Source organism: Ictalurus punctatus, chromosome 7 (genome assembly GCF_001660625.3).
Source record: "Ictalurus punctatus breed USDA103 chromosome 7, Coco_2.0, whole genome shotgun sequence".
Lineage (NCBI taxonomy): Eukaryota > Metazoa > Chordata > Actinopteri > Siluriformes > Ictaluridae > Ictalurus > Ictalurus punctatus.
Window position 1 is genome coordinate 8,846,598 of NC_030422.2, and position 72,089 is coordinate 8,918,686.

At 39.9% G+C, this 72,089-nt stretch overlaps 1 protein-coding gene across 4 annotated transcripts; it reads right to left on the reverse strand.

The window, feature by feature from the left end:
• Window positions 1-5,590: 5,590 nt before the first annotated feature.
• On the reverse strand, window positions 5,591-41,090 carry epha4a (eph receptor A4a). 4 transcript variants are annotated; one of them, XM_017473196.3, is made up of 18 exons: window positions 40,888-41,090; window positions 39,428-39,495; window positions 37,678-38,341; window positions 24,684-24,839; window positions 20,814-21,149; window positions 18,340-18,464; window positions 16,773-16,932; window positions 16,308-16,422; window positions 14,850-14,908; window positions 14,471-14,584; window positions 14,128-14,313; window positions 10,676-10,737; window positions 10,355-10,564; window positions 9,959-10,135; window positions 9,612-9,805; window positions 8,959-9,117; window positions 7,008-7,826; window positions 5,591-6,700 (listed from the first exon to the last, which is right to left on the reverse strand). In XM_017473196.3, the coding sequence occupies exons 1-17, from the start codon at window positions 40,976-40,978 to the stop codon at window positions 7,712-7,714; spliced, it is 2,991 nt and encodes a 996-aa protein (XP_017328685.1). In that variant the 5' UTR covers window positions 40,979-41,090; the 3' UTR covers window positions 5,591-6,700; window positions 7,008-7,711. The 4 variants fall into 4 exon arrangements, with proteins under 4 accessions (XP_017328685.1, XP_017328686.1, XP_017328687.1 ...); XM_017473197.3 differs by having other exon boundaries at window positions 16,308-16,419; window positions 40,888-41,089; XM_017473198.3 differs by having other exon boundaries at window positions 9,959-10,108; window positions 40,888-41,088.
• Between the last annotated feature and the right edge of the window lie 30,999 nt (window positions 41,091-72,089).

The following is a 72,089-nucleotide window of genomic DNA, read 5'->3' on the forward strand; positions in this document are numbered from 1 at the left end:
ACAAAACAACAACAAAAAAAGCATCCAGTGAGCAGCAGTTCTGCAGGCAGATCATATCTTATCTTGTGATGTGGTCACAGGTAAGCTTTCCTGCTGATGACTCTTCCATGCATATTGTGTTTGTGCAGCAAATGCTGTACAGGACAACAGTGCACTGCTGCCACTTCTGTGTCAATGAAGCTATCATGCAGGTCATTAGTATCATATAAGGAGGGTTTTGATTTGCCTTTCTGCCCAGCATTTGGGCAGTTCTATCTGAAAACCTTCTTGGTCTTCCAGATCTTGCCATTAAATTTAACTGCCATTTCTTAATTGCAGAATGGAATCTTAATGGAAACTGTTAGCTGGACGCACTATCTTTCTTTCTATCTATCTATCTATCTATCTATCTATCATCTATCTATCTAGCTAGCTAGCTAGCTATCTGAGAAAGAAAGAAAGAACGAAAGAGAAATGAAGAGAAAGAACACTGCTGTGCTATGATGGATGTTGCTGACCTGGAGTTCGATATTCTGTGTGTTAGCAACATAACCCTCTTGTTGGGACTGTCATCGCAGACATATGGGAAAATATATTTCCTCCATTTCCCACATTACTGCTGGATTCCTCCTCGGTTCCTCCTCGCTGTGTGTGATTTATACAGCCTTATCCTGAGTATCTCATCCTCGTGGTGAGAAATGATAGCGCATTGTCTGCTGTAATTTAAATGTTTGGTGTTTGACAGAGATGAAGTGTCCTATAAGCGGACTAAAGCTCCTTCCACTATTGATCTTGGACTGTACCCTGCTCAAAGGCTTTGTGTGGGTGTGTGTGTGTGTCTGTGTGTATAGGGGAGTTTAGCATGGCAGTGTGTGTGTGTGTGTGTGTGTATGTGTGTGTATAAGCCTTTGGTGGGCTTGCGAACTCATGAACCAATTTGCAGACCCATTCCAAATATTTCTGTCCTCATTTTACTGGGTCTATCTCTCTAGCACTCCCTCTCTCAATAATTTATCTCCTTCCCTTTTTTAATACTAATGAGGACCGTGCACTCGTATCACATTGTAAACATGTTTTTGCTCCTTTTTTCTGGCAATTAGCTTAGCCACTCAGATATCTCCATATTATTTTGACTTATTCACTTTGTTAGGAAGGAAGGAAGGAAGGAAGGAAGGAAGTAAAGATAGAAAGAAGGAAAGAAAGAAAGAAAAAGAAATTGGCAGAGGAGAAAAAACAAAACAGACAACACTAATAAACAAATAAATAAATACATAGATAAATGGTCAGGGAATAAATAAATGAATAGATAGAAAAACAAATAATCGACAAATTAAGTAAATAAATACATAGAAAGAAAGAAAAAAAGAAATATTCCAAGGGAGAAAAATATATGTCAGGAAATAAACAAACAAACTAACTAAATAAATAAATAATGAAATTGTTAGGAAAGAAAGAAATTCCAGGGGAGAAAATGTATGTCAGGAAACAAACAAACAAACAAAAGTAATTAATTAATTAATTAATTAATTAATTAACTAGTTAGTTAATTGTTAGGAAAGAAAGAAAGAAAGAAAGAAAGAAAGAAAGAAAGAAAGAAAGAAGAAGGCAGAAAAAAATAATAAAGGCACCTTGAGGAATCAAATAAGCAAACAAAAAATAAAAGAAAGAAAGAAAGAAAGAGAAAGAAAGACAAAGATTGTAGAAAAAGAAAAACTAAATGAATGCATTGTTTGAGAGTTAAGAAAGAGAGAGAGAAAGAAAGACAGAAAAAGAATGCAGATGCAGATAAAATTCAAGAATGGCAGAAGTGAGGAAAGATTTTGGTGAATTTAACAGAATTTAAGAAAGAAATAGAAAGGGCAGAAGAGGTGTTTAGAGGAATGATAAAATAAGTTAAAGATGTTAACTGTATTGAACTCCTGCTTCTGTCTGTCTCTTCATCCTCTCTCTCTCTCTCTCTCTCTCTCTCTGTGTGTGTGTGTGTGTGCTGCTGAGAGGGAGTGTGTGAGTGTGTGTGGCACTGTTGAGTGAACCTCATTATCTTTGCCATCTCTCAGTCATTAATCATAGAGCAGAGCTCAGTGTGTGTCCGCCACCCACACCAATCACACACACTTACACACTTCACATATTAAATACCACTGCAACACTAACGCAATAAACACACAAGAAAAACACACAGGGGCGAAATGAATGGAGGGTTCGGATTGGAGCACTGATGACTTTACGCAGGAAAATACTAATTAAGACAGTGGGACGACACGTCATACTTTTTATCCCTTTATAGTTACATTTCATTTTGGATCATTACATTTGTAGATTACGTTGGCTTCATCTGTGCTAGTTGTCCATCTAGCTAGGGCTAGATGGTTAAGGTTATGGAAATTAGGGAAATACCAATCAGAAAAAACGGACCACACCTAAACCTGACTGGACCTTAAGCGTAAACATTCGTAACTATTTGCTTATTGACAACAAACACAAAATAAGCATGTATCTATATTGTTTATTGTGTAATATAGTATTGACATGGAAACAATTCCGATTGAAATGTTCAAATGTTCCGATTCAGCCAGCCATTTTTGTTGTTTTCTTCAAAATTTACACAGAAAGATGAAAACCCTCTTTTAAGGAGACCACAGAGATGGAGTAGTCCGTCTGATCTGCTGAAATCTGCCTTCACAGAGCTGAAAAGAGCAGGATTAGAGGTTAAAGCCGACGTTTTAGCGCTTGGCTTTATGGTTGCAGTTTTACACGTGAATTCCTGAAGAAATCCCACACTGTAGGAACTGATTTTGTGTCGGGGAAATAATGAGATTCGAGAGGAAAAAAGATTTCTCAGGACTTCTTTAGATAGTTGAGGGTTCTTAATCCAGATTGAGGAACCCTCTAGTACCTTAATCCATCTCTGAATGGCTGAGTTAAGCACAAGAGTGAGTGAGTAGGGTTTTTAAAAAAATGACTCTCTTAATTGAATTCATCTATCCACCCTATTTTCTGTACCACTTATCCTACACAGGGTCGCAGGGAGCCATGTCTTTAGACTAGGGGAGGAAACCTGCTGATATTGGAAAATGATATCCGTGACCTGCTGATATTGGAAAAGAATCAACATTAAAAAGCTTTCCTATCATGTCTTTTGTTTTCAGTGCTCCGTCTGTCTCCACTCCTGTCCTCTGAATGCTCTGTTGTCCTACTGTGATCACCTGTTCTGTGTTTGGCTTGCTTTCTTATATCTTTCACGTGCCGCTGTTCGTTGTGAAGTCTTGTCGATAGTATCACATGACCCCAAGCAGTTGTTTTCTAGACCTCGTTGCTTTTGACCTGTGTGTTCTTAAGTTCTTGACTTATGAATATGGATTATGCATTGTATGAATATGATTACTCTGTCTGACGCCTGCTGTGCAGTCTGGTTGTGATTCTTGGATTTGCTCTACATATTATTTATGCACTTGCATCCTGCATCATGAAAGCATTATATATTAAGTGCATTCATATAAACCTGTGATTTGAATTACAGCCAGAATGGTCAAAGCTGCTGTCATAAAAATGAAGTAAATAAATAGAACTAATCAAAACATTCTGACAAATCAGAATTGAGAATTCAATAGCGCTATGGTGTGTTATATCACAATATAATATTATATAATATTTTATAATATATACGTCTCTGGACATTTCACAGCTCTTTTTCCCATTATATTGTACTTACACACACACACACACACACACACACACACACACACACATACACACACTTTTATAGATTAGCTCAACCTTTCTCCCACTCTCACTCTCTCTCTCTCGGCTCATCCCTGCCTCATTAACTACCCGCTAATTTCAAGCGTATTTCCTGAGTTAAACTTTTTTCCACTCTTCTCACTTCCTCTCAGCGTAGTGCCCAAACACATGCATAATGCATGCATCTCTCATTAGGGTGATTGTGGCAGGAAAAAAAAAAAAAAAAACCTTGCCAGACTCGCGCTGGGGTCTTTCTCCTATTCGGAAAATTGCATTTCTAGAGGTTTTTTTCTTTCGTTTATTTATCAAAGGCCTCTCACACAATCAGCCATCATGGCAGGCTGTGGGGAAACAGATGTTTACTGATTAAACGTGCCAGGGTGGCTGTATTACGGCCCATTCAGCGCGGAGAAAGCACAGGAAAAGCTGAGGGGGTGGGAAACAGAGCTGGAATGAAAGAAAAAAGCTGACGAAAGGCAGACCAGTAATGTCATTTGATTGTTACGATTGTTCTTCAGGGGAGAATCGGCCCTCTTCATCTTTTTTTTTTCTTTTCTTTTCTTTCAAATTTAATGTAGTACTTATCCTTGCCAAACTGCTTGGGGTTGGAGAGGAAGAAATCTAATGGGATGTCTTAAAAGTGCTGGAAAATTGGGTATTAGAACCGTACAATCCGATATAATAAACACATCCATCCATCCATCCATCCATCTTCCATACCGCTTATCCTATACAGGGTCACAGGAGAGCCTGGAGCCTATCCCAGGGATCTATGGGCACAAGGCTGGGGACACCTTGGATGGGGGGCCAACCCATCAAAGGACAATCACACAAATACTCACACACTACAGACAATTTGGAAATGCCAATCAGCCTACAATGCATGTCTTCGGACTTGGGGAGGAAACCGGAGTACCCGGAGGAAAACCCCTGAAGCAAAGTCACAGCGCGAAGGCGGGACTCAAACCCCCAGCCCCATAGGTGCGAGACCTTCCAAGTTCTTGTAAAGTCTCTACTTCTTCCATCTAGCTAATAACTGTGCACAATATATCAATAGAATGTTTAGTTTAGAATCCAATCAAATTAATCAAGTCCAAGAATCCAAAAAAAATTCCAATCTACCATGAGCTTTTCATGCTATGGTTTTAGCACTATGGGTAAGCAACCAGACCGCAGTCTTAACCCGGTGGCAAAAAAAACACCAAATCACAAATACCATTACAAACCATCAGCTAACCATTAACACCAGTACTATTACCATTATTGGTCCTTAATGGTGTCTACTAGACATAAAATGCCACCAACAGAAGGCAACAAATTACCAGTTGAGATCCTCAGGGACCATTACAGTTTCCATTAAAGCCAATAAAATTCCCATTATAACCATTACAGATTCTATGAGGGCTTCTATTGTTTTGTTTTGTTTTTCAGCCAGTTTGAACTTGAGGAGGAGTAAAATGTTAAAATGTTAAAAAACGGTGTCTCATTTACCTCCTTGGAAGGTATGAACTGTAAATCTAATTTGGAAAAGAGTACTGAGGTAAGTTTCATTTTTTTATTTCCTAACCTTAACTAGCTATATTTAACCAAGTTAGCCTGTTTTCTTTGCTAACGGCAGGTTCAACTAGCATTATTTCTAGTAGCTAACAGTAAACTGCTAGGTAGTGGGTCAAATTCTAGCTAATATTTACTTCGGATTCATTGATTAGCAAACTACGTAGCATGTGTCACTTTCAGAGAAGTAGTACAACTTACTTTTTAATATGAAAATATTACATATACAACTAGGCTAAATTTTTGGCTAGTTACTCAAATACGTAAAGTCATGCCCAAATACGTAAGTTCAACCACGAAAAATAAAAATAAAAAGTCACACCTGGCAATCAGTCATTTATTTTTTCTCATATTTCTATTTTACAATTTACAAACTAGATAAAAAAAGGACCATAAATAAATGAAATGTACCTAAATTCATTTTTTTTCAAATAAAGAAAGTAAACAATGTCATTATATAGATAATTGCAAATTAAGCACATTGTTAATCTACACAACTAGATTAACTGAGCAAACAAAACAAAAAAACAAAACAAAAACAACAACAACAACAAAAAAAAACATGATTTGTTAGTTTGATTCCCAAGAATTAAACTACATTTAAGAAACTTGGCACGATACATTCTATAGCTCTCCAACTCCTCCACATTCCTTGCATATTTCCAATCAGGTGCTCCAACTGCAAAACGTGATGAAGAAAATGTTTTCTGAATGGGAATGCATGTTAAACAGACAAACAAGACCGTTGGCTTTCATGAAATGTGAATCAATTTTTCCCTATTTTTCAACAAAAAAACAAAACCCAAAAACATTCCTGTGGTAAGTTTAAGGTTCAAGTGTCCGTATTCCAGTTCCCAGAGCCACAACTGAAGCGTTAGCGCTAGCTGCTAATCCTCCGAGTCTGAATTTAGCTTAGCGATCTGAATTCGTGAAGGCTTATGACTCCAGAACCGTTAAACGAAAAACTCCAGTGACTTCCTTATGGCTAAAAAAACAAAACAATAATAAGCTAGCAAATGATTCTGTTTTCTTTTCCAGCAACTCTTTTGTCTTAGTGTACTCTATGTCTTCTTTGAGTGTGTGTTTTTGTGTGTTCCTCAGAGCAAGCGTCATCCTTCACAGAAAAAAACAACAACAACAAACACGCACATGAAGCTGTAGAGTTCATCCAGCTAAGGCTAAGCAGCTAGCATGTGTTCTGTTGCTAGGATCCCTTTAGTCACTAGTTGCAGACAAAACAAAGCTCTTGGGGGATGTGCAAATTATCCATAGCCACTTCTCAGCTTGTTATTATTTGTGTCTGGAAGCATTTCTGCGTTGAGAGGAAACTTGAGGAGAGCTGTAAAAAATCTCTTTCTTTTTTTTTGCTTTGCTTTCGCTAAGGGGATGAAGGATGTCGCTACAATGCAGAAACGCCGAGGTGACCCTACAGAGAAAACAAAATGACAGAGAATGTAAGTGAAATGGATGCTTGAGGTGTTTTCAATACACAATGGCTAGGTTTAGTGCTTGCTAGTAATCCTCAGAGAACATAGCTGAAATAGTTGCTTTGCTTTGTGCTCAAGAAAATGGTTCTCAATTTTTTTTTTTTACCCCTACTTTTTTCCTATTGAATAACACTATAAGCATAACTTTGTCATCATTTCTCCCTCTCTAAATCCCATCTTGAGGACTGTATAAATAACTACCAGAGGAAGTAGAGCAGATCTCATAAACAACGGAATAGTGCTTACCTTACTTCCATCCAGCTTCCAGTGAGTGGGAATTTCACAGCCTGCCAGGGTTGAGAGAGTGAGAGTGAAAAAAAAAACCCAACAACAAAAACAACCCATAGAGACCAAGCTGGAGAGAAAAAGACGCAAGAGAGATCTCAACTCAGAGCAGTGTTCTCGAATCCATCGGCGCGCATGACTTGCCAGCCAAGTGGAGACAGATATTCCATTTCAAAGGGGCGGAGAAGCCTTCACATGGAGCCAGAAATCCCAGAATAATAGAAAAAAAAACTTCAAAATGTCTTTTTTTTTTTTTACTTTAAAGCCACAGTTTTTCAATCTGGAAGATGAAATGGCAAAGTGGAACGAATCCAAAAAGTTCTACTTATTTACATTTACGTACATACATACAAAAAAAAAAGGATGAAAAAAAAAGAGCATGCCCCGTCAAAGTTCCATCGTGTAGCAAAATGCACGACATAGTGAAGAACGTAGTTTCACAACACCAGGGAAGGAAGGAAACGAATCCTCCGATAGAAAGGTGATCCAGGGGGGAAAAAAGTGCCGTTAGCCGTTCGTCCTTGTTCTTGTTTTATTTTTTTCCGAATTTTTTTTTAAAGTGCGTAAATGAGGATGAGGTAAAAATGGAGTTGTCTAAAAAAAAAACGAAACAAAACAAAAACAAGGGGGAAATAAATGAGCTGTAAGAGTGTAAGAGTTTCCGATCAGACTGGAACCATCCTGTCCTGTATCTGCTGCATCTGGGACAGCATTCCCTGCGCACTGCTGAGAATCTTGTCCTGGTGCATGGCTGACGAGATGCCTATCCTTGTCATGTCTCTGTTGGAAGGGGAAACCAAGAAGGGGGTGGTGAGAACATAACCAAAAGCAATGTGTGTATGTGTGTTCCGTAAGAAGCTCCGCAGGTCGTTCGAGCTAAACCAAAAAACTAGCAAAAAGCTGACATTCTGCACTTAGGGGGGAAAAAATCACATACATACAGTAGAAGTGTACTGTTTTTAGATAATATGTCAAGGTAATAGGGTGGCTTAGTAGCACCCCATCCAGGGTGTTCCACCACCTTGTAGCCCGAGTCACCTGGGATAGGCTCCAGGTTCCACCATGACCCAGTGTAGGATAAGCGGTATAGAAATGGATGGATGGATGGATGTCACGGCAATGCTTCCCCCTCTGCGCTGCTTTAAGAGCAAGCTTCCACTAATTCCATTCATTCCATTCAATTTATTTGTATACGCTGTTTAACAATAGACATTGTCACAATGCAGATTTATATTTAGGTCCCTAATGAGAAAGCCAGAGGCGACGGAGGCGAGGAAAAGCTCCTATAAATGACAAACAACCCTGAGACTCCAAACTAAGGATCCATTGTTACCATTTTTTTTAAGACCAAGTACAAGTCTGAGTAACGAGTTTTTTGGTGGTCGATATTGAACACTTCGAAATGAGTAAATCAATCAGGGGACGTCACTGAACGCTGTTTATGTTTACATAGTTGACATGAAAAGCACCATCGCCTGTGTTCACGCACTTCTTTCTAACGGTAGCTAGGCAACTTTAATTTAGCTAGCCATAACAGTTATCTTGGATCAAGTAAGGATGCACTGGAGCTGAGCGGATTTTGTTTGACTTCGTAAGTAAAGTACGTTTTATTGTTTTTGTTGTATCAGAATCTCTCGCTCTTAATGACCCCATAGTGGCTGATCGTCAAGAACAACATAGTGGCTCTGAGCTGTTTTTTTTTTTACTAGAGTTATCTGTAGACATTTTTTCTTGCTGCGAGTAGCAAACTCTTCGTGCTTTGATGTTTACGATGTTTCTGCAGGTTATTTGCATTGTAGGAAGAGGCCGGAGTCATAAATCGCACCATCGCACCAACAGCCACTCTCAAGCAACACTTTGAGCATGCTCTGAGCCTAGACGTGGGCCTCGGTGCCACATTTTCATGACTTACTCTTGCGTCATGTGCACTACCGCCTCTGGGGTGGTGTAGCCGGCGGCGGTGAAGTTGTCACGGTAACGCTCCATATTGATGGCTGTTAGCCAGTCAGACACGGTGCCCAGAGGAGAGGAGAATTCTGGACTGCTCGGCTCTAGAAGGGTGGTGTTGGGTCTGGAAAAGACAGCAAAAGACTAAAATGTCACTTTGCTACTTGGGAACGCTCCATTTTTAATTTTTTTTATTATTATTTCATGGGTCTGCAATACTTACAGCTAAGTATTTTACAAAGTTATAGGTTCACAGAGGCACATAAAAGTTTATGACTGCACGCAACAGTCTTTACTCACAACGACAGAGCTATTATAATAAAAACCATCAAAGTCAAAGCCAAAATCTGCGTATTATATTTATTGTAATGTACGGTAATATAAATATAACATAATGATCCAGGGATTTATGGAACATTTCTCGATGAGCTGATGCAAGACCTTATACTAACAGTCTTAAGAGGAATATTATCCAGTAAAAAGAAGTTTACAAGGATAAAACCTAACATTTTAACCGAACAGCTTTGATCGTTTAGCACAACAATTAACTTTAGTTAGTGTGGTAACAGGACACCGGACACCTTTTGATGAGACATAATAGTTGATTCCATAGTATACCTTGCTATTTCCCCTCCAGTCCTCTTTAGCGTATTGGGATTACGGATTAATTTGTCCAACATGTTGACGATTTGGCTAAATTTAGGTCTCTCGGCTCGCTCTTTTTGCCAGCAGTCCAGCATGAGCTGGTGGAGAGAAATGGGACAATCCATTGGTGGGGGAAGCCTGTATCCCTCTTCAATGGCTTTTATGACCTGAAAAAAGAAAGAGGACAAAGACAAAAAATAAATAAAAATGAGAGAGGGGGAGTGAGAACGCTGAGAAAGTCGAGAAGGCGAAAGGTCACAAACTGGCCTCCTTTCGCATCTCTGAATCAGCATGTTCTCGAAAAAGGTCTCGTCACTTACATCCTGGTTGCTCATGTCCCAATATGGCCGCTCGCCGTACGACATCACCTCCCACATGACGATCCCGTAGCTCCACACGTCACTGGCTGAAGTGAACTTCCTGTACGCGATGGCCTCTGGTGCTGTCCAGCGAATGGGGATTTTTCCACCCTGCGATTGATAGGTTCCCATTATTTCCTTTCGAGAGACACAACAAACACGTGCGACGAGGTTAATCACACACACCCCCACCCACACACACACATAGACACATGCAAAGCACTATGGCACTATGGGTTAGTAACATAGAAAGCAACAGCTTGGCGCAGGCAGACTTGCTCAAAGCTCTGTTATCCACACAGAACATGGCAGCGTGAGAGGGTTTTTTTTCGGCTTAGTGACGCTTTAAAAACTTACCCGTGTTGTATAAGCTGCGTCCGGGTCTTCCTCCAGCACCCGAGACATACCGAAATCGGACACTTTACACACCAGGTTGCTGTTGACTAGAATGTTCCTGGCGGCTAGGTCGCGGTGGACGTAGCTCATGTCTGAGAGATATTTCATTCCCGATGCAATTCCTCGGAGGATACCGACCAGCTGGATGACCGTGAAGCGGCCGTCGTTTTTCTGCGCAGAAAATGGTGGAAATTGTAAAAAAAATAAATAACAATAAAGTACTTTTAGCATTGTTAATAATGTTCCAAACTTTCCAAAGGTCAAGTTTAATGTTAGACTCACCCTCAGGAAGGCATCGAGGGAGCCGTTTTCCATGTACTCGGTGATGATCATTACAGGTTTGCCTATGAAGAAAAAATTACATTCCGTTAAGGAACAAAACCGATGTTTTTTTTTTTTTTTTTTTTTTTGTACACAGTTCAAAAGTTCCTTCACTTTTTTTTGCCTCAATGTAATTTAATGTAATTTTAGCACAGGATAATCCAATCTTGGTCGATAAAATCTAAAGTCTAATGTTACAACTAACTATTTAACTCTACTAGCATGGAGAAAACATCATACTAACTTATTAGATGTGCTAAATAGTGAGTTTACCTTAGTTGAATATGGAAATAATTCACAAACAGTTCAAAATAGAAAAATATCATTACTTAAAGAAACCTAGTAGGGTTTAGTTCAGTATGCTTTCAGTTAGCAATTTGTCTCCACTAGCCTTCAGCAAAACGCTAATATTTGAAGCTTTCACTGTTAGCTATGCTACATAGTGAAGTACCTTTATTTAAACATGTCCTACTTTAAAAAAAAGCACATCATCAAAATGCTAATGTTATATCTTGTGAGGAAAATCTAGTAGGGTTTAGTTCATTAAGCTTTCAGCTAGGAATTTGTCTCCACTAGCCTTCAGCAAAATGCTAATGTTTGAAGCTTCTACTGTTGCTTAGCATAGCTAGGAGTGCTACATAGCGAAGTGACTTTATTTAAATATGTCCCTTAAAAAAATTATTGACTTCATCAAAATGCTAATGTTACAGCCTGTGAATAAAATCTAGTAGGGTTCAGTTAGCAATTTATCTCCACCAGCTTTAAGTGATATGCTAACGTTTGAAGCCAGTGTTTGAAACAAACAAACTCCATTTTGAAGGAACACAAAGCTGCTGCAGCTGTAATACATCGTTCTCCCCCGCTTCTGACCTCTCTTTCTTTTTCCTCTTCCCTCTACTTCGTGTCTTTGCTAGCACTACTTCATAACTAGCAATCAGCGAACCCATCTGCTCAACAAACACTATGTTGTCTCAGCCAAAGGCTCCACAGAGGCTGCATCATGAATGGTAATCATCTCTGCCACGCATAGACAAAATGCAGAAGAGAAAAACTAATCAAAAACCTTGAAAGAGAGAGAAAGAAAGAAAAGAAAAGAAAAAACCCATGCACAATAAGCAGTTTTTCATTGTTTCGTTAGCCGTCTGGTTGCGTAACGGTCTCCACTGGAAATGAAGAGAAAATGGGGTTTTGAGTGAAGAAAAAATGCTCGTATGTTGCTCAGAAAGTTTGTTGTGCTTTCTTTAGTGCGCTTTGAGTGACACTTCCCAATCAAGAGCCTTCTTTTCTCACATTTGCTCTGTCTTATGTGCATAGGTGTTATTTCCCTGCTTTTCTCTATGCGTGTTTGTTTATTGAATGCATCCATTGCCGAGGGGCGATTGGACTTCTGTTGCAGAATTAAGTTCCCCCTCTTTTCACTGAAACGGAGAACAGCAGTGTTCATGCCTTTACAATGGATGACAATCAAGCGCGCACGCACACACACACTCACACACGGGCTCTCCACCTATGAGAAATCATTATGGTGGAAAAGCTGTGGCTTCATTATGCAAATGCAATCTCGCGCTGCTGCATTTAGCACCATCTCTGAATGCCTCCTTTAGGGACGGCTGGCATCTCCCACTTTCCTTCTCTTTCCCTCTTTCTGTCTGTCGGAGGCTTGGGGGCATTTTGGTGCTTATTTATTCAGGACACTTGCAGTATCATTAGTGATTTAACACATTTAATTGGCCCTGTTGGAGATGGAAGGACCACCATTATTCGCCAGCAATAACAATCAGCTTGAGCCCTCTTTAGTCAGGCCATGGTTTTTACAAGGCCTTGTACCGCCATTAATAAAACCAACAGCTCTCACCAGGCCAACTAGCCCAGAGTTAAAAGGGCCAAGAAGGGAAGTTAAGCTAAACTCCTTCTTGCTCTTGCTTTCTCTCTTGGCAATGTCTTCCCTAATACAGGCATCTCCACAAATCTGGTGGAAGCCAACAGGGCAAATCTAACCCTTGTTTCTCATATATAATGTCCATATACACTCACCAGCTTCTTTAATACGAACACCTGTACCCCTGCTTGTTCATGCAATCAGGATGGTCTTCTGCTGTAGCTTCCTTGAGATTCAACACATTCTAACTTGCTTTTCTGCTCACCACTTTTGGATAGAGTAGTTAATAGAGTTACCATAGCCTAACATATTTGCTGGTCATTCTCCTCTGACATCAAAGGTTGGTAAATGGGAAGTAATTGCAGGTAGCAGCTAAAGGTGTGAATGAAGAGCTGAAGAACTGTCAGACCACATGCACCATAGGATTGGTCTGCAGAATCAATCGCGCCAATGATTTTGCTTTGTCACTCTGTGGCATAGTACCTACATTACATTTACAGAATTTGGCAGACACCCTTATCCACAGCGAATTACAATTATCTCAATTATACAACTGAGCAGTTGAGGGTTAAGGGCCTTGCTCAAGGGCCTATCTTGGCGGTGCTGGGATTTGAAATGGGATTCACGACCTTCCAATCAGAAATCCGACATCTTGGCTAAAGTACCACTTCCCATTAGTACTTAGTTTGCAGAGAAAGCAAAAAATCTCTAAAAAAAGAAAATTTCTATCTAGGGCGGTCTTCTGCTGTTGTAGGTCTTCTTCCTCCAGGTTCGACACATTCTGAGATACTTTTCTGCTCACTGCGTTTGTAAAGAGTGGTTATTTAAGAATCGAGAATGCAACTTTCACTGGAATCGGGAATAAGAGTCCTGGGCTGAGCACAGGAGCGATTTTATGATTGCAGCAGCAGTTCACGTATTCACTAATATACTGTACTTTCTCTTCAATGTGTGTACTGTAAATGTGCTAAAGAGTCAAAGGTATAACAACAGTCTATTATTTGTAGAAATATAACCAGCTCAGTACGAGTTATGGTAGGGAACAGACGTCAAAACGTTCTTGCTTAATTCGTATATACAGGCAGATACTTTCATTCACCAGAGCGGTACTAAAAGTTGTGATGCGATACCTGCCAGTCTGCCAAGATTCCGGGGCTGGCAAAGAAGCAGCCACTGGAAAAGACGAGCTTGATTTTCATCAAGGTGGGAGAAAAAAGGGAGTATGTAATGGAGTACGTAGTTTTATATATTATACTTTTTTTGTTTAATCAGGGTGCCAAATGGTGATTACGGTGCACTGGGTAATTTAGAACGTGGAGCAGGAAAACAGCACTCAAGGGGACTTTCGTTGCCAAGCGCCAAAGCCAAACCCTAAACTTGTGAAAGTTTAGGGAATAAAAAGCCTGAACTGTCGACTGAGCAAACCGAGTTCCAGTACTGACAGGTGAAGGCTTGAAATGCCTCCAAGGCTCACACAGCCTTGAGAATTAGATCTGGGGCCGAGTTTTATGACGCTTCGTCCAACTGTACTCACATTTAGTGACGACTCCCTCAAGGCGGATGATGTTGGGGTGATCGAATTGGCCCATGATGCTGGCCTCGCTCAGGAAATCCCGTCTTTGCTTCTCCGTGTATCCAGCTTTCAGGGTTTTGATGGCCACGCAGATCTCTCGTTTCCCTGGCGTCTTCAAGCGCCCACTACATACTTCGCCGAACTCACCTGTGATACATGCCACAATGGGTTACATAACCGCGCCACAATACGCTGGTTTTTCAAAGACCGTGGTGTATTTAGAGGACGCCTTTTTTTTTTGCAGCAAATAAAGCGATTGGAACATTGTGAAATCTGAATGGGACACAGCCAGAGGGCTTCTTACCGATGCCGATGACCTTTTCGATCTTAATGCAGGAGGCGTCGATCTCTTTGGCGAATTCGCGCACGGCCTGGTTGGGGTCCTCGTACGTGAAAGGGTCCACATAGATCCGCACCCCTGTAGATGGATGGATGGATGGAAAGAGCGAGAGAGAGAAAGAGAGAGAGAGAGGTTAAGATGAATGCGAGAACTAACAGTAGTACAGGCAAAAACACAACAAAGGGGAGACATCTGTTTTCTATTCACACCATACCATACATTTTTTTTTTGCTAGCTCATGTCAACACTCGTTTCTGCATCCCCTTTGTTCCTTTTTGCTCATCTCCTCCAGCAATCTCAGTGTGTGTCTATGGATATGTTTAGCCAGTGCTCGCCTTATTACCTGGGTGTAGGTGTTTCTCTTCATCTGAGTCCTGCTTGGCTTTGCTGTATTTACTCCTCCTAGACAAAAAAAAAAAGACCTGATAGAAATCTCAAATTTATTGCACACACAATTTTTCACACCATTCAGTCCTTAAGGAGGCAATAATGGCAAAGTTTTTAAAGCTGACAACCAAAAGGTGAGCGAGAGACATACAGAAAGAGAGAGAGAGAGAGAGAGAGAGAGAGAGATGCAGGAAGGGGCCGAAACAGTCAACCCTATGCAAACACACACACGAACATGACCAATTCCCCTCTCTCCCGCAAAGCTCCAGGGTTACCTGGTCTAAGCAGCAGGAGTTCCAATACACACGCACACACACACACACACACACACACACACACACACACACACACACACACCCCGTTGTGTGCAGGGTCACCTGGGCGAGTCAAATCAACCTTTTCAGGAATGCGACTGTGTTGTTATTGTTTCTTCACTGTAGACCGGTGTTGACAAAAGCCCCCCTGAGGTGGGTGCGGAGAGGCAAAGAGAAAGAGGAAGGGTGTGTGTGTGTGTGTGTGTGTGTGTGTGTGTGTGTGTGTGTGTGAAAAAGAGAGAGAGAGAGATAGTATGTGAGGACAGGGAGGAGGGGAAGATCCACAGGTAGAACAGGAGAAGGAGGAGACGAGGGTTTAACGCCTGAATGCTCCGGTGTGGCCTGAAATCACCTCGCTTCAGTGTGTGTGTGTGTGTGTGTGTGTGTGTGTGTGAACAAATTTGCAAAATCCTTACTTAATATATGTCAAGACTCTTCTTATTTACTAATAAAGTCAATATCAGGTTCTGGTTGCCAAGCAACAACTGAAGATGAATACAATGTTGTATTCCTTTCTTTTCTCTCTCTCTCTGTCTCTCTCTCTCTTGGTGGTGTGCTCAGGCTTTTTGGATCCCATCATGTCGACCCTCGCAAACGAAAGGGTGAGAAAAGGAAAGATAGTAAAGGTGTTACCTTTTTGAAAAGGGACAATATCAGGAAGTGTCTAGTGGGAGCTTTTTGGGAAAACAAAGAGCCCATTCATTAAGGATGTGATTGGAATTTAGGATACAGGTGATTATCACAGCTGATAAACGCTACAGTGTCGATCTTGGAAAGGAAAAGAAAAGAAGTGCTCACTTAAAGGACATGCAGGAAAGCTTTTAGTCGAGATGCTTCGGACCGTATGTCAGAGTCCGTGTACGTAAGGTGGCTGCTGACGTGGAATCTAACACGCCTACGCAAACAGAGAGTTTGATAAGCAAGAGGGGGGAAAAAATAAATATCTTTAGCGTCCAGCGCCGGTCACGTTTTACCCGTGGGAGTTCTGACAGAAAGGCGATGCAAGTAACGGCGGTGAAGAGATCTGTTCTGACAGACAGGAGACGATAGATGAAAGGTGACCAATGGGAATAACAGCAAGGGAAAGAATAATAACGTACCGGCGTCCGATGACGAAGACAGCGATGAAGATCAGCAGCAGAACCACGCTGCCGATAACGGAGACCAGAAGAACTGTGGAGTTTGCTCCGTCGCCGATAATAGGAGAAGGAACTGCTTTCGTGGGAACAAAATAAAACCAAACTTTTAATGATCAATACTTGCGCGATATTGCGAAGCTTTAGCTATTAGTACATTTACGTAACAAACAAACAAACAACATTGGGTTGATGTTTTGTTTTTGTTTTACTCTCTCTCAGGCATTTTCCTTGTCGTGAGCTAACAAAGCCCTGTCTGTTCACAAAGCAGGCTGTAATTATAGACACATCAGCCAGTTTCTTACTAGATAGACAAAGGGGGAAAAGTTTTAAAAACGTGACACCTCGCTCATTGTTTGTAAGAAAGAACCCGCGAAGTTTGTTTGTTTTACCCAAACATAAAAAAAAAGAATGCTGGCGTGTACACACCTGAGTTGGTCATGAATTCGAAAGGAGCACTAAATTCTCCGTAGCCGGCCGCAGTACGGGCTCGTACGTGGAAAACGTACGAGGTGAGCGGACTCAGGCCTTTAATGTCAGCGCTGCGGGAAGCCGTCTTCATGATGCGATAGCTGCGCTCGTTCTGATCCTGATTGCACAAACACAAAAAGGAAATCGACATTCGAAAAAAACAACAAAAACTATGCAAAAAACGTCGAATACAATCTTCGAAATGTTGACTTATATAAACGTGATAAAGAAAAACATCTTTTCTGTTCCTTATTTACATAGAAAAGTCAACACTTATCAACATGCTTATTATTCTTCTTCTTACTATTCCACCTTGTTGCGAACACATCCTGAATCTGTATCGATTTTATACTAAGTTTGACATGTTAATTCATTTTTATTCATGAAAAATCATTTAAGGCAAGATACTACAAGAAGCATTTTACAGAAAACTTTGTGGGGAATATCATTTCCTTATCGTTCAATCACATTTTTTCAGTATAAAATCTGACATAAACCCAACTATAATCAACATTCCTTCATAATATCCTTCTAACTAAGGATGTGTAAAAATTCATGAATGGAGGTCATCTAGAAACTTCTAGAGATTTTCTCTAGGTTCTGAATGTAAACGGAATTTTTTATATTTTTTTTAAATACAATGTTTTGATGGGTTTCTTCTAGCTAGATGGCATACATCATAATGACAAAATTTACGTACAGTATAATGACCTGAAAATGAAAATTCTGGGATTAAACTATGACATGAAGTGATTGCAGAGTGGGCGGAGCTTAGAGCATTTTTCAAAGTTGCAGTGTTGTGAGGTAACAGAAAAACAAACCTTACGCTGTTGAGTTTGGATCTTTTTTTTTTGTTACAATGTAAAAGAAGCCGTAATTTTATTCGATTTTGTTTTCAATTGACGTCACCAAAATTGTCTACCTGTAGCGTCTTGTCTAGAATATCTCTGAACAGAACAAACATACGTGATCAACCGCTTTGGCACACATACTGGGATTCTATGCAGGTCTGATATGAAAAAACAAGGGGAAGCTTTCTGTAGCGGGAAACCACAAGCCACAGTTTTTGAAAAAACAAAACAAAAAAACAAAGTGCCTGTCTATTGTTTGCTCTCCCTCTCATGGGTGTAACCGGAATTTGCTTGCATAGGAATCCCTGGAGCTTTCCTCTGCATTCAGACCACTTTGGCACTTCCAAATCTGCGCCAAAGCAAGCAGAGTCAATGGGATTTTTTTCCTCCATGTCCCCTAATGCTTGGTTTGTAGCTGTTGGGGTGGAATGTAAGCCTCTGTGTTTGTGTTTATGTGTCATTTTTTTCACATAATCTTTCAATCACTCTCTCTTCCCTTTTCTTGACTACCCTTCACCGTCACATTTCCCACAACATTTTTTTAAATGAAGAAATTCAGCTATACGTCCCAGATCGCCTGCATCTCTTTGTGTAGTTCTTGGCCCCCTGCTATGAAATTGATGATGATGAAGCTTTTTGATCCTAGGATGCGGTTCTCATGCCTCCCTACTCACCTTCTCGTAGTACTTGACCTCGTACTCCAGGATGACGCCGTTGGGCCGCTCGGGCTGCTGCCATGCCAGAGACACGCCGTGCCGGGTGATGTCCTTGGCCTGGATGGACGAAACTGGAGAGGGAGCTGGAGAAGATGAAAAGCATAATAAAGCGTAAAAATAACATAGAGAGAAAGTCTAGAATGCTAGGCGCGCAAACCAAAGAATTTGAAGTGTGACTATTTTAATATTGGTTCTGCTCCCAAGAATTAGGATGAAAATAAAGTTGATCTTAGTTTTAGAGATCCCAGGAAGATAGAGATTCGGACAAATTTTGGCATGATGGTCTATTGCACCAATGGTGCCAGTGGATTTTGGGCTGAAGGCTTATTACGTACCAATGGCGAGGGTATAATGGGCCAAAAATGGTGCAAATGCCACCAACCATATCTAGATTTTAAGCCTAACTTAAGCCATCATCACCAAGTCACCATTATTCCCCTGAAGATTGGGTGTAAAGCATGGATCATCACTGATTTGTAATTTGGGACAGATGCTGAATTAGAAAAACCCTACTGTTTAACTTTGATTAAAAGACAAACATATTAGCCCCATGAAGCTATAAACCATTACAGTGACAGAGATATGTTTATCTTATCGTCCTGAGACGAGCATGAAAATCCTTTTGTAGTGTCGCTTAATGACAGCTGCTGATCGATGCAGGTTTCGTGTTCCCTGTACAGAGGCTGATCTCGCCAAGGCGACTGTTATAACAGAGCGACGGCTCGGTTTTCTCTGAGATAAACCGAACCGAGCTTTTTATTTTCTTTCGTAGCCAGACTTTATTATTGGAAGCAAGTCTGCTGTAATCTATATAGCTTTAAATCCACATTCCAGAGACCATGCGAGATCAAGCTGAAGCTTACGGCCTTTCATTTGTCTGAATGGCTGCACAGAGAGGAATGGAAGCTGATTTGGAAGCGAGGCTTATAAAAAGTCCAGTTGTAAATGCTAGACTGAGTAAAGCGCAACATGGACAGGTGTGTCTGCCGTTAATGAGACGCAAACATACCACGGCTTTGTAAACTTTTAATTAAACACCTTGTAAAAATTTACCACTCAACAATAACAAGCTAGGCATCCCACGCACATGCTTGGTAATGCAGGAATGCTAATGCTAACACACACACACACACACACACACACACACACACACACACACACACATTCGGTTTATTGTCAGAGTAATTGCTTTTGACGCTCACGTGGCAAGCTGTGATTTGTTCACAGTAAAAAAAGTAGACTGGTTTTCCATATTTGTCTAGCATCTCCGGCTGTTTGTGCTACGCATGCAACGAATCAACCTCGCACCTAATCATATGAGGACGTTATACGGTGATCTCATACTCGGCTCTGCATCCACACAAATCTCGCTATTTCATTATATGGTGTGCGAGGAAATTTAAAGCACTCTCGTTATTGTAAATAAAAACGCACACACTGAGCTGCTAGCCATTAAATTGTGATAGATAATAAACCGCAAGGGCAAGCCCAAGGCGTGAACATGCGTGAATAGTACAGCGGTTCGGTTACGTGACTGCGTATGTAGATTCCGCGACACACAAACAATTCAATTCCAAGAGTAAACATTGTTTACGTACGGAATATCACAGCAGTGCGTTAATTACTTTTGCAGTTGTTAAAGAATGACAACTTCTGATCTGTTTATAGTTACGTTTTAATGCGGATCATCCATGGAACAAGTTTTCACTTACGTTATAGTGGCTATAAATACTTGCTCCATCACCAGCCTCTCAGAATAAAAATGCAGCTTGTCATGTTACCGAGAAAACACAGAAGTTGTCTGTCCTGTAATGGAACACTTAAAGTGCTGAAACTGGAGACTCCTTCCAAAAAACACTTAGTAAACATTTCTTCATTATGTTTAGTCAACAGTTAACTAACATGTCGTAGATTATATGGAGCTTCTGGCCAGTTAAAAGTGAGTTAACTGTTACTATAGAAACGATATTGCTAAGCACTACAGTCTGAGCTGCTGTTAAAGAAAATTAATCAATACCTTCTGACCAATCAGAACCATTAACTGTTAACATATCCTATATCCATCCACCCATCCATCTTCTACCGCTTACTCCTTCTTCAGGGTCGCGGGGGAACCTGGAGCCAATCCCAGGGAGCATCGGGCACAAGGCGGGGTACACCCTGGACAGGGTGCCAGTCCATCGCAGGGCACACAATCACATACACACTCACACACCCATTCATATACTATGGACACTTTGGACATGCCAATCAGCCTACCATGCATGTCTTTGGACTGGGGGAGGAAACCGGAGTACCCGGAGGAAACCCCCACAGCACGGGGAGAACATGCAAACTCCGCACACGGCCCCGGCGGGAATCGAACCCCGGACCCTGGAGGTGTGAGGCGAACGTGCTAAGATGACTAAGTGAGTAAGATTTGTGTCACTCACCGGCCTGGTTGGTGGTGACGGTGACTGACGCAGCCTGGTCAGGCCCGGGGCTCTGCGGCGATACACCGTTGACAGCCCACACCTGGAAGGTGTAGTTCGTGTGCGCCTGCAGCTCGTTGATGGAGACGCGCGTACTCCGCAAGCTGAGCTGCTGCGGTGTGTAATGGACGCCGACACCGCATGGCTCGCACCGCTGTCCGTCCGGGCCGCACCGTTTACACACCACATTGTAAGTAAGATCCTGTCTTCCGCCTGAAAACGCCGGCGCCGACCACTCCAAGTTCACCGATGTCTCGTTGACATTGGAGATGAGGTGCTGTGGGGAGGACGGTGGCTCTGGTGGAGCAAAGCGAGCAGGAGATTAGATTATGATGGAGTCACTATAGAGAGAAATGGAGTATGCTAGAAAAACATGACAGAAAATCTGCATCCACTACATCCACTGTCGTAGTTACAGGCTCGTTATGAATTGGCACTAAAGGATTCAAAGCATGCAGGGGATCAGTAATTTTATGATATCTAATGTGCATCGTTTAGCCGTGAGCTTTTTTTTTCTTTCCCAAAGTGAGGATTTGGTTCATTATAAAATGGCAAATTAGATTAGGATATGTACCAATATTCTATATTTGAGCATTTCTAGTGTCATCACCATAAACCATCCAGAATCTATTAAGCTAAACAAAAAAAAGTTTTTTTTTTTGGACAATGAACAATGAGTGGTGATCAAAGTCATTCCATATTTGTACATATAGGTCAGTGTTTATTCAGCACTGGGAAAATGGGAGAGAGAGGAAGAAATGAGCGCACAAACCCACACAATCCCATGCCCTTTTATTGCATGTGTGTGTTTCTGTAAACTGGGCGCTGCTGAATTTAGGCATAATTACGTTTATGACAAACCGTCGCCGCAGGCATTCCCCTCTGTTTGTTGTGTGTGTGTGTGTGTGTGTGTGTGTGTGTGTGTGTTTAAGAGAGATCATGAGATGTTCATCTCTATAACCGAGTGGGTGGCTGATAGGAATCTTATTAATACTAATTGCTTTGCCCTTGTGGGTGTTTGTGCCCTGTTTAGACCACACACACACACACACACACACACACACACACACACACACACAAACACATATGCGCACACGAACACTGTTGAAATGAAGCTCTTGCACAAATAAATGTCACAGACATGAAATACTCTCTGAACCCTAGCCAATACTTGACAAACTCTCCACAAACAGATATTAAGCAAAGGGTAGATTTTCTCAGTCTTTTTTTTTATTATTATTTTTTACCCATAGCATGAAAAGCCATTTCCACCCAAACATCCTACGGATGTTACGACATGCTAGCTGAGCTTACAGAAAACACAGTTCCGCTTTGTAAATAAAGTTAGCTGTTCTACCAGAGAAGTCTTTGTGTCAGCAGAATTATATTTACCGCCTGCAAAAGAAAGACAACTTTCTTCAAACTGCCTTCTAAATGAAAGAGCTGTTACTTTATCCAAATATACATACACACATACTGTGGGGCGGGTAGTTTACTAGCAGTTAGCTAACTGGGTAGTTAAGTCAGCTAATATTAGTTAGTGATAAAATAGCTTCAATTTGAATAGTAGCCTACGTTTTGAGAATTTCTGGACTACTATGAAAAAAAAATTGTTGAGATAATGTAATTCAATATAATTCAAGACTTTGATACTGAAAACCCCTGTGACACACAGGAGCTTGTTTGCTAGCAGCTAGCCAGTTGCTTAGCTAAGTCAGCTCATTCCAGTGCTAGGTTTGCAAATTTTAGTGTCAAAATAGCTTTAATTTGAATCCAAGCTGCATATACTGCATTCTGGCAGTTTTAGACTACTATTAAAAAAATAATTACGAATATGTCAATGTAATTCAAGACTCAAATACAGAAATCCCGTGTGATACACAGCAGCTAGTTTGCTAGCAGTTAGCTATTTGGGTACCTAGCCAGTTCATTTCAACTAGGTTTGCTCATTTTAGTGAGGAAATAGCTTTAATTTGTATAGAAGCCTACATTTGGGCAGTTTTAGGCTACTGTTAAATAAATAATTAAGAATGTTTCAATGTAATTCAAGACTCTTGATACTGAAATCCCCTATGACACATTGGAGCTTGTTTGATAGGATTTAACTAGTCGCGTAGCCAGTTCAGCTCATCTTAATGCTAGGTTTTCTAATTTCAGTGATAAAATAGCTTTTATTTGAATAGAAGCCTACATTTGTGACAGTTTTAGGCCACTGTGGAATAAATACTTGAGAATACTTCAGTGTCATTCAAGATTCGGATACTGAAATCCCCTATGACACATAGGAGCTAGTTTGCTAGAAATTAGCTAGTTGCTTAGCTATGTCAGCTCGTTTTAGTGCTAGGTTCAAAATTCAGATACTGAAATCCCTTGTGACACACAGGAGCTAGTTTGCTAGCAGTTAGCTAGTCCTAATTTTAGGAGGCAGGGACATTACTAAATCATATCATATGTAGATTTAAATTGTTGTGTGTTAAACTGTTATACGTTGTGGTGATATCCAGGTGAATCCAAGTTACAGGATATGATTTTTGCTAGCTCAGCAGTTAGGTCAGCTAATATTAGTGCTACTATAGCTAATGTTAGTGATTAAAATAGTTGTACTTTTAATAGGAGCATACATTTTGATTAAACCGAATGTCTATCTGTGACAAAACATGTCGTTGAAATCACAAAATATGATTCTTGCTAATCTGTTTTTTTGCTAACAAAAAAACAGCAAAAAACAAAGGTGGATAATACAAATTCCAGGTAAAATGTATGATAGTAACAAAGTTTCGATCTAATACTTGGTTTCTTAGACTCTGACAAAAATGTCTTTGGTGTTTTTGTTCTTTTAGTAGAAAATTATATGCACTGCAGCTACTTTGTGTTTTCTCCTTTCTTGAAACTCTATTTAGCCTGTAATATTAGCTGGTCTGGCCGAGCGAGGGTCGAACCGAGAGCTTCAATGGTGATGGACAGCAGCTGATTAAGCTACATTTCAATACAATAAGGCGTGAGAAAGGTTTAGCGTAATGGGGTCAGTCCTCTTTATCCGCCAATCTCTCTCTCTCTCTCTCTCTCTCTCTCTCTCTCTCTCTCTCGCTGTGACTCACTTTGATTTTTCAAGTTGAAAACAAATGTGAACACAAGCAGAAGATGAGCATTTAAAAGGTATGATTAGCAAGCTCACTTTCAGAGGACAGCTTAGCAAAGTTTATATGTTTACATTTGTTTCTTTTAGCTCACACGCACACTGATAACATCTGTCTGTGCTCGAGAGATTACTGCATCTTTCGACACGCTACGGCTGTTTAGCTTTTGTTTATCATGCATGCGTGTGTTTTACTAGCTGCAGGCGCTCTGGTTTAATGCGCCTCGGACACTAAGGTACATATTATCGTGCGATTTCCTACACACACGCAAAGCTGAATACACACTCACGCTTGCACTTATACACCTTGTTTCTACTATAGAGGCATTATTTCACAAGGGTCATGGGATTTGAAGTTGACTGTCAGGTGTTCAAGTGTGTGTGTGTGCGAAATGAGCAGAAGGCTATCAACCGGTTGTACACACTCTAAACAAGTGCAGGGTTTAAAAGTCTGAGTTCGCTACCAGGCTTAGCAATTTTTTTTGCTAATACAATACAAATCAAAAGACGTTCATTATTAGCATTGATGATAACAGTGCAGTAATATGCTCTATTCATGAGTTAATTAGCTAATTAGCCACACTGAAGATCCAAAAAATTCAACAAGGTCATGAAATGAATATTTAATAAATAAGGAATGAAACACAACATGGCAAAATGGATCAACGCAAGAGGATATGGATGGGTATACATACGGGTACAGGGCATGGAAGCGGGGTCCGTCTCGGATCGGAAATATCCTTTGTCGCACGTGCATGACGTGGAGCCTTCGCGCACCGAGTAGCTATGGAGAGGACATTTGGAGCAACCGGCGTCACTGGCCAACGCTCTGTAGTAGCCAATCTTACAGGCTGGAGCATGAAAAAGAAACAGCAAGAAAGAAAGATTAGCATTAATTATTTTGCATTGATCCAGCTCTATTAATAGGATATTTTATTATATTACAACATCATAGGAGCAATTTTCCAACAGTGTAAAAAAACAACAACAACAAATCAATCACCAGACTTTTGGACCCTATTGTAATGCAATACTACTGCAATTCTCTTTCATGTATTGTAAATGTGTGTGTGTGTGTGTGTGTGTGTGTGTGTGTGTGTGTGTGTGTGTGTGTATGTGTGTGTGTGTGTGTTTATGTGGTTGTCGGGTCAGCCTTATGGAATGGGGCTGTATTGGAGCGCTAAGCAATGTGTTTCATGGTTTTATGACCCACTAATTAACAGAGGAAGCGATAGCGCAGGAATGCGCTGCGTCATTCATCCTAACACACTTGCTGCACAAACACACACACACACACACACACGTACACGTGCGTGTACACACACAAACTCACACCGAATGAGAGTGTTACAGATCCCTCTCATGTTATTCATATTTACTTTATTTTTGTTACGGTTGTCATATTTTCTCTATTGTCCTATTGTCATTTGTTCTCTATGTGCCTCATTTTTCAAGCTACAAAGAATGTATCTACAAAGAATTTATTTAAAATGCAGTTAGTTTCGGGAAAACTTTTGTGTCTGATGAGAGCTCCTGAGTTTGTGTAAATTTACGTATCAGCCTCGATTTATAATAGTTGATGATTCTGAAATTGTATATACAGGTTATGGTGTCAACTTTAAATATCTTAATTGGTTCATTAAATGAAGGCAAATATGACTAGCCGTTCAATTAGGACAAAAGAAATGGCACCCTATCACAGAAGAGTTAGTGTGTGTCTGTGGTACAGTAGCTGCAGTGACTGAGCTGCATTACTGGAAGGTTTACCATTCGTCATTTAGTCAGCATTTTTTTTTACTTTTATGCCTTTTATGCTGAAATGTCAAAATCAGCATTCCATATAAGTGTAAAGTTCCCAATGCAAATGTATCTGTGCTAGAATGTGTATATATGTATAGCATCAAAAATAATATAATAAAAGAACACAAGGACTGATTTTATCCATTTTCCCTTTGCTTTGGACAATTGGGACACCTCACTATCTACCTGTTAGCTTTTCTTTCTTTCTTTGTTTGAAGACAACTGCTTCAAACAAATTTCTATTAATCTCTCTTTCTCCCTTGTCCAATTGTCTCCTTTTAACCATACAAAAGTGGCGGCGCCCCAGGGAGCCGGATTAACACCTCTCCACCTTTCCCTGTCTTCTATCTCTACGGCACAATCCATCCATCACTGTCTGCCCAGGGGCCAATCAGCCGCTACATCGAGCACGATCTGGGAGAAAAGGAGATTAGCAAAGTTTTTCTGTCATCATCTGAAACGAACATGGTAAAAGAACAGCGGGGGACGGAGGGAGAAATAGAGATAGGAAGCTCAGGGTCATGACCTTTAGGGGACAGCGTGGCGGACTAAAAAAAAAAGTAGGGAGACGGAGAGTCCATCTGATGAGCTTGGGATCTTTTTAACAGAAACTGAAGGAAAGAGTTAATTGGAGGAGCTGCTAAGGAAGATTAGGTGGCAGTGGGGTGTGTTGTTAAGCATGAATGTGTGCGTGTGTGTGTGTGTTGGGGGCGTGGGGGTGGGGGTGGTGGTGGTTAAAGGAGCACAGCATATTACTTTACAAATTTTCAGATTGTCAGGCCAGTGAAGTCCACCACCACCACCCCACCAAAATGTTGTATTCATATCAGTTATGAAAGTTTATCCAGTGAACACCAACTGTCCAAATACATCTATGGAATTTTATTATTGAACCAGCGTGGCTTGACTTCAAACTGAAGTTTATTAAATAAATTTTTTGGGGGGTCTTGGACTACATCTCAAAATATGACTTTAGCATCATATACAGTATCTATTCTACATCTTGCATGTTAAAAGCCATTTTAACACTTCAACATTTAGATGTCTAATTAACATAGACAAATGGCATTGTTCTCTTTGGCATCTCTTTATGCCAGCTGTGTGCTCACTCCCCTGTTCCCATCCCTACATCTTCATCCAATGACACATCCCCCCACCATGTTCTCCTAAAATCTCCAAACTCAAGCCTTAGGAAGTGCTGATCTCTCCAATCATGTCCTAATGGAGGTGTAATTAACAAGCACTGGCTCGTTACTCAGGGTTCAGCAGTCCTCTTCTCCTCGCCCATAAAAGAGAGAGAGTTCAGCAGCAAAGAAAAGACTTTAACACGACTTTTATGGGGTGTAAGGCTTCACCTCATCGCATCCATCAGACTACGAGACGAGAGTGTTGGAGGAACAAAAGTAGTCTGGGATAATATGAAGATCTTAAAATTCTTAAAACTGAGAAAAATCATTGAAAGTATGCCATTCCTCACTTCTAAAAGTTTTCTGATTGAATGCAGGTACAGCACGAAACTGCTGGACAAATCATAAAATCATTAGCTAGCCCATTTGGCAAGAAAAAACACCAATGTACTACTCAGTCATATGTTTTATTTAGCAGAAAATTAACTAATGTAATCCACCACCACCCCCCCCCCAAAAAAAAAAAAAAAAAAAACACACGCACATTTGGCGAGACATTTAACTAGTTAAGTATATAATATGGACTAAAGGAAAAACACGTATTTGATCATGTTTGTGCCATAGACAAAAATTTTGCATTGTTTCCGCTATGAGATGTGATGTTCAGTCTTCGCATCTCACATACAAAAGAAAGTCTAGCTAGCATGTTACATAAATTAATCGGTAAAAAATATTTTGCCGACAGCTGATCACCTCGAACGTATGTATGTAGTGCAGCGGGGGGTGGAGTTCATAACAAGCTATAGTAAGTCCCTCCAGGATTTTGCGATCAACGAAATTAATGCAAATTCAAGCAAATTCTAATTTTCTAAGGAGCTTGCGATTTTTTTTAATTACCGCAGATTTGGGCCAAGACGCATCATGTGACGTCATCACAACGCACATTCAGCCAAAGCACTCTTCGATTCAGGTGCGTTGAACATGAGTACAGCTAAAAGGTCTCATTTTGGTCTGCAATTCCACCAATACAAGTAATTTTTTCAGCAAAAAAAACCCCACAAAACACTCGCAAAATAAAAAATCGCAAAATAAAAAAACGCAGAAAAATCAAGCACCAATTGCAAAGAAACTCCGCGAAATCCTGTACAGGCTGTATAGTTACTGTATCGAAGTGTGTCACATGACCATGAAGTTTAACCATAGCTACATACCAAATGAAAACATTTTGTTTTGCGAAAGTCAGTAAAGATGTACTTAGCATGTACATTAGCAGCACTGGTATTTCACCTTTGGAATCTGGCATTACAGTAATTTGAAAATTTTACCTAGTGATGTGGAGATGAGATATTCAGATATATACGAATTAAAAATAATTTTTAAAAAATAATAATGTATTCTTGAATAACATTGAGTTGACTCAGATGTTTGGACTTGTCTGAACTTGGTCGAAAAGCTATATCAAAATAAATATACATTTAAAAAAAAACAAAAAAAAATTCATTATTGATCCCAAAAATGTAAAAATAAATAAATAAAATATTATATATATATATATATATATATATATATATATATATATATATATATATATATATATATAATAAAAAATAAATAAATAATAATATTAATAAAATGTCCAAGAAGACGATACAGTGTGAGAGGGAAAAAAATAAGGGGGGGGGGGGGGGGGGGGGCATGGGCCAGAGAAGTGAGAGACCAGTGTTGGGTGGTCTTCAAAGTGTGTATGTGTGTGTGTTTGTGTTCTCTTGGACACTTTGCACTGCTATATCAGTGCCAGATTGCATTTCTTTTCTTGTTCACAAACACACACACACAGACTAGAGTGAGATGATGCCACGTTTCAGTTTTTCTCCAGGCCTGGAGCCACTTGCTTTTCCAATCAGCCAAGCCACAATCAAAATGCAACTAATAAAATCTCTTTTTATAACACTCAAAAAAAATGTGGCTGAGGGAGAAAAAAAAAGGTGAAATATTACGAAATATTATGATTTGAAATATTAGAAACGCTTGGCTGCTCTCTGGGAAACGAACTACGAAGATGCGAAGAAGGATCCAGGCTTTGTATGCCGCAACACTTGTTTTATTCCCCCCTTTTTTTGTGTAATAAGAACAATGCTATACTGGAGTACTGAAATAACGAGAAACACACACTACTACAGGTCTACAGACTCTGGTAAATTTGCTCACTGCAGAGAAAATGTGTGTTCAAGGTTAGCACTCTTAACTCTGTTAACACACTTGTGGCAGTTTTATGACATTGGCTTATCCTTTATCCTTCTTTAGCCACTATACAGGAGGGTTAAGGCACCATACCTCTCTCTCTCTCTCTCTCTCTCTCTCTCTCTCTCTCTCACACACACACACACACACACACACACACACAGAGTGTTCCCTTCACCTGTTGGTGTAATCTGAGCACCAATCCACGCTCAGAAACATATTCAGAGACTTTTCACTTCATTTCTGAAGAGTTTATAGATACAACATTTAGCACATAGCTAATAAAAAAACGCTAGCTGACTAATTAGTGATTAGCAAAAAAATCTACAAAGGGAGCTAAAACACAAATATGCTCACTGGCTTAATGTTTGAGCTTTATTTATTTGTTTTAATTAGATATAATTATGTCTGAATCTGATATTTACTAAATTGTAGCCTATATGGTAGATGCAAACATACTTCAGTCACTAAATACAGTACTATGCTAGCTATTTCATAAATTATTTTTCCCTTTCTTCCTACAGTATGTAGCGTTCCCTTGTATTAACTCAGGCTTGATTATTGTAGTAGTAATACTAGCTTGTTACTATTACCACTAGGTAGTAATACTACTGAAAATAATCTTTATTTCTGTTCCCTGAATCACTATGCTAATTTCACCTCAGTTTGCTAATACACCCTCAGAAAATACAGAAAGGAGATAATTAGTGTGCCTTCTCTGTGGTGTGTGAACTGATTAGCTCATTGATCAACTCCCTCTCAAGTTTCGCTTATTAATTACATTTCCAGGGACTGATTGAAATTAGACAAGGCCCTGTGCCGTACTGCATGCTAACTCAGCTAACTGTGTGTGTGTGTGTGTGTGTGTGTGTGTGTGTGTGTCTGGTTGATGCTGATTGATATGGCTTTAGCCCTGGTGAGACTCATCCGTCACTGGCGAGCCATCCCTGCTGTCAAAGGTTCTAAAGCTTTAATCCACAGGTATTCACTTATTCATTCATTCATTCGTCTCATCCCAGCCTCCCTCTCTTTCTTTCTGTTTTTCCTCTGACCAGAAAACGTCCAATGTCTCACAAGAGTTAGGGATGTATACATTATTCCTGTTTTAAACAGATAGAAATATAACTATGAATGTGGAAAGAAAGATGAAAGGTGAAGTTTTTGTTTTTGTTTTAAAAAATAAGCATGGCCACGCCCACTTCAGGTTTACCAGATACAGATAGAGGCACTGCGCCCCTATACAAGAGCTTATCAGGTAAAGTTTAGCGGTAAAGCCAGAGCAAAATCTCCACACAGAAAGGACAAAGCAATAACCTTCACGCGCCACATGCAAAAGCACATCGTTGGCCATCTGTGCTGTGTGTACTGATGAGTTTGTACATTACGAAAGTCCCAGAGGAGACGAAGAGGATGGCGAAGTGTATAAAGCAACCCCAAAGGCTATGGACTTCATATGGAATCACAAACACTTTGGAGCCTGGGGTCCAGAACTGATGGATAAGAGGCCCTCCTCCACCCACCCACCCACCCACCCACACACACACACACACACACACACAGAGTGATTGACTGAAAGCTGGAGGAATGTCTCGACCCGGCAGGGGGTTGGACTGCAGCAGGTGACAGGAGAAAAAGGAGGTAAGCGGCTTCGGCTCATTGTCTTTCCCTCTATGAGTGATCGACGCAGCTGTGGCGGGCACATGCATTTCACCAGAGACGGCCATCTCACATTCTTCCCAACTCATTCGCAGCTTGCCGATGTGTCCTGCGTCAACAGTATCAAAGATCCTAAAGCCTCATTTGCACTCATTTTCTCACACTCCCTCCATCTCCCTCCTCCCTTGCTCGTTCGTGTTGGTAATTGCTTTGCTGCCTTGGATGGTGTGCTTTTATATCCCCAACTAATGCACAGCTAACATTTTTTTTTGTTATTGCTGTTTAAAAAAACAAAATGGCTGCCACTGTATATCTGGCATGTGGTTTCTCTTCAGAAAATGACCAAGTCTTCAAAGTTCAGAGGGAAAAAACATAGACACTTCCGTGGTCGTCTTTTGTTAGCAACAATCTAGCTAGCCAACTATACAGTTATGTTATAGCTTTAACAAGCTAATATGTCTGTACATCGATTGATTGAAATCAAATACTAGTTTGTACAGTATGACTGATTTAAGATTAAAGAAGTGCTACTTTGATTATTGTTGATGCTCTGAGCAGCCATGTTGATTTGATTTGTCACTTGCTGGACTCAGGGTTGAGGAGACCTTGGGTTAGGAGTTCATTGGTCCGTTTTCACTTTGGTTAAAAGTTTCCTACATTCCCCTCAATGCTGTTCAACCTGGTTTATCCCTTATTTGTGAGTGTTTAATTTTTTCGTCCTATTAAACTGCGCCAACTGTGACGTCAGTGTAGCAGCCAACCGCAAAATTTTTACAGGAATAACGTAAACGCTGGACCAACCAACAAATCTGACCCACAATATAAAGATATTTAATATGATTCAGGATGCAGTTTTCCTTTAACAACCCTCCGTATGCACAAACCACAATCTAAAATATCCACTTCATATCCACTGGTACAATATAAATAGGTCTCTCTCGAAAACCCCCCCATTTCTCTTCCCTGCAGCGCACGTATTAGTAGAGCACCTTTCCTACAGTAGGTCGCGCTGAGTGCCATTGAATGGAGAGGCCTGTGTGTGTTAGCGCCAGGCAGAGAGAGAGAAATCGAGGCAGAGAGAAGGGCCCTATTGATTCAGCGGGCTTTTGACATGCTAATGTTCTCACTGTCAGCTTCGGTCCCCCTCTAGCTAAGGGCCTTCAAAGAGCGCCAGCTTCACAAAGCAAAGTGTGTGCGCGTGTGTGTGTGTAGTAAGCTAGAGACTGAATAGACATCCTTGCTTTGCAACTAGCTCCTGCCTCCGCAGCAGGGTGAGCTGGATGCGGAGAAACTAAGCGAAATAAGCGAACACCGAGCCAAAACATACCAGCAATGAGTGAGAACCAATCATATGGAGAACGCGTTCCAGTGTTTTTAATGATTTTGAGTCTCGCTCCAGCGCACACGGAAGTGACCTAATATTGACACAACGTTCCTTTGAGATGTTACCAGCATATGTGTATGTGGGTTTTTTGTAATAGGTGTTGAGTGAGGTCCTGTGCTGCCGTGCTCTCTGATTAACGTCCGTCTCCAAATTTAACACGTTAAAGCGTCAATGCCATGGCCACTGTGACTGAATTACAACCCGTCAGGTCTTGCTTTCAGACGTTATTTTGGCAGCATGATGTGTAAACTCAGACTAAGTGCGTGTTATGTCTTTATGCAGATGTGGGTGTTCATTCCGTTCCACATCTGGAACAATCCATGGCAAGCTTTTTAATTACTGGTCACAAAAATGTGTTAATTACAGTATATAGGACACCAGACTGGTTCCCATGGTGGCTAACACAGCTTGTTATGCTAGTACATCCGCTTGTTGTTCAAATTAACCTGAGAGCAAGTTTGTGGAGATATTTTTTTGAAACCATCTACTATTTACTAACCGAAGTCCTGCCTTCTTAAGTTCTACTGGCTCACAAGACCACGGCTCATGAATTCACCTACATAAGGATGAAGCAAATGTCTTTCACGTCCTGCTTTTTCACAGGGCTAGATTTTATTCGCATTTAGTCCGACCGCTGGTTTCAGTGAAAGTTTTCCTGTATCGCCATAGCAAGGGCTCAAAAATCCTAAACGCTACAGTTAAACCATCTGTGGACGTCCACAAACGTCGTCTCTTCACCCTAACAAAGCCGTAAAAAGTCAAAACTAATTGCCTCCATTGCCAAAGCAAGTGGCCCAAGCAGTTAGTTTGAAAGGGCTCGAATCCACTCCAATACCTTAAGGTAAAGGAACAAACCCATTCAATTCAGCTGGGAGACTTGAAGCCCACCATACCTCAGCCTCTCCAAATAATTACAAGTATTAATATCTATTGTTCAGTCAGCATGGTGAGCCCTCGGGCAAAATTACCACGATTACTCCGCATTGTGGAAACAAGGCTGCCGGCCCTTAAATAATCCCATTACTCAATCCATCTTTTCATCCGACAGCCGCTCTTACACACGCACTCTGAGCTAATTGACATCTGTTAACTGACATCCTATCAGATCTCGGATAAACAGACTTAGAGGGTGCCTACCCCAGGCCACTTCAGTCAAGAATCCCCCCCCCCATGAGAATAACTGAACTGTAAATTAGCCAATATATCTTATGGAAAAAACAGTTAGCAAATATCAGGTCTGCACCTCAGCGCTGTACTATCTGTTCTTTGTTTTTAGCAGTGTTAGCATTTCATTAGTTCACTTTCACTCTTTAAGTGTTTATGTTGAAACAGAACTTGAGGGAATTTGACAAAGAGTCTCCTTCAATTCCAGCCATCCCCCCACCCCCGCCATGAAACAGTCTAGTATTTATACAGAGTAGATTTACCAAATGGTACTTGGATTTCATTTGTGTCATTTGTCATCATAAATCAAGCTATGACGCCTTTCCAAATGCTTCATTAGTGGAACAAAACAAGCGCATTCACAGAGTCCCACAATCCATCTGGTGCGTTTGTCTGAAAAAATGTTGGCACCGTCCTAATCAAAACCAAAGACAAAGGCACTCAGCGGTGATGGCAACTGTCAAGTTTAATCTGCCCTACATTTAAATCACTGGGGCAGCAACTTAACGAAGAAAAGGATGGTTCTAGTTTTCCTCCGGATCACCCACTACCGTTCTCATCCCTGCCCGGTGGTAACTCAAGTGACCTCTGACCCTCCTGGATGGAAGCCAGCTTTATAGAAAGTGGAAAAGCACTAACTGCTTGGCGCTAACCGATTGGGAGTGTTGTCTGGTGGTGATGGACACCTCATCAAACATCAGTCTATTCACATTTAAAAAACTCCCGGGTTAATATGCCTCACACACACCAGCAGCAAGTCAATGAAAGACACAGACTCAAATATGAGGCTACTCTGCTGGAGTGAGTTTACAAAATGGTAGTTTTTCAACAACTACACAAATATTAGAGATGTGGAAGTAGAAGTTTCTTATTGCCTGTACAGTGTTAGCATGGTAGTACTAGATGCCAAGAATTTAGCAAGGTATTTTCATTAATATAGCTAAGGTTTTAGCAGGCTAACAGTAACAAGGGTATGAAGGGTCTTTTTTGTTGTTTTTTTAAGGCTAGCAAAAGGAGCTAGCTGTAAGAATGTAGCGATTTGGTCAAATGGAGTTAAGTCTGTTTCTTTTTCTGTCTCAGTAACCGTGGACACTCGGAAACCCACCATCCATCACCCCTTGACAAGTGAAGGGCTAGGAGTTGTCAGGGGCATTTCCGAGCATGAGCAACCAACCAAGATCAACAGCATGGGGTCAAGGAGAATGGACACACATGCGCCAGCAAACACGCACACACACACACACCCACATGCTGTCGCTCACGGCAAACAACAGGACTTTGACAGTGACAAGCACTCAAATTGAAGCATTGGTAGGAAGGAGGCTAAATTCCTTGTGTCACATGCAGAAATCAGGCGAATCCTATTCAGATGTGAGGATGTAATGCGAGACAGTTAGCGATCTCATTTAAATTTAAATGTCACAATGATTCCAGACTGCCTGCTGCATTGAAAAAAAAAAGAAAGCGGTTGAACGCCTCCTCTTCTGCCTTTCTCTCAGAAAGCAAATGGAACGCTATTGTGCGGAACAGACGCAAGTTTGCTGCCCTTGCATTTCACTGACAAAAATATGCAAATGGTGTATCTGTTTGATATCAAAGAGCACCCCCTTTTTCCTTCCCTCTTTCTCTTTCTCTCGTTTCTACCCAAGACAGCTGACGGCCCATTCACTGTCCAGCGTAGAAGCCCTGGATGCACAACTGAAGGGGATCGTGACAGGAATCAACATATGCACTTGCCATCAAAAGCACAGGAATAAAGGACGGAAGTAATGAATATTCATAATGGGAAGCATTTTTCGGTGGATGAAGGCTATTGTCTGCTGGAGGGGGAAAAAAACAGTTACAACAAGACCCAGCTGAGGCCGATGATGAACCCAACACACCTGCTCATAATTATGACAGGATTGAGATAAACACGCTAGCTTTGTGTAATTAGATGGACATGGCACGCACAAACACACACATACAGGCTGCTCAGCTTTTTCTTGTTTATTAAATACGCGTTGGTCAAGGTGAGATTAAAACTTAAATTCAGCCACAGTAAGTCGATACAGTTCACACTTCCTTATAGAACACTTTAAATTTTGGCCTGCTTTTTTTCGGTCAGTCTGAAAGAAGTAGTTTTGAAAAAAAAATCTGTGTCCATTTTCCATAAGAAAAAAAAAAATCAGCCTCAGCTTTCCAATATCAAGCACACAAAGGGCAGTTTCCTTATCACACCAAAGCCTATAACTGCATTTTGCCCAAAATGTCAAGTGCATACCGCCTCAGACTGTTTCAGTTCTGCTCTCCAAAATTCTTTTTATAAATATATTGCTAGCTGGAATACATTTGCCGTGAGTTTGAGAACTCACACAGATGGGTCGAAAGAACTGATTTCCATTTCACTCTTTTTGGTAGAGAAGCAATGCAAAAGCATTAAAAAAACAACCACTCACAAACAAAAGACGGGAGCATATCCCATGTCCTTCTTCTGCTTCCATTCATACTTAAGGTCTTCGTGGCTCCTATCTACCCTCTCTATCGTCCCGGCTCAGACGCAGCTGTCAAAACTTTGACGTCTTAATCAATCTCGCCCGTGACCCTGGTCTCTGCGTTGGCATGAAGGGAAAAACTGGGATGACTCCCCTGACCCCATCTAGTGTTCCTCTCTTCTTGCTCTCAGCCAACCCCCCCCAATATCCCAAGCATCCCCAACAATCAGGCAAAGGGTGCAACTCACGCCTTCTGGGCTATGAGCCTCATATGCGTTATTCTCAATAGATGCCCCATTGAGATCATCCTCTCCCCCTTGCAACACCCCTCACATTGAAAGTGAACCCATAAGTCTCTTCCTTATCCATATGGGCTTATTAAGGAGACACTGACACTCATCCTCACCCTGGGAGAGTGGGCCACCTTTTGAACTTTCCTCAATGAGGATGCGGTCAATTGTTGGCTTACAGAGGATGACATCTGATGGGTTAATCCACCATGGATGCCATGGACCACACTATAGAACTAATGAAAATAGCATGCATATTAGAGTCATCCACTGCACCTTTACTTTGGAACCTACCGGACTATAGATGTTCTCGTCTTCCACGTGCTGCTTTTGAAGTTTTGAGTTTGATGAGACTTGCCACCAAATATGATACCTAAATGATACTAAAATGGACTAAACTCAAACTGTAACATGATTTTGGATTTTCCACTAAGTCTCCATGTGGCCTTCGGCTTTGACTGAATTATGGCAGCTTTTTGTTTTAAATCGTAACAGCTGAACAAAGAGAACAGAGAGCATGTGAGAGAGAATGAGCAAGAAAGGAGCAAGAGAGTGGAATGCCACCTAGCACCGCCAACAAAAGAGTCACCAAGAAAAACTGCCCATTTGCTCAAAAGTGAACCTGTTCAAGCAGCCACTCAGACACATTCACCAAGAGACCGCCTGCAGAGACAGTACAACCCCCCCCAACCCTTCCCGGCCCAAAACAGCCCTAAATTACGTTGTGTATTTGTCATGTAATTAGCCTGCTGAGATTGCCCTCATAAATAACCAACAGTGGACTGGCCAGCACGCAGTTTATCAACCGTGCACAAGCTCTGACCCTCTCCTGGACCAGATGCCTTTTATAAGCAAGTAAAAAAAGGGCAGAGGGGCATTCTCAAACTGTCCACCTATCTCGAGGTTCTGCTGTTCATTTGCACTGACCTCGGCTTCACCCAGATGCTGGGAAGCCCTTCTGAACCCTTTAGGCAAGCCATGGACAGTGAGAAGTGAGAGGGGGAAAGCAGAACAAGAAAAGGGAAATAAGTACTCATCCTTTCTTTCTCTCCCCACAAGCCTTTTGTTGTTCCCTGAAACAGAAATCTCTCACCTTCACAGAGAGCAAGAGCAAGACATTGTAAGAGAACTCAAACCTCCAGTCTATTATGATTAGCGCCAACACTTCTTGCTAAGACATTCTGATATGGAACAGAAAGATCCAGCAGCAGCCTCCTAATCCACTGAGCTCTGCTAAGTGTCCAGCTGTCTGTAGTGGAGCAAACTTCTAACATTGTCCAGCTGAGAAAACACAACACAGTCACGTTTGAAGCGTGACATCTTGCTTTTTAATTCTTGTCTGGACACTGAAAACCTTTGTGGTATTATTTGCTACCTTCAGTGGAAGGACTGTGGAGCTCATAACAAAGGAAACTGTAGCTATATCAAGAGAGGTACACATGGCTCAGGAACCTCAGAAGAACCCACTAGCCAGAGAGTATAGGTGAACATTCACAAGACAAACAATGATGGACTATATCAAAGGACACAAATAAAGTTACCAGAGACCCTACCTTGGCATGCTCCTGCTCGCTCCTCGAATCCTGGGTTACAAAGACAGCTTCCGATTGGCACCAGCCATTCTCCATCAGCACCACAATACATCTTGGGTACTTCACGCTCCTCTGAGTTGTCCACACACGAGCCGCGGACCTCCACCAGCGATGATGTATCTGCACCCGTGGTCGTGTCAGGAAACTGAGCAAGGTTGCGTACTGTAAGTGGGCACTTCTTGTAAAAAATCCGCACAGACACCAAGGCGATGCACGCCCCCACATCCTGGAAGGCCAAGTAGAAGCCTTTGCGCGTCAAGACGCCCACATCCCGCACCTCTGTGTTGAGCTTCATGATACGGTCTCCAATATCCACCTGCGTAAAGCTCTCGTCAGCGGCAATTGTGTCAATCTTGATGAACTGGTTCTCGCGGATGTATCGTTCTTTGTCATTGTTGGATTCGTAGTAGTAGAGGTTGAACGTCTCCTTGCATGTGCCCAAAACGCCTGGCAAGCTGTTGCAGTCACGCAGCGTGAACTTGATCTCAACGTAAATGCGCTGGGCCGCTCCACGTGCGATCCAGTCTGTCCGAAGCCAGTTGTTCTGGTTAGGTTCCATCACGTTGCACACTTGGTACGTCCGGATGGGGGTGTTCTTCTCGTCCATGATGCTTACTTCTTCCCACTGACAAAGACAGCAAGAAAGATAGATTTAGTTACGGATACCCTTGTCTTAGCAGGTGCACTACATCCCACACCGCACACTCAGATCGCATTGCATCGATCACTTGCTGATGAGAATTTAATCACGCATCTGCCAGCCCATCAGCTCCCACCAGTATGAAAGCATTTGCAAAGTAAACTTTCAAAGTGGGATTTTTCAAACAGTCAAATCTGGCAGGTTGTGTTGTTTGGAAACATTATGGCCTCTCTGGGCTTTTTTGGAGAAGCAAATTGTTTCAAAAGATTTGGCCCCAACTGCACTTGAAATCTGGAAGCACTCAAGGCAATGTCAAGTTGTCGAGTATCCATTAGAGCTTTACACAACTGAGGCCAATTTCATATTAGCAAAGACTTATCTGGAGACTTGATCCTTTATCTGAACATCAATATTTAATCCTCTGTTGTTATTGCTGTTGTTTTTTATAATCAAGCTACACTTTTAAATTTAGAGAACATTTGACACTTTAGTCTATATTGCAGTATGCACTTGAAAAAAGTGTGATTTTTTTGTTTGTTTGTTTGTTTGGTTAAAGATTTATCACAGCCAATAATAAATGTAAGAAAATGTCCATGTATGTTTCTGCTGAGCGGTTAAGACTAAAACGTGCCAAATGAACGCAGAGGTCCCAAAAGGCCTGTCATGATTTATGAAGCTTTCTTTCCTTCAGAGGTCTAACTGTCGCAGCAATAAAGCCACGCTCAATGTACTATAGCTATTTGAGGCCACGGAAATAACTTTGGTTGTAGGCCTTCATCTGGGTGGCATTGTTTTGAAAAGAGCAAGCTGGTTGTTCTTGGCATTACATACTATATATGTCCATTATCCATACAAATATTCCTTTACAATAAGCACCAACTTATTGGTTGTTTGACTGTTTAGCTAATTTGGGTCTTGTTTCACTTAATGGCTAAATCACAAATGCTTCATAGAGCACTACATAATATAAACCATCATCCCATGCTCAATATAATGGACTCTTGAGGAAGAAACAGTTAAGCAGACACCGGTTGTTTTTTTTTTATTTTGTTTTGTTTTTTAATCACTTACCCCTCCTTCTGTTGGACTGGAAACCCATTTCAGCTCACCCTGCACTGTTCTCGAGTCCAGTAAAGTCACTGAAAAAAGAAACGAGACATACGACAACCATGATGGGAAAGTGTTTTTTTTTTTCTTCCATTTTTACATGATTTGCATTTTTCTAGGAATAATAATAATAATAATAATAATAATAATAATAAGAGATATTTTGTTTTTTTCCCCTCACCATGGATCTCCAAGTGCTCGCATCCAACTATGATTTAACCTTAAAATGACTGAACATCACTCTTAACATATTTTCTGCTTACTTGCAAGTCTACTGTATAATACATGGGCCTGACTATAGACAGTTCTCTCCCAATAATCACAAGATTCAAATTCTTCTCTTTTTTTCTTAGTTTAGTTTTGTTTTATTTTGTTTTGCTGCCCAGAACGAAATGATTTCCTGTCATACTGACAAAACTGTCCCCCACTGTTCACTCAAACATTCACTGTGCTGTAACGTGTTTGAAGTCGAAAAAGCTGATTTGAAACATTCATCAGGTTAAAACATTGAGTTTTATTATATTTTATTTTATTTTACATTTCTACTCCTAGAGCTATCACATTTCAGCCTGTATTTCATATACATAGGTTTGACTGAATAGAATCCATAAAATGCACAATAAAGCAAAAAGAAAACATATAATAACATGGGATTACATGATTACAAGAATTCTAGGTTGCAACTTAACCAAAACAATCAGGATTTTGGAAATTCTGGATATCATTGTGACTGGGTTTTGTTTTTTTTGTTTTTTTAATGAATGAATGAATGAATTCATTCATTTATTTAAAATGATTCAGTCTCACTTGCTTTTTGTTTTATATTTATATCTTAGAGTACTGATTGGAACATCATGTGCTTTTTGTGTGCAAAATTCAACAATAATTAGGCGACATTAAAGAGAACACTTATTTATTTATTTATTTATTTATTTATTTATTACAAACAAAGTCTCAAAGCAGATTTACAAATTTATAAATGAATGAATGAATTAATTAATTCAGGTCTACATGTTTGTTTGTTTTTTGTTGTTTTTATGCATTACTCTAATAATTTATAGAGGCATGGAGGCTCGAGCTCATTTAGCGCAACTATGGTCCGATGCGTAAAAGGTTAAAGGACTTTGGAACTGCAATAAAAAATAATCTGCACGCAGGATGAATAAAGTTAATTAATAGTATGGCATGATTAGTAAACTTGTGTAGTTTCGGTGCGCCTCACGAGCACATTAGTAGCCTAATATATATCACGGTATCATAAAAAAATAAATAAATAAAATAAAAAGCCGAAAAGCCCGACTCTGCATTAAATCTCCGTTACGCACAGAACAATCCCGACAATAAGAAGAAGAAGAAGAAGAAGAAGGAGAAGAAGAAGGAGAAGAAGAAAAAGAAGAGATCCCCTTCATTCCCGTGCTCCTTACCTTCATTCGGTGGATAAACCCGCGCACTCGAGGCTGTGTGTGATATCCATAATAAGAGAGCCCAAGCCGCTGAGAACGCGATCGTTGCCATTTGCGCCGTTTCGCGAGCGCCGCCGAAGTCGCGCAAGCAGCGAGTGAAGAGCGAAAAGCGCCGCGTGCGCTCCTCGACAACACGAAGGGGCGGGGCCTGTGGGACTGTCCGTCACCCTTAGGCAACCAATCACCTTGCGTTAAAAACTCTCACCGCGTCCTAGGAATACCTAAAGAGTGTACCAGAGGGGCAAAAGAAAGAAGAAATTCCAGCAAAAATGTTGTGTTATAATGCAAACACTGTAAACGTCCTTTTGCTTGAAATATATAGTTGCTTATATAAATAGCCTATAGATAGCAGTGTTTTATTCATATACACATGTTTGGATCAACCATAGTAATCAATTTATAATTAATTAATAATAAACCTGCACGCACGCCTGTGTGTGTGTGTGTGTGTGTGTGTGTGTGTGTGTGTGTGTGTCACTCTGAGAGGAAGACTCCATCACAAAAATGTAAATAATAATAATAATAATAATAATAATAAATGCACACACATTTCTGATTGTGTTTGCTCGTTTTAGATGATAGAATGAGTCTCAAAGCAGATGCAATGTTTATCCTGGCGCGTGAGAAGTCCAAGGGCGCCGTCTACTGTTCGCGCGAAGAACATGTCAAACAGTCTCCTGCGTCCGACACGTGCACGAGCTATGCATGCGTTTCCAATGTGCAGTGCATTTATCCTACGTAGGTAGTAAGCGATCGTCTGGGATTAGGGGACTGCTGCGTATGTTTGACGCGTAAACTGTCAATCACGCGCCTCCAGGACGTCTTCTCCAGGCGCGCGCCTTGTTTCTGCCGCGCAGATTCCGTCAATAACTCGGCAGATGCTCGCGCACCCGTGCGTTCTATCCAAGGATCGAGCGGTAACCGTCTTCTGTCCACCTGAAAAGCACCTTAAGGCGGTTTACAGACAGCTGGTAGCCTACTGACTAGTAAATAAAATCAAATAAATAAATAAAACCCACAGGGACATGAATTCATAGGTAGGTAATCAATTCCAAGATGGGTTTAATAACATCATACCCCAAAGAGTTTTATTCCTCTTCCACCACAGCTTTTACATTTTCCAACAATTAATATTAAAAAAAAAAAAAAATCATAATGAACTTTTAACGCCCTGTTTTTTTAAATCCATTGCTAGTTGTATTTAATGTTGCAGAAGACAAGGTAATTACTGCAAACACTTATGCACATCAGCTTAATAAACTCTCTCTCTCTCTCTCTCTCTCTCTCTCTCTCTCTCTCTCTCTCTGGATGTTATGAAGACTGAGAAACTGGAAAGTTATTTTATTTATTTATTTATTTTTTTAAAGTCCTCCATGCACTGGAAAACCTCCTGACACTGGAGACTCCTTCTATAAATGTTAGCGCGTTCATGTGTAAATTTATTTATACGCATATCCAGATTCGTAAACAGCAAATATGAAGTCCATGAGTTTTTTTTTTTTTTTTTTTTAAAAGAGGCTAACAACAGTATGCCTGAAATAATAATCATAATAAACAATAAATTAATCTTCCAAGGTCCAAAATTTTTACATTCAGGTCTAAAATATGTAATGAACATAGTTTTTGGAAAGTATCGTTTCTGAACATGGGACATTTGCACAGTTTGGGATTGTTGCATGATGTAAAGATGATTTTAAAAAAAAAGTAATTAATGGAAGGTTAGTAAATATTGAGAACGACAAATAGCCTACAGAGCTACAGACATTTACGTTAATTTACATTAATGCTCTCAAGCTGACTGTTTACGAGCGTGGACACTATGCATGAAAGGGTTAAATAACAACGTGTTTTTCAACCTGTTTATTATTAGCCTTAGATTACATAGAGTGTCCACCATACAAATCGTTACTGTAGAAACGATAAAGTATTTGGACGAGCGCGTTAATATAAACCATTAATAAAAAAAACACCTTCTGGCCAATCAGACGTGAGAATTCAACATTGCTGTGGTGTAAAGATTATGTGAAATGCGGGGCAAAGCAAGAGTAAAAATCGTAGTCAGTATGCAATAGTATGCAAAAAAAAAAAAAGAAAGAAAGAAAAAGGCTAGACTGCTCCGTAAACGGATTGTTAGGTTATCAGAATGACATCCTTACACTTTACTGGTGTCTCTAGGAAAGATGAAGAGAACATCGTTGATAGTAAATAATGGGAAAATGTACGTTAATTACATTACATACGTTACAATTACACTAAAGTGTTGTGATAAGAAATGTTCTTTGGAAAAATCCAAGAATTAGCTGAGTTCGCCAAACTAGAGGGTTTTGAGATAGCGAAATATTATAGATATGGGCAAAACCTTGGATGAGCAAGGCAAGGGGCAGTGTCTCTTTAAGCTAACTGGTGTATTTAACATAAGTCTTACATAAACACCAGCTCGTGGTTCTCTCAGACGTTTAGCATACTACTTTTTGTGTGAACTTCCTGGCAGCCGATTGGCCAGAACAGCGGATGAATTGTTGTCAGTTTCGGGGCCCGTTGGGATCTTTTTCGTATAAAGGCATTAGCCTGAGGAGCAGGTGACGTTTGGACTTCGGTCTCCAAGGGCCGCATTCGTGACGCTTTGTGGCGCCACCGTTGCTCCGCCGAAACCATTTCGCCGGGCATAATGAAGCCTCGAGGAGCATCTGGCGTTCGGAGATGGGCGCCCGACATCGATTGTCACTCAAAGCGTTGAGGAGAATGGCGTTTTATTTTCTCAATCTGCATGAGACGCTGCGCAACCATAAAGGCCCAATTAGCCCTGAGGAGGCAGTGGTTCGCCTTCACCAATCACGTTGGGTCCGTATTGATCGCCAGCACCAGTGGGCGGGGGGCACCGCTTTCACCTCGCGCCCGTTGTCTTCAGTCATTTGTGTCACCGTCCTTTTTGATTGATTACACCCTGACCATTTTCCATTCTCCTCCTGGATTCTCAGGTCACCTGAATGAATTCCCCAATGCAGCGCCCCCACACCCGGTTTTGTTCTCCCGAACCCCAGATGGCATCAGCCCACACATCTGTATTGTCCAGACAGAGTGCCCAAACAACCCCCGAGAGATGTTCCGGCATCCTGGCAAATCCTACCAAAATTTTTTTTAAAACACCCCGCCCATTCCTCATTTTACGCAGCTAATTTCAGACCTGCATGTACATTACATACAGTCTAAGATCTCATGCAAAGCACATGCTGCTCCCGCCTGTGTGATGGAAGCTCTGACTGGAGGAGAGGGGGATGAATGCAGGCAGGGCGCATTGAAAGAATCCTCTCAGCAGTCTGAAGTTGTGTAGGTGGATTGGATGAAGGAACAAAGAACATGATGGAGAGGTTTACACATTGAGCGACTGCTCGGAGGGGGGCTGAAAACCTCTCCTTAAAAAATCCTTGCAAGCTTAGAAAGCAGCCAGGTCTCATCTACAGGATGGATTTCGATAAGACCGCTATTTTTATGTACTTCTTGACAAGTACACCAAAGAACTGTTCTAGATCGGGGTCGTTAAGTGCTTGTCCGTGGTCCAGATGCAGAGCCGACAAATGTATGAAACAAGCTTCTAAGCTTCTGGGGCAGATCCAATGGTGAAGCTACAATTATTTAGCTGAAGGCAGATCATCAGACCTGTCCCATGACTAGAGACATTATCAAGGAAAGGACACTATCTCCTTTCTCATGTGCAGTGTAGTGATATGACTTGTTGAAAACAGAATGGACTGAAAAGCATGCGATTAACAACTGTTTTGTTCTTAGCCTTGAGTTAAGCACTAATAGAAAAACATTAAAAGGTCATTGTTGTCACCATCCACGTCTATCATGCTGGTTGTTTATCCGGACCTTTCAAATCAAGGAAAGTTATGTAGCTGGAGTTCGAATGTTTACGATCACTTCAGACCTTGAGACTCTCCGATCTTGCCCAAGTGTTGTCATTGCGAAGACCGTTACTTCTCAGGTAGAGCTCGGGTTTCTCTCAGGAGCATATCCAAGGATTCGAGACTCGGCTAATCAAGCACTAGCTTGTTTTGTTTGGCTCCCTGGGCAAAAGAGAAATCAATCCACGGCGAATGCACTCCTAATCACTATCAACAAAGAGTCTCTGATGGTCTTTGCTACTTTCTGTTGTGATTAACAAAAGAGGGCTAATATGGATATTCATTGGAAAGGCTGTAGTGTTATTTTCCTTACTTTTCATCCTACTCATTTCTCATTAGACAGCTCTGTCATATTTTGGACTTTGAATATAAATTTGCAGACTGGCCCAGTCTTTGCTAGCATTCAGACTGAAGTATTCCTTCACGCAAGATTCCCCCATGCAAAATAATATCCCGCAGTGGTGTCGACTAGCCTATCTTCTCCTCGCTAATTCCTTTACTCTTTAAAGTCTACACATAGAGTAAATAACAGCCCAGCGCTAGCTAGGGCATCTCAGTAAAAGCTGGCTTCAGATGTTTGACTCTATAGTGGATCTTTAATGGTCTAGGGCGTCCCACAACGCTGCGAAAAAAACAAGTGGAGTCATTAGCATGGGGAAGACATCACGAGGCTGTCTCACAGCACCTCAGCAGCTGTCAAAACTCGACTCTACTTAACACCGTGAGCGAAGAAGGGGAGGAAGTGGGGGGGAAAGGCAGAAAGCGATGATCTCAGCCGAATAGAGTCACTGCGAAACATGTTATGAAACATCATTTCAGCACCTTGCCTTGATCGCTAGCATGGTAGATTTTTAGCTTATATTTTTAAAAGCAGTATATTCTCCAGCAGACGACGTTTCCTGGAATTATTATGTAATATTCCACCACAATGCTGTTGGATTCTCAAATCTCATATCTGATTGGCCACAAGGTGTTAATTAATTCATTTTTCTGTAATTCAAATGATAGGTTTATGGTATATTAATGATGAACAGATGAATCCTATTTTGCAATAGTTTCTATAGTAACTGCGAAATTACTTGGATTTGTATAGCAGACGCTCTGCATAACCTAAGGCTAGTAATAAACAGATTTTTTTTTTAAATGTTATTATTTATAGCAATGTTTATTTAACATTTATGACATTTGGGAGACACCCTTATCCAGAGCAACTTATTTATTTTTATTATATTTATCACATTTACACATCTGAGCAGTTGAGGATTAAGGTGCTTGCGCAAGGGCCCAACAGTGGCAGCTTGGAACTCATGACCTTCCGATCGGTAGCCCAATGTCTTAACCACTGAGCTACCACTGCTCTTCCATGTTTATGGAAGGAAGGAGTCTCCAGTGTCAACACTTTGTAACAGTTGGTGAAGGACTGGAAAACAGGATCTTGCAGATGCTCTCCAACTTTAAATGTAGCTTTAAATGGATAAAAAATTGATACCAAATTGCTTTGGATTGCCTTCTTCAGTCAACTGCGTCGCTTTGCATTGTCGAAAATTTTCCCTGTTGTGTTTTATTCTTTACTTATTCTCAGGAAACAAGAAGAAGACAGCCTTCATTGTCATTTCACGTACATCTGTAGGTCACTGAGTTGTGAGTTCTGGCGCAGATGTGAGGTTTGACGTGTAAACAGGAGCTGTAAACAGCAGCAGGTGCTGGCAGTAAGACAGAAAAGATGGGAGGCCATTTTGTTTTTTCATTTGCTGAAACACTTCTTTGCCAATTGAGGACACACACACATACACACACACACACACATACACACATATGCGCAAAAAGCAAATAATGCCATATGCAGCAATAAGGACAGACGTATGCCCATATGCACATGCGCATAGAAACAATAACGTTTGAGGAAAAACAGCCAGGTAGCTGATACGGGACTTGCATAAACACCCAATATGATGTCATGATTGGATTTCAGAGCATCAGACCTCTACTTAGACATCTACTTAGAGGAATTCCATACACGTCGTCATGCTTCCATCTGCTCCTCTTGGCATATTGATTTCTGAGGTGCCGCTCGGGACTTGGAAACCATGTGGCTTTCCAAGGTGCAGGGAAAGATGATCCTTATAGTAAGAGAATGAATTCAGTGGATTCAGTGGCGGCTTTTTTTTCCTGAAGAGGCTGAATAAGAAATCCAATGAGACATCTGGCTCCTTTAATTAAGAAGTACACAAGCTGCAGCAGCGGTTACAGATGCTAGACGATTGATAAGCCGCTTAGAAACGCTTGCTGTCGGAGACTTTAATTACCGGAGGTGTAAATTGAGCTGTGTTTAAAGTAATAACAGGAAGATGACATCAATATTACAGCAAAACAGGAGTCGGCTCATACACATTAAGCTGTTCTTGCTAGAACGAACACGGCAATTAGCGGTAATTGCATCGCCGTCTTTCATAGACGAATTGTTTCGGCTTGACGCTCTTTGGACGGCAAAAACAAGGCGAGGTGATTTCGAGTGAATTCTTGCTTCTGATTGGTCGTGAAGAGAGTAGTATTGCCAATCATGTTGTCATTCCTCACTTGAATTACAGATGCTAGACATAATCGGAGACTCATAACAGTACAAAACAATACAAAACGTGTTGGAGTCTATGGTGTCTGTTTTCTGTAGAATTAACTCAGTGCCAGAAGCATTGAACGTAACTTTTGAAAAAAACGAACAAAAATATACTATAAAAAAGAAGAAAATCTCCCTGAAACTGAAAACAGTGAACTCGGTGGCAAAAATGTAGTATGATCTTAAAATAACAGCGTTCTTTGTTAACAGTTTTCTGAGCTTTCTTTTAGCTAATCATGGTTTATGAGTGCACTGCCAGAGTTTTCATTTACGTGCCGCAAATTTACGTTTGCCAATCTGGCACAAATCTCATGTGTGGGCGGGGATTAGCAGCGCTTGACTCTCATCGGCTAGTGAGATTTGGATTAACGGCTCGAGTGTCCAGTTTTGGAGGAGGATGGTGTTGATGGTGATGACAACAACGACGCTCCGTGCCACTCCTGAGAGCTCATCTCGAAAAAAAACACACATATAAGACTACCCACACCTCAAATATTAATTACGAACTAATATAATACTAAGTAATAAGTAAGTTATTTCCACTGCAAAGTACAAACACTATATCTATACAGAGAACCGCATCCAGAACGCGCTCCAAATTTTGTGACACTGAAGTCTCTTCTTCCTGGTCAGGGAGCTCTTGATGCAAATCTTATTAGCCAATGAGAGTAAATCGCTGTTAAGCCCTGCCCACATTTGAGATTTGTGCGAGAATAGTGAACGGAATGGAGTTTAGAAAACAAGGAATGCTGTTTATTTAAAGACCATGTTCACTGTTTTCAGTTTCAGAGTGTTTTTCTTCTTTCTCTTTGTGCATTTTTGTTTGTTTCTTGAAAAGTTATGTTTAATTTAATTCACAATTCACAATTTAATTTACAAATTTAATTCCATATTGCACCATGGGAATGTCTTCAAGACAGATGATGATCTAAAGTGAAAGAAAGAAAAAAAATGCTGAAGGATGTTTTATGAGTAAGTTTCTTGGAGGGTTTTTCTATACTGTAGGGAATGTTTCTCTTGGGCATGCAAGAGTGTGTGATAGTGTGGTGCTAACAGACTCACTGGTGGTCTTGATCTTGTCTGACTTGTCATCTTGTGACCTCTCTGGCTCCAGCTCTTTTGCTGTCAGGCCTCACGATGCCCAGCGCTTCTCCTTTGGCATTTTGACGGTGTCAAAATTCAAGAAGCTCGTCGGGGTCTGATAAGAACCGTCTCCAAAAATACCACTCAGCAGCCTCGAGAGCCCAACACGTCTGGAGAAAAGCCATCAACCAAACCTGTCAAAGCTAACAGGGCTGAACTTTATATATATATATATATATATATATATATATATATATATATATATATATATATATATATATATTCCATTTTCACTCACTAGGGGTATGAAATCCAAAACATTAAACATGCTACATCAGTACGCGTACAGAATTTTTTTTAAAAAACAACAAAAAAACAGACATTCCACTTTTATAAACTCCAGTTCTTCTGAGATATGATTTGTTTCTTAATGTTTCTATAATAATAGACGGCAAATTCGACGCGCTGAAAGACTAATAATAAACAAGGTGTCAAAAACATGTCATTTTTGATATGGTGATGGTTTCCGTAAAGAGAGTTTTTTTTTAACATTTACAGAAGGAATCTCCAATGTCGGTGTTTGCATGTTGTTGTTTTTTTTTTCGGTAACATGATAAGTTGTGATTTTTCATTTTTAATTGTATGTGAGACAAAAAATGAATTTAGTGAGGAAACTACTATATATATATATATATATATATATATATATATATATATATATATATATATATATATATATATATATATATATACTAACTTGTTTTTGCGGATGCTACGATACGAGCTACACCCCCTACCCTAGAACCCCATCCTCTCCGCCACCCCCCAGCCCCCCACCGCCCCACTGCGCTCACACACTAAAAATTTTACTACGGTATAAATGGATAATAAATGAAATGAATTGTTAGTATTGGCAAATTATTCTGGTATAGGAGGAATAAGAACATGTCTGATATTGCTGTTCTGTTGTTGTTCCTTATAACGGAGCACGTACAAAACTGAGCATGTTGTGTTCTGTTTCTTCCCCCAAGCCAAAATCAAGCAATAAACCAAAAACTTTTGCGTGTACATCTTTATGGAGATTATACAGCATATCTAGCTTCATTTCTAGGTCCTAAATCTGTTAACCAATTCCCAAATTCCACCTTTTCACTCATGGCCTTGCTACCATTCTCTGTCGTAGTTTCTTAACGACATTTTAAAAAAAAGAACGAAAGTTCAGCTTCCATTTAATTGCACTAATGTCTCTCATGTCCGGCCTCCCTGTGTGAAACCCGAGCCTTGTTCTTTCCCCCATTTTCTCTGTTGCTACTATTCTTACCTCTCTGGTGCTTCAATTAGGTCCCATTAGCTAGAAGCCATTAAAATTCTTTGGTCCAATTTGGACTGAACACTTCTTGGTCAAAGACGGTCTTCGCCAAAGCCGAGCTACACGCCATATGCTGATATAAAGTCGGACGTAACAGCCGAGGGGCTCCAAGCTACAATTCGGGTACTGATATCCATAAACAAGGTGTTTATAAATAAAACAATGTCCAGTCGTCCATACTGTTAGCATGTTTAACTTCAGATAACTGGATTTGAAGCATAATAATGCAGCAGAGTTTTTGGAATAGGAACCCTTACCCTAACTATAGGAAGTTCTTGTTAACATGCAGTTTGCCCTGCAAAGCCAGAAATGAGATAACGCTGTGTGAAAAATGGGTCCTTTGCTGTATGTTTGCACTCTCCCATGCTTGAGGAGTCAAATATTTCTGTTGTGTTAAACATGTTAACCATTCATAGTCTCACACACACACACACACACACACACACACACACACACACACACACGTCACACTCATCACCATTGGTCAGGAGTATAGACTTCAATACCCATCTATCTTACTTGTTTGAATTGCGCCAGTGATGAATGATATTTATTCAGTGCCGGACCTTGAGGTAGCTACATTTTAGCAGCCATTAATTACGGCAGTGGCATGTCCGTGTCAGGGGCTAGTTTTTAAAAAAAAAAATTCTGTGTGTTTGGCAGAGTGATGGAGGAGGAGCTTTTACATCCAATCCACATTAACGTCTGAGACCCTGATCCCCCCCCCAGATGGACAAGCTTAATCAAGACAAAAGAGACATTGCCTTTGTCCCAATCTGAGCTGATCGGGATTGGGAAAGAGAGAGAAAGGAGTGGTTAGGGGGTCCTTTCATTTGTCCACCCACTCACTGTCCAAACTCTTCCTGACAGAAAGAGAAGAAGGGCGCTGAAAGGACGACCCTCCTCCTCCTCCTCCTCCTCCCTCCCGTGGTGTGTGTGTGGGAGTACAAGACCTGAGAGAAACCATGTGCTTTCAGTATTTTGTAGAGGTTATTTTTTCTCACAACCTGACACAGGCTCGAGTTAATATCCGACTAGATCCAGTATGTAAGGAATAATGCACAACTGGGTGTGTTGTTATAGGAAAATAATCAGTGATGGAGTGCTGTGTTGAACCATTTCCTCCCTTAAGAAAATAAGTCCCTTATTTTCCAAAGACAACACGTGTTTTATTCCTCTTATACCACAGCAATTCATTAACGCTTACAGTTTTTTTTTACAATTATCAAGGGCACGTCATCCGTTTTTTTTCCTTTCTTAATTTATAGATATATTTAACGTTATGGAACAAGTCATTACTGGCGTTAGAGCAGCTGTAAACATTTATTCCCTCACTAGCCTAATGAGACAAAACAGCAGCAGCTAGTCCTGTTACCGAAAAACTGTTGGAAAAGGTAACTTTAAAAAAAACAAAAACAAAAAAGCTTTTACAAACACTGGAGACTCCTTCCAAACATCAACATATCAACGATTATAATTCAATTGTTTATGTGGTGCATCCATTGTCCGAATCCCTGTGTAAGTTGCTATTATAGAAACGCTAATGTTTCAGAATGAGAACATTATAATGTATATAGCAAATGAATCAACCGATTAGATTCGAGAATTCAGCAGTGCTTTTGGTATAGCTTTGGTAAAACTGCATTTATATAAGATAGAATAGATAGAATAATAACTTTAAGGTCATAATTTTATAGTATTGAACACACACACACAGACACACACACACACACACACACACACACACACACACACACACACACTAAAAGTCCTGTATGAGCGGTTAGCCAGATGGAAAGCAGCGAGCAAAAGTTTTTGCCACTAAAAGGTCACACGGCTGGCCAAAACATACACAAAAAGACACAAACAATCCCCAATCCGGGCATCCACGCCAAGAAAGCAAACACTTCGGAGCTGGCAGAGCATCGCAGTTCGGAATGCGGTTGGAGGGAAACGTGCAAACCACAGAGTAGCCCGTCCAAAACAAACCAAATGCGTCCTATACACACAAACACACAGAAATGCTCACTTTTACAGATGTGCTTCACAACAGTTAGAGAGGACAAAGTTGTTAGTGATGTGAAGTCCACACAAACCGAAACATTCAGGTTTCTCCTCATACAGAGATTATATTTAACCATTATATATTTATTTGTTTATTTGTTTATTTTGCTAAAACTCAGCCTGCTTATCGATGTCAGACTCCACAATCTCTAAGACACACTATGTACTGCTGATATGCAGTCATTTTATTTTCATATTAATCACAAATCATCATTGCTATCATTATACTGTAGTATTAAATGCCTGCATGTTTCTACTATATTTTTTCCCCACATAAAATAATGTAACACTACCACATTGGATTTTCTTACCAGAAATGAAACGTTGAAAGACAGACAAATTGTAATCAGCCTTAAATCCATGTATACATTTAGTAAATAAACAGTGTAGCAGTCATAATGACTAGGTTAGTGTGTTAATTGTTTTGAAATAAGAGGAAAATGAGTAAAATTCCAACATGATCTGACAAATTCACAAAAACCAGCCACAAACACTGAGTACATTTACATGGACAGCAATAATCTAATTATTGACCTTATTCTGAATAAGACAATATTGTGATTAAGGTGTTTACATAAGTTGCTTTTAGAATACTCCTTTCATGTTCCTGTTTTACATGTTATAGAACAGAGATCAATTAACGTCACACATCGTTACGTCGTACGTCGTTACGACGCCACGCCGTCCGACGTTCCCTCCAGAATTTCACGTATTACCATATAGTCCGTCTTCCTTATGGTACCATATACAGTTTTGGCTGTTTTTATTTTTAATTTTGTGAAAGCTTCAAGTGCAGTTAATTATTTATCATGCTATATGTGCAAATAGACGACTGCTTGAAGGCGTGGGCTGCATATGAAACCGAGTACGTACCTACTATATAGTAGCCGAAACACATGTATTTCACCCACTAAATAGTGGGTAAGTTCACGGTTTTCGGATGCAGCCATGCTCTCTTGTTTGCCGTCAAACGGTTGAGCACTGCCGTGTGTGTGTGTACGTGTTCTGTCACAAAATGCGGTGAAAACTCCCACACAACGTTAATAGTGTGATTATGGTGTGTACATGTCTGTAACGCACGTCAATAATGCGACTAAAACAGGAATTACTCCACAAGTCTTAATTCGATTTATGCTTACGTCAAGTATGACTTTATCCGGATTAAGGTCATCAATAATCACTGTTTACATGCTAGTTTCTTAATCACATTTATATCAGATTATTGTTGTCCATGTAAACATACTGATTCACTAATTGTACCTATTTCTTTTTCATTTCATTTCATTTTTAAAGCTCTACTGTTTTTTTAGCTGTGTTTTATCATTTCTATGTAGAATTATTAACATATATAAATATTACACGGCATGAGTGTAATAATTTCAATACTGTGTTGCCTCATGGAGGTATTTAGAGAAACATAATACACTGTGTTATATATTCTAGAAATAAATATTTAGATAAATATTTACATTTTAAAGATACAAACAAACAACAAAAGTAATCTACGAGTCAGATAATCAATGAGGCAATCATTTAAAGCACAAATATATATATATATATATATATATATATATATATATATATATATATATATATATATATATATATATATATATATCTTTGCAAGTGGAAATATCTTAGATATGGGCCAAATCTTTATTTGTTTTTAGATGTGTTCACACATTTTATGATTTCCATTTTCTTAATCTATTGTCAGATCATTTTGCTTTCCCTCTTCCTGGAAATAAATGCTTAGAAATTTTATATTTCAAGCATGAATTTAATATTAATACAAATAGGTATAATGATCATATATTTGGTTTGTTGTAATCTTATAATTAAAAAAAAACTACTATAAAATTAACTACATTAAAAATATTTTCACTTGCTATGAGTGCTATACTGCAAGTCCACCATAGTATTATTATTATTATTATTATTATTATTATTATTATTATTATTATTATTATTATTATTTAAAAATGAGATTGTCGTTAATGTGCATATTTTAAAAACCCTACATTTGTTTATAAAATATATTTTTTGAAATCATAAATCACATCATATAGTTTCACACTTACTTCATTTTCTAATTATGCAATCCTTTGTAAATATGTATACCATATTCTTTATTGTTAATAATGTTTAAACAATTAAATGCAAAAATGAAAACAAGAATTTATATTAAAACAAAGAAAAAACAAGAAAAGTATTCATAAAAAAGCTATAAAAAATATATTTCGTGAAGGAAGCGAACAACCTTTGATCTATCAAAGGAACAAGATGAAGATATATTTGAAATTAGTCATAAAAAAAAAAGTAGAAATAGGTCCAATCATCTTAATTAAAAACAACAACAAATTTTAGAAGAAACTCATGAGACTTTTTTTGGGGGGGTACATTTGATTTTATATTTGAGTTGTTTCCATTTATTTATTCATTTGCCTAGTAATAAATAATAAGGTGGTATAACTGTGATGCGCCCCCCCCAAACTTCTTCATGGAGCTTCACTGGATGTGAAAGTCCTCACATATCTTCACTATCTTTTCTATCGTCACTTTGCCCTTGACAGCACAAATCCTTTGTAATCTCGGCCCCCTTGGCTCGGTAGAAAGTGCTCCAGAGTGGATTGGTGAAAAACAAAGGGCTTGGGTTAATGCTGCCATCCATGACAATGCAGACACATCTGCAGTAAACAAACGGGGTTTACGGCTAGATTACAGCCCTCCATTCAGCATCAGCGCTGCAATCAGCACTGCACTGAGGCTTGGGGCAAACACACTGAGCGCATGACAAGCAGACCTCCCCGTTGCTGCTTCCTCTGCTTTTACTGCCCCTGCAGCTGCCATTAACACACACACACACACACATACACAAGCATAATACACTATATATTCATGCACTACTGTTTGAGATTTCAAGTTCTATTTTAATCCAAATTCCCTAATGTAGAAGAGCTTTCTTTCCTCTTTAAAATTCATCAACAATATCGTCAATATACCACAGTGCTGTTGATATCAATACCATGTTCTAATATGTTATTGTTTCCATAGTAACAACTCATTCACATAGACTTCATACGGCTCCATAAAATCTCGAAAGACTATAAAGTTATTTAACCAAGAAAAGCATCTCATTATACGTATATAAGAAGGAGTCTTCAGTGTCATTCATGGGAAAGTGTTTAGGACTTTTTTGTTTTGTGAGGGAACAACTGTTTACATCTGCTTCACTGAAAAAAAAATATCATTCATTGGTTCAGTAAATACAAAATGACAAAAACAAATCCTGTGATTTTTACACAGGAAAAGTAAATTGTTCCAAATGACATAAATGCTTTTATTTCTGTACCCGAAAGTGTATATTTTTCTTAGTTTACTGGGTTAAATTTGCTATTATTTTGCAAATGCTTACAAAACTAGAAACAAAGAAGTTTTGTTTATGTGAACCGATTGCACACTAATGTGCGGGTGTGGTTTCTGTATTCGATTTGCGGAACTTTAATCTGATTTCATTTCGAGCATTACGAATGGCTTGTTTTCAGTAGTTCTTGTTTTTTTCTTTGTTTTTTTAATTTGTGCTATAATTAACCATTTAACTCAAAACTTACAAAAACCGGAGTTAAACTTACTTTTTTAAAAATTATAATAATCCTTGGTGGCATTTAAACCTTGCTTAAAACGTGCTTAGTTAAATGTATTAAATGTACTTCAGTGTAGGATGTACTGTATTAGCGCGTTAACAGGAACTTACTTGTTTAATGGATGTTCAACATTAAATGTAACTATAAACAGATAAATAGTGCAATGTGTCAACTCAATTATAAACAGAAATTGCAAATTGCTGTGGTGTAAAAGTACTGAAACACTCTAGTATGTACTTCTATTTGAAAACAATGAACTGAGGATCGTCGCTTGTTGATTACTTTCCTATAACAGCATGCCCATTATGTTTAACTCATTAACAAAGAAATTAAGTACATATCTTTTAATTCTACCACTAACCAACATCATGCTTCCTTCTCAGTTACAATCTCTGAGTTTTCCTTTTACAAGCTTGTTTTTCTCTGGTCATGTTAATAATTATTTCCTTTTTTTAAAAAAAAAAAGAAAAAAAAAAAAAAGAAATGTTCCCATCTTTACTTCCAAAAAGGTCTAAAATGATTAAAGAACACAAATTACGAAGATGAAGGTGTGACAGAAAAAGTGTAACGTTAGCAGGAAAGATGATTTCTTGGTGCCTTTTGTTTAGCTGTCAGATTGACAACATAAAGAAAGAAAACAGGAGGAAAATCTCAAAATTAATCAAACAAAGAAGAGAAGAAATATCCTAACTGAAATGGATGACATTCTCTAGCATGGTCTGAATTTCATGGCAAAATGTGAAAGTGTGTATCTTTCCAAAGGTGTGAAAATATACCGACAATATCCTGTGTTTTGAGTGACCGCCATCATTTCCAATTCAGTAATGAAGGAATCAGGAATTCTAGTATATTTTTCAGCTTTAGTATTTAATTCAGGTTCTCAAGTGACTTAGATTTGATTATACAACATTGTTGTCGAATGCTTGATTCCGATTGGTCAGAATGTGTTGCTTAGTAGTTTGTTCAAACATGTCATCGTTTCTATAGAAACAGCTCTTTCACCGGAACTTGTATAGCTCCACATAAGCAACAAAAAAAGTGTATAATTGTTAATATAGTTAAGTTTGCTGCAAAAAAAATATTGTTGATTTATTTAGCATTCTTGGAAGGAGTTGTCGGTTTTAGCGCTTAAAAAAATTCGTAGTTGGAAAATTGCCGGTATAAGAGGAAAAAAGTGGATGTGCTGGGCCACAACATGCCACCGTGTCATCTATTATTTCCCTCTAACAGCACGCCCTCTTTGTGTTTTGGTCCTGAATTATAAAGTGGTTAAATTTTATGTCACCATTTTGTGTTGCCGATTTCTCTCATGCAAACATACTGACAGTGTTGCAGTGCTTGAACAAATTATGTGTGTTTGTGTATATCATATATTATGTATTATGTGGTTTTTGAGTATACATTTATAAAGTATTTCACTAACAAAGACAAACATCTGCATTATTTGGTGCTCTGTGCTTTTGATTATGTCATTTCCTTAAAAAAAAAATGTTTTTCCCTTTTTTGCATTCTGGGTCAAACCACTTATCATCAATTGTTTTATTTTTTTAATTTCAGGTTCCAAATTTGTGCGTGTGCGTGTGTGTGTGTGTGCGTGTGTGCGTGTGTGTGTGTGTGTGTGTGTGTGTGTTTTATGAAATTACTGTATGGTGCATGTGTATGCAGACTATCTCTCTTTCTCTCTGATTGTCTGTCTCTTTTTGTCTTGGTTTTAATCCCCCTCTTTGGCTGTCTATCTTACTGTCTATCTCTCTTTCTCTCTCTCTCTCTCTCTCTGTCACACACACACACACACACACACACGCGCACACACACACATACACACATACAGGGAGGTAGACTCCCACCCTCTGAGTGTGTGTGTGTGTGGGGGGGGTGACAGAGAGCCGTGGAATTCCTGCTGTGTGTCTTACACTTCACATGTACCCGTGTGGGACACACACACACACACTTCTAAAATGACAAATATACACACACCCACAAACTTTTACCAAGACAATTAAAAGTGTGCATACGCATACACAAGATCACACTTCCGGAATAAAGAGGTACACGTATGTGCACACAAACACACTCACATTGCATGGTGACAAATTCACCCCCACACACTTCATTCATTAATTAATTCATTCGTCTTCCTGGGGACACACACAGTGTACTACAAGCCTCTATAAATGTAGTCTACTGTACATTAAAGGCACAATGCTGATTTGTTGTTGTTGTTGTTGTTGTTGTTAAGATCATTTACTGATTCTGTAACGCTGCCCGTGATGTTTGAATGATACAGTACGAAGGCATGTTAACTTCGTCATTCTCCAGCTTGATCGTCTATAGCTTACTGCGATCAACTTTGTTCCAGTTCTCTCATTCGAACAAAAATGGCCCGATGGTATTCATTTAATTTTCCCTTTCAGTGTATAATGGTCTCCATGAGTCCATTATCCACACAACCATTCATGTGTTGTTGATGAGAGAGTTCAGAGGAGAATGACCGGCTGACGGATGACTCAAATAACAACTCTTTACAGCAGTGGTGAACAGAATAGCATCTCAAAAGGCACAGTTCGAGGCTACCCTACGCTAGACGCCCACAAGGTGTACAGTTGTTCCTAATAAAGTGGACGAGTGAGTGGAGTATGAGTGGAGCTTAAAATGTTTTTTGAAAAGATTTATATTTGATATTTTACGTCTTTCCTGTATCGATGCTTGACTATGTGTGTATTCATACAGAGGAGGCTTGTCAGGTCTTGGGACCAGTATGATGAGCTGCATGCTGTCTAAGAGCCTCCGGTTTTCCCAGAGATCATGCTCGAGTGCTCCCACAATTCTCTGAGGGGGTCACAGGGGTCATGATCCTGCTGTCATCCTTCAATCCGTTAATGCTTTTTTCCCCCCTTCCTTACACGAAGCAGAGGCTGTCTTCATGAACGGGGCAGAAGTTAAGGTTAGTGCCACATGTACACACACTTAAACGATGATAGTCTGTAGTGCACTCTCGTGGGATTTCACTAGCTGACACGAAACACACCATACCAACACGTAGATAGACAATATTCATAAGTTATCGGGTTTTTGTTTTTTAAAGTTTGAATAGAGACAGTGGATTTGAATGAATATTCATGTGGTGAAAGTTATGCGTATTCAGAGTTGGGTTACGCACCTGGTTAAGTGGATGCTTAAAAATGACCTGTGTGTACTTTGGGGCTTTCAAGGCTGCCAAATTTTTTTCTTGAGTAGAAGCAAATCGAGGCAGCGTTTTTCAATAGATCGCTTTTGCTCTGTTTTCAAAAAACAAGCATTTGCATTTTAGTCAAACTCCGCCCCCTTCTCCTGTTGTTCTGGGAAACTCTCTATAGTTACGTCTGAGGTCTAAATACAGATGTGTGTGATTCAGTATTAAATCCTCACTAAAAGTGCGCAACTTAACTCGGAATCTGGCGTAAACATAGGAAACACACACACACACACACACACACACACACACACACACACACACACACACACACACACACACACACACACACACAAGAGCCAAACATTTCTCACCTGGTAGTCCAATTAATTCTACCATACTTGCTGAAAAGGGTCACACACACACACACACACACACACACACACACTGCCATGTTGTTATATATTGGGTCAGTTAGACTAACATTACACATTTTGCCAACAGAAAACAAAGTTACACCCACACACCCATCCACCCACCCACCCACACACACAGACACACACACACACACACACACACACACACACACACTGGTCCTGCAGGAACCCAGGCCAGAGTGGCACAATAAATCAATGTGCCAGAGACAGGGGACGGCAGGATCTCTCTCTCTCTCTCTCTCTCTCTCTCTCTCTCTCTCTCTCTCTCTCTCTCTCTCTCTCCTGGAAGTAAAGGAAAGTCTTTGTGTGGTAGCTACACTGCACTATGCAGGGACAGAAGAGATAACAGGATGGATTTATGGTAGGGATTAAGCCTGAGATTAGGGCACCTTGAACTGCCATGATAGCGCACTTTCTCATGTCACGTTTAGCATTATCACAGATACTAAAAAAGACAGACTTAGTGAGAAGGAGAAAATACTCTCTTTTCATCGCCTTCAGCCTCTTCTAATGATAGACCTGCTTCTTTATCAAGCCTGCAATTCTGGAAACATCGAAGCTCTAATGTATAAATGCATGTCCGGAGACTTACAACACTCTAGGGTTTGATAGTAGTGGCGTCCGGGCTGAATCCACAAGGTCAAAGCCTAGCCGAAATTGTTTCCTTCGGATCAGCGTGGTGGTTTAGTTAGGAATCCGATATTACTCCGACCGGTGGTAATTAAGTACATCATGAGCATAGAAACGATTCTAAAATGGAACCCAAGACTAAAGTATACAGTATGGTGATAAAGCAACATAATGACCAAATGAGGCTACCAAATGGGGAGGACATGGGCTAACACATGCTCCCTCCAAGCCACCATCTCCTTTTGGACTCTTGCTCATAAACCGTCACATGGCAGCTGAGAACGCTTGGAGGAGAGCACTAACTCTCCCGTTCTGTTTATATAAACAGGCAAAAGTCTGTGATCATCAAGGCCTTCGTTCGCCCCCAGAGAAATAAGTACACTCTGCTATTTCTAAATATCAACAAGAAACCCTGACACTCAGAGAGCCTTGTTAGAACTAGATATGTGTAATTAAATGATTCACTGAGGTAAAGGCAACAATGATTACTGCAACAGACGGAGTCATTCCTTTTCGGTTTCATAGACAGATTTCACAGTTATACTCAGTGTACCCAAGACTGAATGACTATAACATGAGCAAACTGCTTTGATTTATTTATCAAAGGAGTCAGTTGTCAGATGGGAGAAACGAACTGAAAGTATACGCCCATCTCTGACATTTCAAAGATGAGAGTCCAGGCTCAGTCTTGAACTAAATGACTCAATTGACTGACTCAGAGTTAGCAAATGATCTAAGGGTTCTGGTAAAAACTGATGAATGATAATCTGATAAAGATAAATCACAGCTACACTTTATATAATGTTTTGTTGCTCTTTTTTATATATCTTAAATGTACAAGTCAATGGACTACCTTCCTATATGCACATAACTAACTTTATAATTATCACAGCTCCCTGGATTTCCTAGATCTTTCTGGGTTACTGTCGTGGTTACTGTAGCGACACAGGTTCCTCTGGGTTTTCTGGTTTCCTCCCACCTCCCAAAAACATGCCAGTTGGTGGATTGGCTACACTGCACTTTCCCTATGAGCTGATGGACTGGTAGTGGGACATCCAGGGTGTGTTCCTGACTCACACCATAGGCTCCTGATGCACTGATAGAAAGGTGATTAACTTTAAGGAGAAGAAGCCTTTATTTGAAGCAAGTGTCTGCTATGATACCCTGGAGCAGATCAGACAGTCAGATAGCCTTGCTCAAGGGCCTAACAGAAGGAACTAGGCACAGATGGGGCTTGAACCCCCAAAACATCTGATCAATAAGCCAGTGCCTTTCACTCACTGAGCCACCACTGCACCCCTTAGGTCAAACTACCAGGCTCTCTTCCAACATCTACTGGTGTAGTGGTGTCCCCACACTAAATTGTAAGAAAAAACAAAACAAAACAAAACAAAAAAAAACAGTAGATGCAAACAGCAATATATTCATTATTTCATTCATTTGCTCAGGGTTGAAATGTATCTGAAGCCAATCCTGCAAACACCAAGGTGCAATTTAGCAGAACCAATTTTGCTAGCTGTAAGTTTTTGGACAGTAACCTACAGTAAGCCCAGGATCGAACCCATGACCCTGAGGCATCTTCCCACCCACTAACTAAATTTGTTTTATTTTCTAAATTGTACAAATATAACCAGAAATGAACAAATCAGTATATAAATCTTTTAGCTGAATGAATTCAAACGGCTTATGTCACCGCAAGGACTCAAAATCAGAACTGACATTTACACCAAGCAGCCATAACATTAACACCACCCACCTAATATTGTGTAGGTCCACTTGTGCCGCCAAAACAGCTCTCAGCCGTCGAGGCATGGACTCCATAAGACCTCTGAAGGTGTGCTTTGGTATCTGGCAACAAGACGTTAGCAGCAGATCCTTTAAGTCCTGTAAGTTGCGAGGTGGGGCCTCCATGGATCCAAATTGCTTGGCCGTCACATCCCGCAGATGCTTGGTCGGATTTAGATCTGGGAAATTTGGAGGCCAAGTCACCACCTTGAACTCTTAATCATGTTCCTCAAACCGTTCCTGAACAATTTTTGCAGTGTGGTAGAGTGCATTATCCTGCTGGAAGTGACCATGGCCATTAGGGAATACTGTTGCCATGTTACATAAAGATTGTTGTCTGCAACAGTGTTTAAGTAGGTACTCTGTGTCAAAGTAAAATCCACATGAATGCCAGTACCCAAGGTTTCCCAGCAGAACACTGCACAGAGCATCACACTTCCTCCGCCGGCTTGCCTTCTTCCCATAGTGCATCCTGGTGCCATCTCTTCTCCAGGTAAGTGACGCACACACACCTAGCCATCCACATGATATAAACAAAATGTGATTCATCAGACCAGGCCACTATCTTCAGCATGGACTTTTTCAGCAATTTGTGCAACAGTAGCTCTTCTGTGGGATTGGAGCAGGCGGGCTAGCCTTTGCTCCCCCAGCGTGCATTAATGAGCCTTGGGCACCCATGACCCTGTCACCGGTTCACCGGTTGTCCTTCCTTGCACCACTTTTGGTAGTTACTAACCACTGCATAGCAGGAACACACCACAAGACCCGCCGTTTTGGAGATGCTCATTTAGCCATCACAATTTGGCCCTTATGAAAGTCACTCAGATCTCTATGCTTGCCCATTTTCCCTGCTTCCAACACATCGACTTTGTGAAGCGACTGATCACTTGCTGACTAATATATCCCACCCTTGCCAGGGTTGTCTATTGTAATGAGATAATTGATGTTATTCACATCATCTCTCACTGGTTTTAATGTTATGGCTGATCGGTGTATGTCTTTATTCATTACATTTTCTTCATCTCACACACACACACACACACACACACACACACACACACACACACACACACACACACACACACACACACACACACACACACACACACACACTTACTTGGTTTAACCTGATATTATGCTAAAATTAGCACATATTGATGTGGCGCATTAATAGAGACTGTGTAACACTCCTGGCCTGGCACCGTGCCCTCTGTTCTGGCACCGATGCCTAAAATAATCATTCTTTTTTTTTCTGCTGTCCTTTCCGTCCTTTCCAGTCATGGCCACTGTCCCATTGGGTTCATTAACTGGAAATTACACGAGTCATCCTTGCACTAAAAAAAATATTTAATCACTTTGGCACTGGAAAGTGCAAAGGAAACGTTTAAAGCGGGGAAAGTTGAACTACGTAAATGGAAAACGAATACAAATGTTTGTTCTAACCTACATCTGTCAAAAACATTCATCGTAAAAAAAAAAAAAATTGTCTCTAGGTCAATGGGTGTTGTTAAATAAAAAAAAAAACTATTCAACTTTTGTCCTCCTTAATGTTGATAATACATCAATATGACAATATGAAGATATTTTAATTATAACTTATTGAGTCAACACTCAGTCACTGCACTTTCGCAGCAGTTCCAGAACAAACTGAAAAAGAAATATCACAGTGATGTTTTCTGAGCACGCAGTGCTGCGAAGCCCTGTAGGTTAGTCATTAGCAATAGCGCTGAACAACCAAAAATCTTTGTGTTTATAAACAGCTCTGGTCGCCCCCTGGAGGAGAATGCTAATCTACAACAACACCCACACTCACACCACACACACACGCGTACAAACACACAATACAGTTTGCTCTAAATCGCGCCATTAAAACAGCACTTAAAACATCGCTAATAAAACTCGTGGAAACTAATAATGAAATTAAAGCTAGCAGACACATTAGCGAGAGCCTTTAATGGAAATTTGTCCCTCAGCTTAATTTGCGAGTGGAAAAGCAGCTCGGTGATGGTGCGTTGAGTATTTTAGTGGCTGCTCTCCTACACATTTGTAAGCATTCTAACAAGCATGGGTGTGGAAATTTAACTCTACCATCCCTGTAATTTTATCCGACCTTGCCTTTTTAAAAAAATAAAATAAAATAAATTGCATTGGCTCATGAGGAGAACGTTTCGGAATTTGCGGGTTGTAGGGTCATGTGCTGGCAGTGGAATGAAAAGGAAGGAGAAAGGAAAGTGGAGTGCATGCTTTAAGTTAAAATCCAGGACATAAATCAGTGATCTATTATTCTAGCCTGAATAAGGCTAATGATGCTGAATCCATATACATAGCTACGATACATTCTTTATAAATTGAGTGAATTTGAATGAATAACGACGGCTATTTTGGAGACAGCCATTTAAATTTACCCAGGTTAAGATGACAGTAATTAGGGCTTTTTGTTTATAAATATGTGTACCAATCATGCTACATTAGCCAGAGCTGTTTTAAACAGAAACATAATCAGCATAAACAACGACATCACTCCAATATGTACTGTATTCACTACAACCAATCAGATTTATCTCCTTCTGTTACCATGGTGAGGCTGTCGTCATTTTCGGACCAATTTTAAAACAAAATTATTTGTATCTCATTCCGATGCACCTTCCAGTTCTCGAGTCTTAATTGATTCATTTTCTATAACAGCAGATATGACACTTATGATATTAACACGCCTTTTCTAATATGTTATTGTTGCTATTTCTGACTCTTCATATAATATAATTGTTTTGTTATTTAACAAGGAGGGAAAAATGTTAAATTATTAATGCGGGAAAGTTTTGGAAGGAGTCTCCAGTGTCAGCGCTTCACAACAGAAAATGTCACCTGCCAATAAATTTTTTTCCATCACGGGAAAGTCCTCAAAATGGTAAGGACTTATTACTGTTAATGTTTTTTTTCCTTCAAGACAGAAACAAACAGAGGCTGGTGAGTGAGGGATTGTTTATAGCTGGTTTAATGTAAGTGATAACAGGAAGTAACTGTAAATGGATAAAAATGTATTCCGCTTATTCCGCATCGGGCTAAACCACCCCATCATTGATTATTTATTATATACATGGTTATTGCATAATAGGAAAATCTGAGAAACAAAATTGCTTGATTTAAAACACTCTTAATCGCAGAGTGTTCTCACTCTCAAAACAATATTTTCCCTGACGTGATTCATAATTTCATTTTGAACGTGGTGCTGGTGGCGGTGATGGTCATCATCAGCTGTCTTTCTTTTCTCACGTACAGAAGGTTAAAAAAGAGTGCAGTACGAAGAGGAGGTTTTTTTCACCAATCTAAACTGAAAAAACATTCAGTCTTATTTAGTGAAAATAATGCAGATGCATAACACACAGGGAGACATCAGTATTGTGCAAACAAAATATTTTAATTTGGTATGAATTTTGATATTTGCCAAAAGAGCTTAGACAAGTATTAGAAAGCTGCTAGCTCAAACCTTTGGACCCTAGACGTAGAAACACAATATACAAAGCGGAGCAGTGCTGCTTTCCAAACTTTTCTCTTCAGACATTTCCCGGAATGCTCTAGTCGTCTCTGCATGAGGGAACGAGACAATGAGCTATTTGCGATTGCACATTCAGCTGACATCAGACTAATACCCCCTAAGTGGCCCCGTAGAGAAACTATAGGCCTCAGCGGGAGGTGAAGGCAAGAAAAACTGTGTAGACAGTCAATCGAGGATGATTTGCCCAAGGTAAAATTATGTTACCTTTTGCAGAAACCAACGGTTTTATTCAAACATGCTTCCTTTGGCCTGGAAACCACAAATGAGCGCTCATTTTCTTTTCAAATCGTCTCTTTTTTTTTTCCCGACGGTGCACGAAATCCCCGTGGATTCTCGATGGGGCTGCTTTTAGAAAAACTTGAAGAAGTCTTAAGGATACACTGTACACTTATAACTCTAAAATGACTTTATATTAAAAACTGGGGAAAAAGAACATACTTTTTTGCCACACAAGGCAAGTACTCATGCAAATAATAAGCCCAGTTCTCAAACCAAGCCAATGATTTCGTAACCAGACATGGCAGTTCAGTAAACACACTGCATAATCATAACAACAACTGTGTTGAATAAAATCTCTTGTTTACCTTAGAGAAATGTTATTTAGCTATCCAGTACAACAGTGACCAAAGTTGATGTTCCCCAAACATCACATTCTGATGTTTATTTCCTCTTATACCATAAAAATTTGCCAACAATTACAATTAAATTGTGGAATGTCCAAGTTATCGCTTATGTTATAGCAGCTACAAACAGTTGTTCCTTCACCAGCCTCGCATTCTTCTTCTCTCACTTGACATTAATAACAGCTTGCCACGTTACCAAGAAACCTCCTGAAGACTTTCACATGGTGGAAAAACCGACTCCGGCTGTTCCGAAGCGCTGACACTGGACACTCCTTCCATTAAATGTTAAATAAACATCCATCCATCCATCCACCCATCTTCTACCACTTACTCCTTTTCAGGGTCACGGTGAAACTGGAGCCTATCTCAGGGAGCATCGGGCACAAGGCGGGGTATACCCTGGACAGGGTGCCAATCCACCGCAGGGCTCACTCACATACACACTCACACACCCATTCATCTTCTTACAAATTTGTCGAGTCTTGCAGCGAAAATCTTTTCATTCTTCCATGAACCGAACAACTGAATGACTTGGATATTGTTTATGCATATTTGCTGGGGGGGAAATCCCAAATCCAGCTTCCTGTCCATGTCACTTTTGTTTTTAATGACAGTTAAGTGACAAGTTCAATTGTTTAGTGTCTTGAAAACCTCCCAAGTTCCACACCAGCAGCTTTATGGTCCTGCAATCGAACCAATTTCAATGTTTTTTTTTCTTTCAGAGTGGCAAAGCAAGGACTGATTGGATATCAAGCACCAGCTCATGCATGAATATCTTCATTGGTCGAAAAGCAGCTGAGCCTCATCACTGAATCTCATGACGTACCTCAAGACCTACAGTCACAACTGATAATTGAAAAAAAAAACAATGTATTGAGGACCAGTTCAATCGACTCATGTTCCCTGATCCCACTTTCTCAGATTAATATTGACACCCCCGTTTCTGAAATCTTCAACCTATATCTGTGAATTGCTCATCAAAACCCAGGTGTCCTCAACGCAGCTTTAATTTTAAAGCCTTGATGAAACATTTATTGCAGAAGCCATGCGGAGAAAGAAGGGAACAATATGATCCTGACTTCTCTCTTTCTCTCTTTCTCTCTCTCTCTCTCTCTCTCTCTCTCTCTCTCTCTCTCTATCTCTCTCTTCTATCAGTATTAAATTGCAAACCTCCTACTAGGTCATGAAATTAGTGAAGTGTGCTCCCACAATCTCAAGCCTCCTACATACACCAGCTCTCCAGATGGAATGACATGAAATCTTGAGCGGACACATAGCAACATCCCACACAAGCTGACCAGGGAAAGGGTGTAAAGATTCTGAGTGTGTTTTGGCGAAATAGAAAGAAGAGGTGGCAGAACAGAAACGGATCATAATTGAGAAGTAGAGCACAGAACTAAGAACTGAAGTGAAAATGTAGGATTGGAAAGAACAGTGGGATTATAATGCAGCATTATGGAGAAAGAGAACATTCGAAAAATTATAAAGTGTTAGTCAATTAAGTAATTAGAAAAGAGGACGCCATAATTTTGAAACTGCTTTACATTTTAAATAATAACTAAATCAGTTGAATGTGGCATTCATAAACCAACAAGCTGCTTGCAGCGATCTCTCAGTGATCTCTTGATTGCAGTGCACTGTGGGTAATGCGCATGGTTCCTCACTCACTGACTACACAGTATGAGCCCTCAAATGAAACGACTATTAAGAAGTCTTGTTAAAAGAGATCCCATATTTTTTAGCTCGAACGTGTGGTAAGTGACGGCAGGATGCAAGGACTATGTGAAAACTAAGTGTCGCAGTCCTAGTGGCAATTGGAGCTCAGGTAGAAAAGCTAATCATATCCACTCGAGGATCTAATATTAGCTCGAAAACAGGAACTATGCACAGAAATGCACAAATACAATCAACAAAACTTCACAACAAGACAAAACAAGAAAACAGCAGGGTATAAAAGGTATAAAGAAACAAACTAATCAAGAGTGGGACACAGAACAGGTGAACACAATCAGGCAGCACACCAATGATGTAAACCCAAAGAGGTAAATAAGAGAGTAAATATGTGATGCTAGCATTTTGAATGTTTCTGAAAATGGCTGAATTTTTTCATTTAAGACACTAGCTGAATGAAACTTTTTGACTTTTGAGGTAAATGGACTGGAATAGAGTGACAGAACCACATTGCTTTCAGGATGCTAATGAAAGAAATCGACACAACACTTATTATTCATTATTATTTCCACATCCAAAAGTCCAAACAAACCCAAAGATAATGCAGTGTTCAGACAACATTCTTAATCAAAGCTCTCAACATAGCAAGTCTTAGAGCTCCACAAGTCCTGAGTTAGTGTCCTTTGTGGAACATTAAGAAAAATTCTTGGTATATTATTGTGGGTATTAAAGTGTTAGATTTGAAAATCTGCTAGATAATGCTAGATAACAGACAAAGCACTAAATTCTTAATAAACGCTCCATGGTTTGTGTGCTCTTTAAGTTTATGAAATATACTGTAACACTAATGATGCAACCATTTCAGATTTCCTTATCATGCATACCATCATACCAGTATGTCATTTCTGAGGAAGCAAATGGAAAATCAGAATCTGGGTATCCCACCATTTATTGCAGCAACACCAGGTGAAGAGGTTCAACTTTAGAGAGACAGTGCCCCCTTCTGCTGGTAAGCAGAACTGTCAGTGATGATTTATTTTTATTTTTTTTCTTTAGTATTCGGTATTCTCAATAGAGTCAAGTATATTGTATGCCAATGGAAACATCTGGGGAAACACTAGATAAGTCTCAGGAAGACTGGGAGTGATGAAAACCACTGGGCCACCCAAACGGTTTTTTACAACAGCAAAAAAAAAAAATCATATTTGTTCAAACAGACCCTTTACCAAGACAGTTGAAACTGAGTACAATCCCAAACCCATTTCTGCTGTAGTACATAAGAATTGAAAAAGAATTGTCCATAGACCTATGAGACATTATTATGTTGGCAAACAAGTCTGAAGAAATGTACCAAAAATGCCCTGCGGCTTTGAAGGCACTGAAAAAACACAGTGGCCATTAAAAACACAACTTTTAAAATTGAAGAAGTTTGACACCACAATGAGTCATCCTAGAGCCAAACTGAGCAAACAGGTAGCAAAAAGGGCGTTTCCATCACTCCGATGGAACTCCAGAAAGTTTTGTGTGGTGGAAAAACCTACCAGATGAACTGCCATCTCTGCAGCACTGCGTTATTTGGTGTTGGAAACATTTATTTTATAGTGGCCATTAAAACAATGACACATGTAATTGATTAAACCTAAAGGTCTCCTACCACAGGCTTTGGGTTTGAGGGTGTGTTCAGGCTCATGGTAAGGCTCATGGTCATAGTTTCAATTGTCATCATTAAGGAGACAACCTTGCTTTTACCTTCCACATCCTGTCTAGTTTCTCTTTCATTCTCAGCATTTCTCCAGCTTCATTGTATTGCTTCACTGATATCACTGTCACTTAGAATGAACACATTTATAATCCCTTAAGTCAAATATGGTGTGTACTTTATTTCCATAAGAGGTCATTTCGAAATAATAGCTAAGAGACCGATTTATTTCAGCTTATATCCAATGTTCACTGGGTCAACAATTTAGATAGTATTTGGTGTCATTGCTTTTTAATTGCGTAAACTTGAATCAAAAGCTTGTGGTAGCCTTCAACAAGCTTGCCTATTCCTCCTGACAGAACTGGTGTCAGGTTTGTGGGCCTCCTTGCTCGGATAACGTTTTTCAATTCAGTCCACAAATCTTCTATGAGATTCAGGTCAGAACTTTGTGATTGCCACTCCAATACTTTCACTTTTTATTTTGTTACAACTGCTGGAAAGTTGTAGTTTTCTGGCTGATCTCTTGAGGTTTTGCCTCAGTAGTTCTAGATAATCCTCCTTCCTCATGATGCCATCTATTTTTTGAAGTGCACCATTCCCTTTTCCAGCAAAACACAATCATAACATGATGCTGCCACCCCATGCTTCACAACTGGAATGGTGTTTTGCGGATTAAAAGCCTCAGGGATGATTATTATGGCCAAACAGGTCAATTTATGGTTCATTTGATTCGAAAATACTCCTCCAAATGGCTGGTGATCACCTGCAAAGGATGAACCTCTTCCTTGCATGACAGCCTTTCAGGTCATGGTGACTCATGATGTACATACTTTGGTACTTGATGCCTCCAACTCCTTCACCAGTTCCTTTTTTGTTGTCTTGGGGTTTAGTTGAACCTTTTGAACCAAAGTTTGTTCATCATCGGTAGTTAATTTGTACATCCTTCCTGAACAATGCAGTGTCTATGTGGTCCCATGATTTTTATACAATTGTTTCATACAAATTATTGTGATACCTTCAGTTGTTTGGAAATTGCTTCTAAGGATGAAACAGACTTGTAGAGGTCAACAGTTTTTTTTTTTTTTAGGTCTTGGCTGAGTTGCTTGAAGTGCACTGTCTCTAAACACTGTAGGCCCATTTACAGCCACAGATATGCTCCCTAGTAACTCCTAATTATGAGAATTGGCCAATCAGAAGCTTCTAAAAGTCACTACATAAATTTCCAAAATCTTCCAGACTATTTAAAGAGACAATCAACTTGATGTGTATAAAAGTTTCACCCACTGGAATTCTGATACAGTTAATTAAAGCTGAAATAAATCTGTCTGTTATCGATTGTTTTAAAATGACCTTTGATGTGAACAAAAGAAATGTATTGTGACATGAAATGTGTGGAGTTGCAAAGACTCAAGGCCTCAATAAAAGTCATGTTATATAACAGCATGAAAAAGGTGAAGATAGCTTTAATTAATGCTGATGATGGTATGATTTACAAATCAATATCTCAAGAAAAAATGTGTCATGGAACTGTTGCCTAGTTCCCACTTTTCTCCCATGTGAGAGGAATAAAAGCATCTTTCCACCAGCAAGTTTCTCATGAATTGAAACCATACTTGGTATACAATAATTATAAACAAGCTTCGAGCTACATTCCTATCAGCCGAATTCTCGATTCTGAGTGGTCAGATGGCGTGGATGAATTTTTCTCGGACAGTTCTTTTGTTTATTTTTTCGCTAAGAAACCCTATGAACGTGCACCTCCACCGATATTCAACAGCGGTGTTACGCTGGCTGCCACACAAAACACACTTAAAGATGCAGTGAGACGAGTTATACGCATTTACACTGGTCTCACGTTGCTTCTTCATATTGAGAACATTTTTCTAGGTCACTTGGAAGCACAGCATGTTAATTTGCTCTTTTCGCTCAGGGGGGGGAAAATCATTCTTACCGCTAAATGGGTCATGGTAAAGTAGAGGCCTGTGCATCTTACATAACAAATTTCCCTCCATACACACATGGCATACGGTGACATTGCAGATACGTATACTTAACCTTCAACCTAACATTTAACCTTGTGTAAAAGTAACTCTCTGAAGTGAATCATAGAGCTACTCCATATAAACGCATTTCAGAAACTTGTGTAATTGGTGGTGTGAAGTTTTCTTTCTTTCATTTTTTGCTTTCGTTTTTCTTCGTTTTAAGGCCAGTCACTATTTAAGCTTTTTTTTATGATGATGATTATTATAATTCCTGCTTACTACCTGGTTTGGCCTAATCAAGCTCTCTTGTCTTCGAATTTGTACCAACTTTTGGGAAAAATTACTCACAAATAGAAAAACAAAACGTTTAAAGTACTGTGTGTGTAAATGTACACTCCCTCTTCTTCTTCTTCTTCTTCTTCTTCTTCTTCTTCTTCTTCTTTTGTCCACTTTGAAAAGTCCAGTATGTCAATATTTCTGACTGTTTTCTAACCAGGTTAATAAGACCTTCTGGACATACAACATACACTACCAGAGAAAAGTTTACATACCCTACATTGAATCAGGATACATTTATTAACTAGCTTACCAGGCAAGTAAAAGCTCCAAAATACTGCCCAGTCCTATGTTTTAGTTCCTTGTTAATCATGAGGCTAAAAAAAAAGTGGTAGCTTTTCATCTGCTGTTGAATTCTCAAATCCGATTGGTCAGAAGGTTTTTACTCATTTTCTCTTTCATGAGGTCGTAGATGACACATTATCAGATTGAAAAAGAATATCATTCAAAATGTGTCATTTCTAAAGTAGATATGGTAACGATTTCTCTCAGGAGAAAAGTTTATAGAAGGAGTCTCCAGTGTCCGAGGTGAAGCTGTAAGTTTAAGTTTTCCGACATGGCAAGTGAGGGGGGGGAAACAGTAGCTGGTGAGA

Bases quoted from the DNA above. Each gene is read 5' to 3' on its own strand.
- epha4a (XM_017473196.3), bottom strand. From the start codon at position 40,978: ATGGCAACGATCGCGTTCTCAGCGGCTTGGGCTCTCTTATTATGGATA. The intron at 21,150-24,683 runs GTATGTATACCC...TTGCTCCACCAG, and splicing joins CGCTTCCATGCCCTGTACCC to AGCCACCGTCCTCCCCACAG. The intron at 16,933-18,339 runs GTGAGTAGGGAG...TTGTGCAATCAG, and splicing joins AGGTCAAGTACTACGAGAAG to GATCAGAACGAGCGCAGCTA.